Genomic DNA, 72,089 nt, shown 5'->3' with positions numbered 1-72,089 from the left:
GTGGCTATTGGATGGCACAGACAGGGCAGTGTCCCGTGTGCCAAGGTGTCTGTGGTGTGAGGTGGGTACAGAGTGGCTGCTGGGTGGAACAGGCAGGGCAGTGTCACGTGTGCCAAGGTGTCTGTGGTGTGAGGTGAGTACAGAGTGGCTACTGGATGGCAGGCAGTGCCCTGTGTGCCAAGGTGTCTGTGGTGTGAGGTGGGGACAGAGTGGCTCCTGGGTGGAACTGGCAGGGCAGTGTCATGTGTGCCAAGGTGTCTGTGGTGTGAGGTGAGTACAGAGTGACTACTGGGTGGCAGGGCAATGTCTCATGTGCCAAGGGGTCTGTGGTGTGAGGTGGGTGCAAAGTGGCTACTGGATGGCACAGACCGGGCAGCATCTGTTGTAAAGAAAGGGCAGGCAAGAAGTGTTCTTTTTCTGGGGTGTCCTTGTGTGACACTATTTTTAATATAAGAGATCCCCCATCCCAATGTTCCTGCACAGTCGATTATTTCCAATGCCTGAGAGAAGGTCCCTGGGCCACACATGGCAGCAGAGGACATGCTGTGATCCTATGCACTATAATGCCCCTGCAGGGCAAGGTGTACCCCCTTCGGGTTCTCCCATCCCGTGCTCGATTTAATGCAGCCCCCCCATCTTTACAGTGAAATGACCTGGCTTGCACTGCACACCTTTTACCAATATAGCTCCCCCCTGTCCACCTGCTGTACTATTTAAAGGTTTGCTGTTCACTTTGAACTGTTTCAAAGTCGACCAACATTGAGTCAGAGGGAATACCTCAAGTGTTAGCTTTCGATTCGAGTAACTATGTTTTCAAGTATGTGCTGGAATAGCCAAGGGGTGATGGCTGGCGTCGATACCAATTTCCCTCTCATATCCATCCCTGCAGCATACTCTGCCGCCGGTCGGTGCTCGGTTTACGTTTCTTGACTGCAATGAATGCCACCCCACAAAGTACTTGGTGAAATAGAACGTAAATAGTAACACTTGCATGAGACACAAATGAGAAATATGTGGTCCACAGAAGTGTAAAATGACGATTGTACATTTGGACTTTCCTTTCGGTTAGTAACGCATTGGGAGAACTGAAAGAGCCGCAGAAGGAGGCACCCATCTCTTGAAATAGGTCTCTGGGTGTCCTGTCGCGATAATAGTTTATGGAGAATTCTATTACTGGGGCCTGCTTTGCAAATCCCATTCTGGCCTTGTTCAGTGAAATATCGCTGTTTACATCCGCAGAAGCCCCCCCCCCCCCGCCGCCTTTTATCTCTGAGTCTGCCAGGCCTTTCAGGACCACCATGGACAGGGCAGCTCCAAACACGCGCTTTGGGATTAAAACAAATAATAAAAAATCAATATTTATGTTAGGAAGCAATTGAAAAGTTTGCCTTAACGTGTCAACACGAAATGCAGAAATAGATTGGTGTTGTGTTTCTAGTCCCACTTGGAGAGTTATTTTTTTAATCTGTATAAACAAATTATTCAGTGTTTCTTTGTAGATTCGAGGCAGAGATGAGTGTACGACAGGTTTTATGCAAATACACACGCTCAGCATCTCAGCGACTTTGTGTGTGTGTTTTTATAGCGTTTTTTTGACTCTTCGACAGTGCTCTTTTAAACTGTGGTACTCCCTGTGAATATGGGGTCCCATGGGGGTGGTAGGGAGGGGGGCAGTGTCTATGACTCGGTACCTGGAAACAATCCATCGAAGTTCGGCGTGAATGTTAAAGTGTACTTATGGAATATAGCGCTTTATGCTAGGGGTTCACCGTGATTCTTAGCCCTTTTGATTTTGACGACTGTGATTTGAACAGGGTCAAACAGTGTGAGGGAGCCGGAAGGCAGCCGGCTGTAAAACACACCCATAACAATCAAATATGTAATAGGAGCACCCTGTCTACAGCGAAAGTAGGAGGATGCCCGGTTTGGGGAGGTAAGGGACTCAGTCATAGAAAGGTGAAATGACATGCTTAGAATCGCACAGAGTGTCAATGAACAAATTATGCGATTTTCCCTGACGTTATATTTTCGAAAACTCACCCAACATTTCAAAACCTGTCATTTGTACTTCTCTGGCTCTCCTCTCAGTAGAGTGCACACCTCTTTATCTGTCACCTTGGCACATCTGTGGGTGCCTACAGGAGGGAAGGCCCTTCATGTCAAGCAGCTGTCTGCCCTGCGCTATCCACACTGTGCTTCATGTAATGAACAATTGTTTTGTTTCATATATTTATTTCATACCTCTCTCCACTACAGGGCCTTAGGTACGGGGGAATGCCACTGACCTGCTTTGAAATCAATCAATCTATCTATCTATCTATCTATCTATCTATCTATCTATCTATCTATCTATCTATCTATCTATCTATCTATCTATCTATCTATCTATCTATCTATCTATCTATCTATCTATCTATCTATCTATCTATCTATCTATCCATCTGCCTACCTGCCTATCACACAAATGCACAGAGTGTAATATGCTATTTATTGCAATTGATGAGTTTGATGAGGTGCCATGTCAAAAAAAGACGAAGCTTGGAGTGGGCCTTTCTGTCCCTCCCCCAACAATGGTGATAAATGGCATATCACTACCTGCACATCTTTATATTACATACTGGCGGTTGCCAGTAGGTAGTTATAGTTAGAACCTAGATTCCATAGGAAAAGCGTTTTTTGATTTGCCAATATCTTATAGTTACAAAATATCACAAAAAAACCTTTGACATTTTCTGTAAAAACCATAGGTTTCAGGGACGTTATACATAGAAATTAGCATTTAAAAAACCTTTGAAATTCACTGAAAAAACCACAGGTTTTAGGGACATTACAGTTAGAAATTAGCATTTAAAAAACCTTAAAAAATCATTGAAAAATGCCACAGGTTTCAGGGATGTTATAGTTAGTTGGACATTTCACTCGTACAAAACCAGAGAAATTCAGCCATTATAGTTAGTTAAGCTAACTATTACTCGCGGCCCCACAATGCACTGCTGATGACGTCACATATTACATCATTCATGACATGGTCAGTGACATCACTGATGACATCACTGATGACATCTCAAATGTCATCACTGATGACATCACTGATGACGTCATCCATGTGATAAATTACTGCATCTTCTCACACCCTAATTTAACCGTTGATACACCAACTCAAAATTTCAGACGTCCATTCTCAAAACCATAGATACTCCAATACCAATAACTACATACCCACTTATTAACTCTTAGGTCTACATACACCCCCACTCATTCACCTGTACAGTCACTCATACTTACAGTCACTCAGTACAAGATTATCATATGCATTTATACACCTACATAGACACTTACACACCACCAATCATCCATAGAGGTACTCTCACACCTAGTCAGTCATGCAAATAATTAATTACACTCACATTTACTCACCTATGCAGTTATAGACACTCAAGTTCACTTACTCATAAAAATAGTACCACATTCTTACGCTCTTATACAATCATTGATACAAGCACACACTAATTCCTTACAGCCACTCTCACAATCACACACTTTCAAATATACCCACTTATATACTCTTACACGCATATATACTGCCTTTCACATATGTAGTTAGTCACAAATGTACCACTGAGATATACATTCAATCCCTAACACACCCATACATACACTCACTCAACCATACAGTTAATCACAGATGCACTCTTAAAACCATGCACCCATAGAATCACCCACTCACACATCTATGCACAGCGTCACACACAGCCTACGCACACAAACACTCAGGCACCCATACAGATACTCAGACAACCAATCAATAACCCATATAGACACTCATATAGCTATTCACAAAACCATGCAGCCACTTACACACAAACACACAGACACATACAGACATTCACACAGTTTAGTCACTAGTCTGCAGTAAGATACATTTAATGACTCACTTATAGAGTCAGTTACACACCTACAAAATCATCCATTCACACACTTGTACACCCACTCATTCTTTAACAGGCCTTTCACTATAAATATATAAAACATTAATTAATTAATGTAAATTGTGCATTCTGCGACGTCAAAACTGCAACAGAAACACACATAAGTATATTTCCTGGCCAGGCAGGAACTGAACAACGCCCAGGTCCCCGGAAATATTATTCACACCACTACGCTCGCCTGGCGTACGCAAGCCCAGCCCACTTTGCGTACGTATAAATAGGATAACAACAGCACCACATGTCCTAGTTCTTCTACACTGCCTCAGATGATATGGCTGCATCCACCTCGCATATCACAATGCGTAATAAAAAAAGGGATCCATAAGGCATACACCATTGTCGCAATCAACACTGCACCTGAATTGTGACCACTACTGCCCGTCGTGTTTGGAAACACATCAATGACAGCAGGTGAGCAGTGGGGCCTGGGTGCACCGGGGCTGCAATTGAGCGCGATGCTGCGGAAGGGGTGGAGTGCATCAGCCTGGGTGCGCAGGTACAAACAAGTGGTATTGCCCTGCTTAATAATGGGTTCTCTGACCTCATTCAGTCACATGTCTGCCTCATTTTAAGGACCTGCTGGACTGTACTGTAGGCCTGAGCCAGCGGGCAGCGCTGCCCTACAGACACGTGTTGAGTGCAGTGCTGCGGGAGGGGTGGGGTGCATCAGCCTGTGTGCAAAGGTGCGAACAACCGATGTTACCCTGCGTACCGATGTGATCTCTGACTTCATTCAGTCACATCTCTGTCTCATTTCAACGACCTGCTGGACCGTACTGTAGGCCTCAGCCAGCGTGCAGCTCTGCCCTACAGACACGTGGTGTTGGCTTTTGGGCACTGTAGTGAGCTGATTACTAAGTGTACATGCACACAAGGGATCTCTGACATATTATCGAAAGACACATTATCGAACTACACAAATTTCGCAACAAAAATATCGACATTAAAATTATCGAGATTGTATACTTAATTAAAAAACTATACTAATATCGACACTACAATATCGTAATACAACTATATCGATCACACAAAAATCGCACACATCAATATCGCAATACTAAATATCGACATAAATAAATAAATATAACACATGTAAGAAATATCGATAACCAAAATATAGACATCAATAATATCGTTTTTTTTACATATATCGACAATTCTAATACAAATAAAACCAATACTTTAAACAACATAAATACAATATTTTCCTAAAACATACATTTTCCAACTATATTCAACTTAAACATAAACATAACATTTATAACTATATAAATATTTAACAACATAATAAAAAAACACAGAAATAATTATCAAATAGGCATTTCGAACACATTCAAAAAAATTAATACACATTATAAACAATCATTTTCTATATAATTATTTAAAACTCTCCTCCTTTAAAACAAAATATACTCTTACTTAGCATTTTCCATAAAAGGAAACCAATTAAATAAAAAAAATTCAAAACATCCAATAGAAAGGCCACATACAGAAAGCAACCAATCACATTCAAGAAACAATTTAAAATTCACTATATAAACCAATTAAAACAAGTCTTCTACTGTGCCTTAAACCAAAGCATTGAAAGAAGAAGAAACTCTGCTAAACAGAAGAAACCTAAATCCTACTACAATTCTAAAAACGTAAGTAAATTACCTTTTCTAACTAAACCGCCAAATTAAACTAAAACACTACTTTATCTTTACTCAAAAAATAACTAACTTATATATTCCATCTCTTTATGTTTCCACTACAGATATTACTCTAAACAGCTAAAGAAAAGATTGTACATTGCCAGAAAGGACTCACAAAAAAAGTAAGTACACTATCAAAATACTTTCTAAAATATTAATTAAATCCTACTCAAACCCCAAAACATCCTAAACCCCAAAACAAATCCATGTTCTCTTTTTTAAGTTTTTAATAACCTGTATAAATTAACACCTATAGTCTATACCAAACAGCAATACCACCCCACTTAAAAAAACTAAAACAACCAAAACAATATATTTTCTTTAACTTTCAGAGACTACATCAACTAAACAACATTTTGGTGCCGATTACGATCCTGGAAAAACCGGGTACGAACCGTCGGTCGGAGCGTTTTCTCCGTCCGACTCGTACCCGGTTGTAAAACTTCACAAACATGGAAGTACGATTCGCACGGAAACACCATTTCCGTACGAATCGTAAAAAACACCGTCCGACGAAATTATACATACGAATGTGATCCGGGAATGCTTCGACCTGACGTCGGGACGCTGTCAGGCAGCGTTTCACGACCCAGGAAGTACGATTCGAACCGACAGCAGTCCGGACGGCAATATTTTCACGGCACCCAAACAGTGCCGGAAAAGCGAAGTATGCCGCGAAACGACCAGAATAGGGGGCCCGGTATGCGCCGTACCCCCCCCAGCCCCCGTGAGTACGCGCCAAACCCCCCCAGCCCCCATGAGTATGCACCGAACCCCCCCCAGCCCCCGTGAGTACGCGCCGAACCCCCCCAGCCCCCGTGAGTATGCGCCGAACCCCCCGTGTATGTACACCCGTGTACGTGTCGTACCCCCCGTGTATGTACACCCGTGTACGTGTCGTACCCCCCGTGTATGTACACCCATGTACGTGTCGTACCCCCGTGTATGTACACCCGTGTACGTTCGAGTCGTACCCCCGTGTATGTACTCCCGTGTACGTGTCGTACCCCCCGTGTGTGTACACCCGTGTACGTTTCGTATCCCCCGTGTATGTACACCCGTGTACGTTCGAGTCGTACCCTCTGTGTATGTACACCCGTGTACGTGTCGTACCCCCCGTGTATGTACACCCGTGTACGTGTCGTACCCCCCGTGTATGTACACCCGTGTACGTTCGAGTCGTACCCCCCGTGTATGTACACCCGTGTACGTGTCGTACCCCCGTGTATGTACACCTGTGTACATGTCGTACCCCACCGTGTATGTACACCCGTGTACGTTCGAGTCGTACCCCCCCGTGTATGTACACCCGTGTACGTGTCATACCCCCCATGTATGTACACCCGTGTACGTGTCATACCCCCCCGTGTATGTACACCTGTGTCGGGTAGGGGTACAACTCGAACGTACACGGGTGTACATACACAGGGGGGTACGACACGTACACGGGTGTACATACACGGGGGTACGACGCGTACACGGGTGTACATACACGGGGGGTTGGGCGCGTACTCACGGGGGCTGGGGAGGTGGTTAGGCGCGTACATACGGGGGCTGGGGGGTGGTTCGGCGCGTATGTGGGCACATGTCTCCATGGTTGCAATTGGAGTTCGGTGCGTACGGTGTTTTTTCCATCCGGTTGTAACATCGGACGCACGGGATGAATCGTACTTGCGCGGTCGGACTTCACTTTTCACGTTTGTACGGTAAATCGTCCGGGGACACATTTTCCGACCCGAGGACGTGTGGGGAATTATTCCCAATGCGACTCGTATGGAGTTTTCCCATGCGAATCATACTTGGCAGTTTGTACGGCACTTGTACGATTCGTACGGTAAAAAGACCGGATACGAGTCGTACGGGGAAGATTTTTACAGGATCCTAATCGGCACCCCAGTCTACAAAGAACATCTTCATTCAAATACAACCAAAAACACTTGGTAAGTATCTATATAAAAAATGCTTTTTTGCTATTTTCATTTAAATATATAAAGTACTATTGCATATATTTTCATATACATTTTTTCCAGATTTCTAACACATCACAATGACAGAAGAAGCCCAATTTATAACATCGCAGAAAAGAAAATTCCTATTGTGTTACATGGGTTACACATACACCCAAGAAAAGCAGACTGGAAGTGTTCAAAATATTATTCAAACAAATGCTATGGACGAGCAACAACAAGAGAAACAACTGTACTATATACTAGAGAGCATAATCATCCACCCAATCTCTCTGAAATAGAAGTCAGATCAACCCTTGAAAATATAAAAGAATTAAGCACTGGTTCACAAACTGCTACAAGTGTGATCCTAAAAGAACTATTACCTAGAGTGCCCAAAGAAGTAAGAGGCCAATTACCATCAATTGCTTCTATAAAAAGAACAATTGCTAGGACCAAAAAATCAACCACAACAACAATACCATCACCTAAAACTTTTCAAGATATCATCATTCCACCAGAATTAACTATCACCCAGAATAATGAACCTTTTATTTTTTTTATAACAAAAGTACAGAAAAAAGAATCATAATGTTTGCTACTGCAAACAATATAACTAAACTTCAACAATGCCAAACATGGATCATGGACGGCACCTTTACAATATGCCCAAAACCATTCTACCAGCTTTACACAATACACGGTCAATATCACAACACTTGCATACCTTTAATCTATGCACTATTACCTAACAAACAAAACACAACATATAATGAAATGCTAGGAAAAATAAAACAAGAATCAAACGATTTTTCCCCTCAAAGAATTATCATAGACTTTGAGCAAGCCATGATAAATTCCATTCTAAAACTGTACCCCCATACATCTATCCAAGGATGTTACTTCCATCTAAACCAATGTCTATGGAGACATTTACAAAAATCTTCACTAAGGTGCCGATCACGATCCTGTAAAAACCGGGTACGAACCGTCGGATGGAGCATATTCTCCGTCCGACGCGTACCCGGTCGTCAAAATATACAAACATGGAAGTACGATTTGCACGGAAATACCATTTCCGTACGAATCGTACAAAACCCCGTCCGACGAAAATAAACATACAAATGTGATCCGGGAAAGCGCCGACGTGACGTCGGTACGCACGCAGCCTGCCATTCACGAACCAGGCATTACGATTCGCACCGACGTCATCCCGCACGAAAATATTTTCCGGCAGCCAAAAACTGCCGGGAAATCAGGACGACGCGAACAAGGAGTACCTGCACGCGACGGACAGACATGGACCCGAACCTACGTGTCATCCCGGCCCTCATAGCAGTCGACCTCCTCTACAGGTTACGCCGCAGACGCCGCAGAAGGTCAGAACAACAAAGGGAGGGGGGAAAAGGGGAGGGCGGGCAGGACCAGGGGCAGGCCACAAAACCCCCACCAAAGTCACACAGCACACATGCCCTGAACATACCTGACCCCCAGGCCCTGGTCACTACGAGGGGGTGGGGGCGTGTCCAGCAAAGCCAGCATCCGCCACAACGGAAGTGCTTGACGACGCGAACCGGCAACACAACAACACAGGTATGTCCCGTACCCATGCCTTAAGAGCGTGGGTACGAGTCGTACCCTGCCCACACCTACGTCACGCCAACAATGGCGGGACGGCTGTACCCATGTGGCAAAGGCCTGGGTACGGCCCGCACAAGCATTCCATAGCGTGGGTACGGATATGTACGGACCGTACCCCCACCCCCGTATGCATGGAGCGTACCCCCCACCCCAACAGTGTAAGTCTGACTCGTACCCTCACCCGCGTACGCATGGAGCGTACCCCCACCCCAACCATGTATGTACGACCCGTACCCTCACCCGCGTATGTATGGAGCGTACCCCCACCCCAACAGTGTAAGTACGACCCGTACCCTCACCCGCATACGTATGGAGCGTACCCCCCACCCCAACAGTGTAAGTACGACCCGTACCCTCACCCGCGTATGTATGGAGCGTACCCCCAACCCCAACAGTGTAAGTACGACCCGTACCCTCACCCGCGTACGTATGGAGCGTACCCCCCACCCCAACAGTGTAAGTACGACCCGTACCCTCATCCGCGTACGTATGGAGCGTACCCCCCACCCCAACAGTGTAAGTACGACCTGTACCCTCCTCCGCGTACGTATGGAGCGTACCCCCCACCCCAACAGTGTAAGTACGACTCGTACCCTCACCCCCGTATGCATGGAGCGTACCCCCCACCCCAACAGTGTAAGTCCGACTCGTACCCTCACCTGCGTATGCATGGAGCGTACCCCCACCCCAACCGTGTATGTACGACCCGTACCCTCACCCGCGTATGTATGGAGCGTACCCCCACCCCAACAGTGTAAGTACGACCCGTACCCTCACCCGCGTACGTATGGAGTGTACCCCCCACCCCAACAGTGTAAGTACGACCCGTACCCTCACCCGCGTACGTATGGAGCGTACCCCCCACCCCAACAGTGTAAGTACGACCCGTACCCTCACCCGCGTACGTATGGAGCATACCCCCAACCCCAACAGTGTAAGTACGACCCGTACCCTCACCCGCGTACGTATGGAGCATACCCCCCACCCCAACGGTGTAAGTACGACCCGTACCCTCATCCGCGTATGTATGGAGCGTACCCCCCACCCCAACAGTGTAAGTACGACCCGTACCCTCCTCCGCGTACGTATGGAGCGTACCCCCCACCCCAACAGTGTAAGTACGACTCGTACCCTCACCCCCATATGCATGGAGCGTACCCCCCACCCCAACAGTGTAAGTCCGACTCGTACCCTCACCCGCGTACGCATGGAGCGTACCCCCACCCCAACCGTGTATGTACGACCCGTACCCTCACCCGCGTATGTATGGAGCGTACCCCCACCCCAACAGTGTAAGTACGACCCGTACCCTCACCCGCGTACGTATGGAGCGTACCCCCCACCCCAACAGTGTAAGTACGACCCGTACCCTCACCCGCGTACGTGTGGAGCGTACCCCCCACCCCAACAGTGTAAGTACGACCCGTACCCTCACCCGCGTACGTATGAAGCGGACCCCCCACCCCAACAGTGTAAGTACGACTCGTACCCTCACCCCCGTATGCATGGAGCGTACCCCCACCCCAACAGTGTAAGTCCAACTCGTACCCTCACCCGCGTACGCATGGAGCGTACCCCCACCCCAACCGTGTATGTACGACCCGTACCCTCACCCGCGTATGTATGGAGCGTACCCCCCACCCCAACAGTGTAAGTACGACCCGTACCCTCACCCGCGTATGCATGGAGCGAACCCACACCCGTGTATGTTCTAAGCGTACATATCGTGAAATAGGAGGGTTGGGTGCAGAGTCCTCCCAGCAGTGCCCAGACACAGGAGGGGTGGGTGCCTAACACTCACAGCAGTGCCCAGTCACAAGAGGGGTGGGTGCAGAGTCCTCCCAGCAGTGCCCAGACACAGGAGGGGTGGGTGCAGAGTCCTCCCAGCAGTGCCCAGACACAGGAGGGGTGTGTGCAGAGTCCTCCCAGCAGTGCCCAGACACAGGAGGGGTGGGTGCCTAACACTCCCAGCAGTGCCCAGACACAGGAGGGGTGTGTGCAGAGTCCTCCCAGCAGTGCCCAGACACAGGAGGGGTGTGTGCAGAGTCCTCCCAGCAGTGCCCGGTCACAAGAGGGGTGGGTGCAGAGTCCTCCCAGCAGTGCCCAGACACAGGAGGGGTGGGTGCAGAGTCCTCCCAGCAGTGCCCAGACACAGGAGGGGTGTGTGCAGAGTCCTCCCAGCAGTGCCCAGACACAGGAGGGGTGGGTGCCTAACACTCCCAGCAGTGCCCAGACACAGGAGGGGTGTGTGCAGAGTCCTCCCAGCAGTGTCCAGACACAGGAGGGGTGTGTGCAGAGTCCTCCCAGCAGTGCCCAGACACAGGAGGGGTGGGTGCCTAACACTCCCAGCAGTGCCCAGACACAGGAGGGGTGTGTGCAGAGTCCTCCCAGCAGTGCCCAGACACAGGAGGGGTGTGTGCAGAGTCCTCCCAGCAGTGCCCAGTCACAAGAGGGGTGTGTGCAGAGTCCTCCCAGCAGTGCCCAGACACAGGAGGGGTGGGTGCAGAGTCCTCCCAGCAGTGCCCAGACACAGGAGGGGTGGGTGCAGAGTCCTCCCAGCAGTGCCCAGACACAGGAGGGGTGGGTGCAGAGTCCTCCCAGCAGTGCCCAGACACAGGAGCGGTGGGTGCAGAGCCCTCCCAGCAGTGCCCAGACACAGGAGGGGTGGGTGCCCAACACTCCCAGCAGTGCCCCTGCAAAGAAAAGGGTGGAGTACCCACAGATCCAATGCCCACAAATGTCAGTCAGGTGCACAAAGATCCTGCAGTACATGTACCACATGTGTGCGAGGCTGGGAGTATACACATGCATAGCGCCAAAAAGAAAACATGTACACATGAAGTCATGACAACAGTCTACATACACAAGTACAGTGACCACCAAGGACGCCACGAATGATGCAGGTGGAGACATCGCTCAGCATGCATGGACCAAGTCTAACGAGTCCGTCACACACCCAGCCAATGTAGACACAGCTCAGCACCACATATTGGAAAGCCCCTGCAGGGAAGATGTCAGGTTACACAGAGGAAGGAACACACCTTGGGACGATGTCACCATGCAGTAACTGCTTACATGAACAAAGTTATGTAGCCAACAGCTTGTGATGGCACACAGATACCAGGATCCACCCTATGACCAGCACAAGACTACAATTCCCACACACCCAACACATTACCACCACCCAAAATAATGGGGCAGGTCGACCAACAGCAGTACCAGACAGACAGTAGTGTACTAAGGAAAAATAAATTGCTTTATTCAGCATCCAAAAATCAGTTTGTCCCTTGAAAGTTCAAAATGTACAATGCCCATAGGGCAATCCAAAGTTCGAATCCAGGTGGGGGACACAGTGGGACGCGTGTCCCCTAGCTTGCCTGCACAATCAGACTCCTTCGACTTCCAGAGCGGGGAGGGCATCATGTGGGGGGGAAGGACCAGGCACCGCAGGGACATGAGGGCGAAGGGTAGGCGTCGTGGGTGAAGGGAGGGAGGACTCCACCACAGGGGGTGGGGCAGGGCCAAAGGCGGAGGCCAGGATGTCGCTGCACACCTTAGCAAGGTCCTCCTGAGACTCCCCTGCACCCGAAGGAACCACAGGCCCCAAGGAGGGGGTGGGGCAGAGGGATGGGTCGCAGTGCCACTGGGGGAGGGTGTGAACAGGGGGGGGGGCTAAACCACCCTGACCGGGGAGTCCCTTGACCGCTTGCGGGGTGGTGTCACAGTGGGGCTCAGGGACAGAGCGGCCATGAAGGAGTCTTTGCCGGATATGTGGCCAGGAGAGCTGAGGGGAGGGAATTTGGAGGGAGTGGATTGGGTGGAATGCGGACTCCCACTCTGGCTGCGTGGCTTACGTTTGCCCCACGACCCAGTGGGTGTGCCTACTTCACCCTGTGTGTGCGTGCCAGGAGGTGTGCGTATGACCTTCCCTGCTGGTGTGGTGCCTGTGTCTGTTGTGGTGGGTGCATGCCGACGTCTGGGTGTACGTGGGACAGGCATGGGAGTGGGAAGTGTGGATGGGTCAGGGGTAGGGGGTTGGACGTAGCGCTGCAGGAGACCCACTGCTGCAGTCAGTGTCGAGTCAATGGACCTCAGCAAGTTTCATTGGTCAGCCTGCGATGAGAAAATGCCCTCCAAGTATGCCTCCATGTTGTTCAGCACTTGGCTGTGGCCATGGAGGACATTAAGCATCACAGCCTGACCAACCTGCAACTGCCGCTGGATGTCCACAGACTCGGCATTGGCGGCAGCAGTGGAGACAGGGGCAGGGGGTGCGGTGCCTGGCAGGAAGGAGACATGTGGTGACCGGGCACGCTGGGAAGGGACACGAGCAAGTGGGAGGCGGCTGATGGCAATGGAGGGGGCGGGGTGAGATGTTGTGCCGCTGTCAGCTGCTGGTGCAGCCTCCGCCCACTCGGAGAGATCATCCTCGGACCCGTCAGCTTCATATTCTGTCGTGCCAGTGGACAGGTCCTCGGCCTCACTCTCCTCCGCCTCAGTTCCACTCAATGTGCCAGCCACCATGTCAACGCTGGCACTGGTGCTCGGTCCCTCCGCTCCGTCTGTGCTCATGTCTCCCTCCGTGTCCCCTGACGATGCTGTGGGCAAGGTGAAGAGACAGCAATTAATCATACACCTGTATACATATGTCACATGAGTCCAATCTACCTAGGTTACAGTGCATAGCCTAAAGAGAAAGATCAGTAACATCTACGAAACAAGGTACAGATGTAGGGCATGCAACACACAGTTGGTTGACCCACCATGCCACTGAAAAACCATGGTGAGCATGACACAATAGCAAATGACATGAAATGGAGTTTGACCGAGGAGCCAGGCCCTGGGGACAATCCAGCACTGCATCTGCACCACACAGCGTTGCCGAAAATAGGGATGAGCAGGGACCATATCCATGAACTTGAGGCACATGCTGCATAGGTAATACTGAAAACATGCCCACCATGACTGGCTCACTGCACCTTGAGTGTATGTCCAGACAAACATCACACACTGGCCAGACCTAGCAAGGAGACATCAGGTTTTGACATGTAGGCTTTGCCCGCACCAACCACCCCCTACATGAGACAATTTGTTGAGACACAGGAAGCACTTACATCTCTTAGTCTGGGTGAAATACACAGGGGCAGCATAAAGGCAAGATTGGACACCAAATACCCAAGGTGCGCCTGTCCAAATAATCATGTACAAATGGTCATCATCAGATGATTGTAACAAGACACACAGGCACTGGCCACCGTGAGTATGAACAAGGAAAATCAGGTCAGGCTGTACAGTGGACACTTGTACTACATATTACATCAATATACATGGTGCCAGGGGACAATGGCACAGAGCACAACCTATGCTGTAGACACTGAGAGTGTCCACATTTTGTGATGACACACATGACACCTATGAAAATATGCCCCAGGGGACAGTAGTGGCCACACAACTCCATGGTCCTGAATGGCAATGACTGCAACACACGCCACCATCCCTGCACTATGCGTATCGCACACTCATGCACATCATGTCACAGGCCACAACATAGGACTTGCGTGCTGTAAGGCATGACACTTGAGAGACTAACTCCCATGTCTGGACTCAGCATCAGTGCCAACTGACATGGAACCCACAAGTACTGAACTGGACAGGGCACAGGCAAGGTCCCAAAACCTGTTACACACCACCCCCACACATGATGCTACAGGCATAGTTCACGTGGAGAAAGTGCCAGCCTACATAACCTTGTGAAGGAGTGACTACACACAGACCAGGGAACACATTGCAAGGAGGGGAAGGGAGGCAGGAGAGCACCGCTATACTGTGGGTAACAGGATCTGCACAGCACCTTTAAACCCTGGCAATGTATCCATGCAACTGTGCACTTACAAATACTGGTGACACACAACAAACACACAGGTACCTACCCCCTTCCTGCTGCTGCTTCTCCTGTAAGCGCCTGTCCAAGTCTGGAAATACCACCGCCAGCACACGCTTGTGGATGTGGGTCAGACGGCGGCGCCCGCGGTTCTTATGGGTCTCAGGTGAGTCCCCCAGCAGGACCAGTGCGATCCTCCGCATCCAGCACCGGATATCCTGCCAGCGTTCCTCACCTGGGCCAGGCGCCGCTTGCGACCGTCCGTCCTCCTCACGGCACTGACGGCGTTCATCCATATCTGCTTCTTGGCAGAGGCGCCTACCTGTGAGGATGAACAAGTGACACTACATCAATACACCTGGCACATGTCACAGAGACACATATTAGAACCAATTTGCTGTTTACAACAAGGCATAGTATGCATCCAACGTATTGCACCTTTGTCATAGGGACATGATCCTCTGGGGAAGGGCAAAAGCAGTACGTGCCATTGAAAGTACACAGGTGGAATGAGGGCAACGACACAATCAATGATCCAGGCTCACACTGTGCATCACAAGCTACACCAGGATAATGTGCAGCACCTCTAAGCAGTCACATGCCACAGGCCACTGACGCTACCTCAGCAGAGTACACAGACACACACAGGCACAGGACATTCACCTGCCATTGCCAAATGCAGCGACAAACCTCACTCTGCACATGTGCCACTAGACGGGGGGGGGGGCTCACAGGTGTGGGGCTGGCTCTGCACGTCAGACACACAGCACTGCTCCCTGCTCACATCACATGGGCAGGGTATATTCATCCCTCATGCAGCCTGGGTGCCACACTCCACATATGCACCCACCCACATGACAGGGGACTTACACACACACCGATGTCCAGGGTACGAACACATCATGTGGACACTCTGAGCACAGGTACACAGAACTAACACACATCTGTGGGTACAGTCACCTGTCACACTGGGCTGACCACATAATCACATGAGGACTGTAGAGGCTACATTCCCAGGAGGACAAGACAGGCAGAATGTGGCATGCACCATGCAGTGATTGTCACAGTAAACACAATGCAAGTGAGGACGGCAGACATGCACCACAGCATGCTCTGGCTGGGAGACATCAGGCATTCCCCCCCGGGACCCCCCCTACAGTACATAGCATGTGTGTCACACCTGGACACAATGCCAGAAGTCACAAACAAGGGACACAGTCTGTGCTAGTAGACTCTGCATTCACCTGATACCCTGGTCGCCCATACAGCAGGGGGTACTGTGGGAGGATCACATCCAGCAATGCCAGGTTCTCCTCCAGGGTGAAAGGCTGTGACCTCTCCACAGACCTTGACATGGTTCCAGGGAATCAGTAGCAGCAGCTGGGTCGTAGAATCCAAAGATGTGCAGGCAAGTGCTCCCTCATGGGACCTGGCTGCCTTATATCTGCCTTGCTGGCCTGTTTCATGCACAGGAGTACAGAGTGATTGGTCACTCACATTTGCATCCTATGTTTCCTCCAATCCCTTCAAACCTAGCACAGTCAGTGGGTTCTAATTGTGTTTTTTTCTTGAGCATGATATCAACTCCAGAACCACATTGCAACAAAGTAGATTTATTCAAACTGACTTCTGCTGTGCACCTGCTGAAAAAAATTCAAACTTTAAACTTGGTCTCCATGACAACCAGCATGCATGTAGGCCTTTATACTTGTCCCTCATGTGTCCCCTATGTAATTTGGAGTTTCACACACATGTACGGTGCGTACCAGGGCCCTAGGGCACCCCAAAAGCATAGCAACGGCCCGTACAGGCGTGTGTACGGTCTGTATCACTATGGGTGTGCTCGCGTAGGCGTACCCATAGTGATAGTGAGCGTACAGGCGTGTGTACGGTCCGTATCACTATGGGTGTGCACCATAGTGGTACGGACTGTACACACGCCTGTACACTCACTATCACTATGGGTGTTCTCGCGTATGCGTACCCATAGTGGTACGGACCGTACACACGCCTGTACGCGCACTATCACTATGGGTGTTCTCGCGTATGCGTACCCATAGTGTTACAGACTGTACACGCGCCTGTACGCTCACTATCACTATGGGTGTTCTCGCGTATGCGTACCCATAGTGGTACGGACCGTACACACGCCTGTACGCTCACTATCACTATGGGTGTTCTCGCGTATGCGTACCCATAGTGGTACGGACCGTACACACGCCTGAAGTTCTCGCGTATGCGTACCCATAGTGGTACGGACCGTACACACGCCTGTACGCTCACTATCACTATGGGTGTTCTCGCGTATGCGTAACCATAGTGTTACGGACCGTACACACGCCTGTACGCTCACTATCACTATGGGTGTTCTCGCGTATGCGTACCCATAGTGGTACGGACCGTACACACGCCTGTACGCTCACTATCACTATGGGTGTTCTCGCGTATGCGTACCCATAGTGGTACGGACCGTACACACGCCTGTACGCTCACTATCACTATGGGTGTTCTCGCGTATGCGTACCCATAGTGGTACGGACCGTACACACGCCTGTACGCTCACTATCACTATGGGTGTTCTCGTGTATGCGTACCCATAGTGGTACGGACCGTACACACGCCTGTACGCTCACTATCACTAAGGGTACGCATACGCGAGCACACCCATAGTGGTACGGACCGTACACGCGTGCGTACGCTCACTATCACTATGGGTACACATACGGCAGCACTCCCATAGGGATAGGGAACGTACACAGGCCCATAGAGCGAATGTACGGTGCCTTTCACACATCACAGTGGTGACAGGCAGCACACAGGAAGGAATAGGGCTGACATATTTGTCCATGGATGGACATCAAGGCATTTTCTGGGCAGTACTACATGTGTGGGGCACAGGTGTGAAAGGCTGTGATGTGGCACATTACTCCTGAGTCGAGAAGGCACCAGATGTATGATGAGATGTGTACAGATATCATGTGTGACGGTGCAATGTGTGCCAGGCATGCCCTTAACTCCTTTGACATGTGTGCATGTCGTACTGCACACTTGGGATGAGCGTCACTGGCATGGCACAGTCAACAACACACGCAAGTGTCCCCTGATGCCCGCTACAGGGGTTACCACACCAGACATGTGACTCCACACGGTGCACGATGTGTCTATGTCATGTATGTGTGGGGTGTTCCCATTAGCTTGATGTTGGTGCTCCCTCAAAAGCATCAGCTGTTGCAGCAACCAACATGTGTCTGTGTGTAGATGGACATGGCACACTGTTACGCACACCAGGCCACATGTGGTATCGGATGTGAGGTGCGTATGTATGCATGGGACACGGAGTAGCGTCACAAGGACATGTCTGCATCCTGTCAATGAATGTGTGTTGAGTCATTACATGTACACCTTATTGGCAAGGTGTGTGGGCTGTCCTAGTGTCATGTCATGTGACCTGTGGCTCTAGTGTTCCGCTACCAGTCTCTGAAATCGACATCCTACTTCTGCTGATGTGTTGATGTATGTCACTCCTGTGTTGCTTCTGGCTGTTCACTTACACTGGGACACAGCTAATCCCATGCCATGGCATGTGGAGGTTCACAATCTCAGTGTGTAGCTGGGTCTTGGTAGGAGTGTCACCTGGCAGCCATCCGTGTCCAGGGCATGTGGCACATACCTGACTCCGTATGTCGCATATATGTATTGACAGATTAACATGTGCTCAGTACAAACAAATTGTTGTTGTAGTGCACTCACTCTTCTTTGTCACTTCCAAATTACTGCAGAGCGCCGCCTCTTCCCCGACCAATTCCGGACTTGGCTGACATGCGGGAGAATGACTGTATCCGGTGCTACCGCTTCCCCCAACCGTTGATTGAGGAGTTGACGGCGAGGCTGGCACCACACCTGCAACCGCTGCACAGGTATCCTACGGCACTGACACCCAAGCTGAAGGTAATGGCAGCCCTACATTTTCTTGCCATGGGTACCTTTCAATATACCATAGCTCATGTTGGTGGCATGTCCCAGAGCATGTTCAGCCGTGTGCTGCATGATTTCTTAGAGGCCATGATGCTTCACCTGGATGAGTTCATCCATTTCCCAACTCCTGAAATGTTGACTGGGGTCAAGCGTGGATTCTTTGCCCTGGGAGGGATGCCCCATGTCATTGGGTCCATATATGGGACACATGTGGCTTTGGTACCACCACAGGCACAGGAGGTAGCGTACAGGAATCGCAAGCACTACCACTCCATCAATGCCCTTGTGGTGTGTCTGTCCAACATGGTGATTTCACATGTCTGTGCTCGTTTTCCAGAATCACCACACGATGCCTACATCATGAGGCGTAGCAGGGTGCCTGAAATGATGACGCAGCTGCGCAACGAACGAGCATGTGTTGTTGGTGGGTACACTCTCTGTCCTGTATTTTGCGTAGACTTCCAGCACGACCGCTTCTCCTGTCCTACTTATGTCCATGTGGTTTCCATGTAGGGGACGCTGGCTATCCCAACATGCCATGGCTGATCACACCTCTCCGCAACCCCATCACGCCGGCCCAGCTCCGCTACAACACCGCCCATGGCCGGACAAGGCGAGTGATAGAGAGGACATTTGGCCTCCTGAAGAGCCGATTCAGATGCCTCCACAAGACCGGCGGCGTCCTTCCGTATGCCCCGGCGAAGGTCTGCAAAATCTTCATGGTCTGCTGCATGCTGCACAACATGGCAGTTGAGAAAGCTGTCACACTCATCCTGGATCAAGATGATCAGGACCATCCACCCATGGAGGACGAAGGGCTTGGCAATGGGGCTAGTGATGTGGAGGATGTGGTTCCGCAAGAGGACATCCAGAGTCGGCTCATACGCGACTTCTTTGCTTAGTGGTGAGTACCAGTGTCTGTGTGTGCACGCATTGGTCCCCGTGTGGCATGTGTTGCGATGTGTGTGTCCATCTGCATGTATGGCACGTGAGTCAGAGGTGTGTGTGGATGTGTCACTGGAGTGATGGTGCCAGTGATGAGTGTATTTCCCCAGTCATAATTGTGACCTAGCATGTTGTCATCCTTACATGTGTCGAGTACATGCACATGCAAGTGGCTGTGCTTTTTGTGGCTGACTTCTTGTCTGTCTCTCATCCCCAGGTACTTGCGCATGCCGTCTGCTGGTTGCATTGTTGTGGCACTGCTATTCCTCATGGACACGTCATCGTGTGCTGACTCAGCGTTACACGCACGGACAAGTTTGGAAGTCTCCTTAGGGTAAGGGATGCATCAGGGGTGTATTGGGTGTGGCAGTTGTTTACGATGTGTGCACACTGCCCCTGTCGATGTTTGGTTCCTCTGCAGACATGTCGCATCACCATGGGACACATGACATGCAGCTGGGTACACCTGAATAGATGGTCAGACTTGTTGACAGTCATCTGTGATGGGATTGTGGATTGTGATGATGGCATCAATGTGTGTTACACTGCCCTCGGACACATACGGTTTGCATTGGCTTGACATGGTGTGGGATTTCCACATCAGAGGATCAATGGTGTATGGCAGCCTCTCCGTGAGCAGCAGGGGGTGTTTAGCTGTTAGCCAACACTTGTGTGCCAGTTCCATGGCTATCACGCATTTGTGCTGCAGAAGGGGGGTTCCAGTGTTGGACCCACATGTTACTCCACATGACCTGTTCATGTGTACTCCGAGTTGCCTCTGCATTCCCGAATACATGAATAATAAAGGTGTCCCTATGCCTCCAAGGTGCCTCTTCTCAGTCAATGCTGGTGTGTTGCCACGGTGCATCCGGCATGTCTGGCATGGTTTTCCTTGATAGTGGCTATGTGTCTATGTGTAGAGTAGCAAGATGCTAGCTGTTTGTGTGGGATTAGACTGTGTATTGTGCATGATGTCCATGACTGTGTGGGTATTGTGACATGTGCCATCCCCATGCAACCAACGTTGGCCAGGTCACCATTCTCTTTATCCACCTGACTCAAGCTTGCAGGACATGGTTCTGCAACCTGTCCACACATACCTGGGTGCCCCACAGAACACTCCACATGATCCCTGACCTCTGCGCATGGCTCTCGCTGTACTCAATATGTCTGTCGGCGCGGTTGTGCGGCCACCCCCTCAGCTGGTTGGGCCCATCATGGGTGTGTATGGTGCTCCATGTCTGTCTTGCCTAATACAATGTGACCCATGTGTGGCCTGTGCCAGACTCATGCCCCAGGGTGTGGATGGTTGAAGTCAAATGAGAACTCAGGCATGGTTAGACTTTACAAGACACATGTAAGGTAATAATGCAAAATGTGGGCATCTTCTCTTTATGGTGTAACTTTTTATTTTGGTTGGGGTACGTGGGGGGGGTATGACATGAGGGGCTTTCCGGGTGTGTGGAATCCAAAGTTCACTAGGGGAGTTGGTGTCCTTGCCATTGGAAATCCTCAGAGTCCATGCCACAGTCTTTGTCAACATTGGTCAGACAGTGACCAGCAAGTCCATGTGGCAGAGAATGTCTTTTGCTACTGTGCTGCTGTTGGTCCAGTGGGCCAGGTGCCAGGCCAGGTGTCCTGGGAGATGGTGCTGTTGCGCTGACCCTCACGTTCTTTTCCGTGGATGACCCGCCCTCCTGCGGGGACCCTCAGAAGCAGGCCGTGACGATGTTTGGGATGCTCCGTCGGATGTCTCCTCCTCCTCCTCATCCCTCCCTGTGGGTGGTGATGTTCTACGCCTGCTGGCACAGGGAGGGTTGCCCATGTTGTCGGCTATCCGACGGAGTCTACTGTGAATTCCCGTAAACACCGTCACGAGCTCAGCCTGTCTGTCCTCCATCCGCCCTTGGTGTCGCAGTAGACAGGCATGTTGCTCTGCATGTTGCTGGGCCTGCTGGGTCTTGATCTCCTCGAGGATGGACACAACCTGGGCCATGCCCGTTGTGTCCTGCCGGTATGTGTCCAGGATCTTTCTGACATGGGAATATACCGGTTCCACAGCCAACCAGTCAGGCTCGCGCCTCCGCCGTCCTCCACTCCCACCACCCCTGCCCACTTGCACCTGGCCTGCCCTTGTGGGCACATTGGGTCTCCGGGACCCCTGAGGGGTGGCATTGGCGTTGTCGCCTGCCTCCTCCTGGGTGCCCGGTACACCGTGTCCCTCCTGGCCAGCCTGGCTGCATTGTGGTGGTGGGGCAGGGATCCTGGGTGTCTCCTGGGTTGTGGCAGGAGTGGGGGTGGTGGTTGGCCCAGTTGTACCTGACGCAGGTGCTGCAGGTGGTTGGACACCAGAGGGGCCAGGTTGGTCGGGGTCGGGTTCGTCCACAGAGTGATGAGAGTCGTCGCTGCTGGTGGGTCCGTCATCCCGCTGAGCCGGGTCCTGTGAGTCTTCCCCCCCAGTGTTGGGGGGTGTTCCATGACGTTGACCTGTGTGTGAGAGAGACAATGTTAATTTTGTTCCATGCAACATCCATGTTTCATTCGTTTCTAAGTTGGCACATTTCCTCTGGGAATTTGGATGTGTCTCGCATTCCACTCACAGTGCACTTGTGCATGGGTATGTCCCTTGGCCACAGCTTTTGAGACTTTACCTATGTGTGGCACAGTCTTACTTGCTGCGTCAATTGTGACTGCAGTCAGCAGTGGAGTGAGAAGGTGTGGCGAGCCATGCATTGGCGCCTTCCGTGTTGCACTGTACGTGGGCACATGGAGTTGTTCCACACACTTCTATGATGCAGGTAGCTGGCGTTGTGCTTGTGCACAGGTTGAGACATGGCCCTGTGTTTTGCCATGGAGAAGAGGGGGGGTTCAGGCACTGGCCACCCTTGTCTACATGCACGCAGTCCACCTGCTGACGAGCAGACATTCCCACACCCCCCAAGGCTGAATTGGTCTCCCTGTGTGTCCCTTTCTCACTCCCTCTCTGTCCCCCTCTCCCTCCCTCTGTGTGTCAGCCTCCTCCCTCTGTCCGTCTTCCTGTGTCTCCCTCCCTCTCTCTCCCCCTCTCCCTCCCTCTGTGTGTCACCCTCTGTCACCTCAGCCCAGCTTCCTAGGCACACACTTTTAGCAGATCTTTGAATGGCCCTTGGCTTGTTGATGTGAGTTTGTTTCTGATCTCCAGGCACCCATTGGGTGTAGTGTCTGTGTCTGCGCTGCTGATGTGGTGGTGTGTGCTGCCACTCTTTCACAGTGTTGGCTGATCATTAGTTGCTGTCATGTGCAAAAACGTGCCGTCACCCCCATGTGTTAATGCAAGGCGTCCGCCATTTGCTGGCAAGTCTTTCCTGTGTGGGGACACACTGTTTGTCTGGCTGTGACCTAGGCCATATGGGCAGGGGGCATTGTTGTCTGCTTCTGAGTTGCACTATGTGATTTTTGGGGCCCACACTCCCGCCATCCGGGTTACCGTGTCTTGTGTTGGTGTTTTCTGTGGCCTGTGACTTTGCATTGTCCAGCTGGGTGCATGGGGCATGGTGGTGCCAGTGGCATGTGCGTGTTCATGGAGTGTGGTTGAGTCATGCGATAGCTTGGGTTGGTTGTGTGCCTGTTTGTGAGTTTGGTTGTGGATGACGTTCCCCCCATGTGAGGTGAGTTGTTTGTGTACTCACCCGGGTCTCGGAGTCCTTCTAATCCGTCCACTGACACCACCGGCAGTATGGCCATCACCCTCTCCTCCCAGGGATGGTAGTGTACGGGTCTGCGGGGCGGCCCTCCTCCAGTGACGTTGGCCTGGTTGTGGTCGTCGGTCATTTTGGCTCGGACCCTCCTCCGCAGATCGTACCACCTGGCTTGGCATTCATGCCTGGTCCTTCTGGTGGCCGCAACAGCATTCACAGCATCGACAATCCTCTGCCACATGGCTGTGTTTTTCGGACATGCTGGTCTGTCTGACCAATGTTCCAAAGAGGTGTGGCTCGACTCTGAGGATTTCGTCGACAAGGACCTCCAACTCTCGGCTAGTGAACTTTGGATTCTTGTTAGTGGGCATGGTGAGGGGTGTGGGTGTGGATGGTTGTGGGGGGGTGTGTGGATGGTTGAGGGTGTGTGGGTGTGGTTGTGCAGGTGTGTGTGAATGTGATGAGGGGGTGTTTGTGAAGGTGTGTGTGTGAAGGTGTGCAAGTGTAAGGTGTAGTAAAGGTTCAAGTATGGTGCTGTAGGTTGTCTGTGGGGTCTGGCAGCAGTGAGTCTGTTGCAAAGGCTCATGGTTTGTGTGTGTGGGCCCTTTTTATTGGTCCATTGGTGGGTGTGGCTGTGTTTGAACTTTGGGTGGGTGTGTTATAAGGAGTGGTTGTGTTTTGGGCCTCTGTTTTGGATTTTGGTAGTTGCAGGTCAGTGAATGTGTTGTTTTTGTGCTTGTTGGACATGTTTTGTGGCTTTGTGCCATTCGAATGGTGTATTCTTGTGTTGTTTTGCTTTGTCCTGGTTGTGAACGTGCGTTTTTAGCGTGTGTACGGTGTGTACTTCGGGAATTTTGTTGTACAGTGCTGTCCTTGTGTCTGGCTTGGTACGACTCGTACATGCGCGATGTTGTGTGAAGGTGCTGGTGTTGGGGCCTGGGGTGCGCTCCGTACTTAGAATGTTGGGGTGGGGGTACGCTCCATACGTACGCGGGTGAGGGTACGTGTCGTACATACACGGTTGGGGTGGGGGTACGGTCCGTACATGCACGGTTGGGGTGGGGGTACGGTCCGTACATACACGGTTGGGGTGGGGGTACGGTCCGTACATGCACGGTTGGGGTGGGGGTATGGGTCGTACATACACCGTTGGGGTGGGGGTATGCTCCATACATACGCGGGTGAGGGTACGGGTCATACATACACGGTTGGGGTGGGGGTACGGTCCATACATACGCGGTTGGGGTGGGGTGCGCTCCATACATACGTGGGTGAGGGTACGGGTCGTACATACACGGTTGGGGTGGGGGTACGGTCCGTACATACACGGTTGGGGTGGGGGTGCGCTCCATACGTACGCGGGTGAGGGTATGGGTCGTACATACACTGTTGGGGTGGGGGTACGCTCCATACGTACGCGGGTGAGGGTACGGGTCATACATACACGGTTGGGGTGGGGGTACGTGTCGTACATACACGGTTGGGGTGGGGGTACGGTCCGTACATACACGGTTGGGGTGGGGGTACGGGTCGTATATACACCGTTGGGGTGGGGGTACGCTCCATACATCCGCGGGTGAGGGTACGGGTCGTACATACACGGTTGGGGTGGGGGTACGGTCCGTACATACATGGTTGGGGTGGGGGTGCGCTCCATACATACGCGGGTGAGGGTACGGGTCGTACATACACGGTTGGGGTGGGGGTACGGTCTGTACATACACGGTTGGGGTGGGGGTGTGCTCCATACGTATGCGGGTGAGGGTACAGGTCGTACACACACTGTTGGGGTGGGGGTACGCTCCATACGTACGCGGGTGAGGGTACGGGTCGTACATACACGGTTGGGGTGGGGGTACGGTCCGTACATACACGGTTGGGGGTACGCTCCATACGTACGTGGGTGAGGGTACGGGTCGTACATACACGGTTGGGGTGGGGGTACGGTCCGTACATACACTGTTGGGGTGGGGGTACGCTCCATGCATACGCGGGTGAGGGTACGGGTCGTACATACACGGTTGGGGTGGGGGTACGGTCCGTACATACACGGTTGGGGTGGGGGTGCGCTCCATACGTACGCGGGTGAGGGTACGGGTCGTACATACACTGTTGGGGTGGGGGTACGCTCCATACGTACGCGGGTGAGGGTACGGGTCGTACATACACGGTTGGGGTGGGGGTACGGTCCATACATACACGGTTGGGGTGGGGGTACGCTCCATGCATATGCGGGTGAGGGTACGTGTCGTACATACACGGTTGGGGTGGGGGTACGGGCCGTACATACACGGTTGGGGTGGGGGTACGCTCCATACGTACGCGGGTGGGGATTCAACTCGTACATAGGAGGGCTGGGGGGAGTGTTGGGCACGTATGCGGGCACATGTCTCCATGGTTGCTATGTGAGTTCGGTGCGGACGGTGTTTTTTCCATACGGTTGTAACATCTGACGCACAGGATGGATCGTACTTCCGCGGTCGGACTTCACTTTTCACATTTGTACGGTAAATCGTCCGAGGACGTGTCGGACACATTTTCCGACCCGAGGACGTGTGGGGAATAATTCCCAATGCGATTCGTATGGTCTTTTTCCCACGCGAATCGTAGTTGGCAGTTTGTACGGCACTTGTACGATTCGTACGGTAAAAAGACCGGATACGAGTCGTACGGGGAATTTTTTTACAGGATCGTAATCGGCACCTAAGTGTAGAATATGCCACAAACATAACTTTTGCACATCAAATAAAACTTCTAACAGCCCTAGCTTATGTACCAACCACAGATGTTGCAGAACATTACAATCTTTTATTAGAAAGTCAATTCTACAAGCAAAATGAACTAAAGTTATCTCCCCTCTTAGATTATTTTGAGGATACCTGGGTGGGGAGACTACACAGATCAGGCCATAGACATCAGCCAAAGTTCCAAATACCTTGGTGGAATGTATATCTAAGTACACTCAACCAACAATCCAAAACTAACAACGCAGTCGAGGGCTGGCATAATGCATTCCTAACTTCTACTAGGAGAACAACTCCAACACTAGAAAAACTACTAATTTCCATACAAAAGGAACAAAGTTTCCAAGAATTAAGAATGCAACAATCTGTCCTACAATTAAAACCAAAACAATCTAGACAAACTACTCAAATGTATAATTACCTACAACAACAGGTACAGCTATACCCATCCACAAGAGGACTTGAGTACTTAAATATAATAGCTCAAACTCTCTTCTAAACCATTTCAAAAAATTAACCCACAATTCTACTAAAACAACTATCACAACATAAAGAAACCACTTTATTATATCAAATAATTAATTATGTTGTCTAAAATATATAAATAATTTATATATACATATATTTAGACAACATAATTAAACAAAACAAGTACACAACAACAATAATAAAAATACAATATTTTCCCACCCACAATTAAAATATTTAAATCAACTTACCTGTCTAGTTGCTCCAATACAATAATGACATTTCTTCCAAATAAATCCAGGTAGTTCAAAATCCATAGATATCAAAAATAAACCCAAATAAAATGGAAAAATACAACTTTTTTTCGAAACAATCGTCTAGGCCAAAAAACGACAATCCAATAACCATAAAAATCCCGAAAAATATTAAAAAGATAAATAACCGCTCCTGGAAACCCGAACAATAAAGGAAGTGTAAAATAAATATTAGTAAACACAACTAATACACACTTCCTTTAAAAAACAAAAACGGTGTTTGAAAGAGACGAAAATATCTTCTTGTAAAACCTACAAAAGAGAAACAAACATTCCCACCCACACACAAACACACATAATGCACCTAAAAACATCACTACAAACATTATTCAAACACTATAAAACTTTAACACACCTAAAAACCAAAACACTAACAAAGCCGCAAACACGGAACACAACGTAAATTATAAAACCGTATACAAACTATTACTAACACCCTAACTTCTAAAACATCACTCCATACACACTTATTACAACATTACTACTTCCAGAAAACACTTAAAACTATTTAATAATAAAGAAAATAACTCTTAACTTCTCAAACGCGAAACAGCTCCCAACCGCGACCTGGATTCTACCAAAATAACCCAAAACAACAGCGAGCGGTTACTAAATAAAAGACCCAAACAAACATAACAACTAAAAAAACACCAAAAAAATATCCAAACTATTTATTTAACATTACACATTACTTTAAAAATTAGTAAAACATTTGAATAAAATACTCAAAAATAATACCTATTTATTTTATATACGTGAAAATGATTTAACTTATAATAATAAATATAATAATATAATTATATTTACTAATATAATAATAAAAATGTATATATTACAAAAAAAAACTTATGACCATGATATAATTAATATATTGTATCTACAACATACCAGAACTAAAAATAAAAAGAACAACTGCTATAAAATGTAAAAATTATCAATATTAATTATCTAATATTAATATTAATAATTAAAATATATTAATCATATATTTCAAAACATACAATTTCTTATAATTTCAAATAAAGTGTACAAATATTTACAGTATACAATATAAATAAAAAAATGTTAAACAGCTATAAAAATCAGAAAACTTTTTTATTTTTTATTTATTACAATAATACAAATGTTAAATACTAATTATTTTATTACGTGTTTATTTCAATAATTTAATTGTTATAATATGCCTAATAATAAACAATATTTTCTCTGTAATTAATATACCTTCCAACAACTATAAAAAAAATCATATTTTCCTTTGCACTATTTAATACCAAAAATTTCTATTTGCATTCTGATATGACTTCTATGTTTTATCCAACAAAAACTAAAATCTACAGAATTATTGTAAATTAAAACAAAGTAATTTAACTGTTCCTATTCAACTCTATATTTAATGATAATAATTGCTGTTTAACAAACTTAATTAATTTACTACTCCCACTACAGACTTAACTTAATTAATTTACTACTCTCACTCCAAAATATATTTAATTAGGATAGGTGCTGGACACTGAACTTAATTAATTTACTATTCCCAATGCAGTCTATATTTAATAAATATAAGTGCTGGACACAGAACTTAATTAATTTACTATTCCCACTCCAGTCTATATTAAATTTTGATTAGTGCTGGAGACTGAACTTAATTAATGTACTATTCTCACTCCAATCTATATTTAATTAGGGTAGGTGCTGGACACTGAACTTAATTAATTTACTATTCCCACTCCAGCCTATATTTAATTAAGATAAGTGCTGGACACTGAACTTAATTAATTTACTATTCTCACTCCAATCTATAATTAATTAAGATAAGTGCTGGACACTGAATTTAATTAATTTACTATTCCCACTCCAACATATATTTAATTAGGGTAGGTGCTGGACACTGAACTTAATTAATTTACTATTCCCCCTCCAGCCTATATTTAATTAAGATAACTGCTGGACACTTAACTTAAATAATTTACTATTCCCACTCCAGTCTTTATTAAATTTACATAAGTGCTGGACACTGAACATAATTAATTTACTATTCCCACTCCAAAATATATTTAATTAGGGTAGGTGCTGGACACTGAACTTAATTTACTATTCCCACTCCAGCCTATATTTAATTAAGATAAGTGCTGGACACTGAACTTAATTAATTTACTATTCCCACTCCATTCTTTATTACATTTAGATAAGTGCTGGACACTGAACTTAATTAATTTACTATTGTCACTCCAATCTATATTTAATTAAGATAAGTGCTGGACACTGAACTTAATTATTTACTATTCTCACTCCAATCTATTTTGAATTAGAGTAGGTGCTGGAGACTGAACTTAATTAACTTACTATTCCCACTCCAAAATATATTTAATTAGGGTAGGTGCTGGACACTGAACTTAATTAATTTACTATTCCCACTCCAGCCTATATTTAATTAGGATAGGTGCTGGACACTGAACTTAATTAATTTACTATTCCCACTCCAGTCTTTATTAAATTTAGATAAGTGCTGGACACTGAACTTAATTAATTTACTATTGTCACTCCAATCTATATTTAATTAGGATAGGTGCTGGACACTGAACTTAATTAATTTACTATTCCCACTCCAGTCTATATTTAATTAAGATAAGTGCTGGACACTGAACTTAATTAATTTACTATTCTCACTCCAATCTATATTGAATTAGAGTAGGTGCTGGACACTGAACTTAATTAACTTACTATTCCCACTCCAAAATATATTTAATTAGGGTAGGTGCTGGACACTGAACTTAATTAATGTACTATTCCCACTCCAGCCTATATTTAATTAAGATAAGTGCTGGACACTGAACTTAATTAATTTACTATTCCCACTCCAGTCTTTATTAAATTTAGATAAGCGCTGGACACTGAACTTAATTAATTTACTATTGTCACTCCAATCTATATTTAATTAGGGTAGGTGCTGGACACTGAACTTCATTAATTTACTATTCCCACTCCAGTCTATATTTAATTAGGATAAGTGCTGGACACTGAACTTAATTAATTTACTATTCTCACTCCAATCTATATTGAATTAGGGTAGCTGCTGGACACTGAACTTAATTAATTTACTATTCCCACTCCAAAATATATTTAATTAGGGTAGGTGCTGGACACTGAACTTAATTAATTTACTATTCCCACTCCAGCCTATATTTAATTAGGATAAGTGCTGGACACTGAACTTAATTAATTTACTATTCTCACTCCAATCTATATTTAATTAAGATAAGTGCTGGACACTGAACTTAATTAATTTACTATTCCTACTCCAAAATATATTTTATTAGGGTAGGTGCTGGACACTGAACTTAATTAATTTACTATTCCCACTCCAGCCTATATTTAATTAAGATAACTGCTGGACACTTAACTTAAATAATTTACTATTCCCACTCCAGTCTTTATTAAATTTACATAAGTGCTGGACACTGAACTTAATTAATTTACTATTGTCACTCCAATCTATATTTAATTAGGATAGGTGCTGGACACTGAACTTAATTAATTTACTATTCCCACTCCTGTCTATATTTAATTAAGATAAGTGCTGGACACTGAACTTAATTAATTTACTATTCTCACTCCAATCTATATTGAATTAGAGTAGGTGATGGACACTGAACTTAATTAACTTACTATTCCCACTCCAAAATATATTTAATTAGGGTAGGTGCTGGACACTGAACTTAATTAATTTACTATTCCCACTCCAGCCTATATTTATTAAGATAAGTGCTGGACACTGAACTTAATTAACTTACTATTCCCACTCCAGTCTTTATTAAATTTAGATAAGTGCTGGACTCTTAACTTAATTAATTTACTATTGTCACTCCAATCTATATTTAATTAGGGTAGGTGCTGGACACTGAACTTAATTAATTTACTATTCACACTCCAGTCTATATTTAATTAAGATAAGTGCTGGACACTGAACTTAATTAATTTACTATTCTCACTCCAATCTATATTGAATTAGGGTAGCTGCTGGACACTGAACTTAATTAATTTACTATTCCCACTCCAAAATATATTTATTTAGGGTAGGTGCTGGACACTGAACTTAATTAATTTACTATTGTCACTCCAATCTATATTTAATTAGGATAGGTGCTGGACACTGAACTTAATTAATTTACTATTCCCACTCCAGTCTATATTTAATTAAGATAAGTGCTGGACACTGAACTTAATTAATTTACTATTCTCATTCCAATCTATATTGAATTAGGGTAGCTGCTGGACACTGAACTTAATTAATTTACTATTCCCATTCCAAAATATATTTAATTAGGGTAGGTGCTGGACACTGAACTTAATTAATGTACTATTGTCACTCCAATCTATATTTAATTTGGATAGGTGCTGGACACTGAACTTAATTAATTTACTATTCCCACTCCAGTCTTTAATAAATTTAGATAAGTGCTGGACACTGAACTTAATTAATTTACTATTGTCACTCCAATCTATATTTAATTAGGATAGGTGCTGGACATTGAACTTAATTAATTTACTATTCCCACTCCAGTCTATATTTAATTAAGATAAGTGCTGGACACTGAACTTAATTAATTTACTATTCTCACTCCAATCTATATTGAATTAGAGTAGGTGCTGGACACTGAACTTCATTAACTTACTATTCCCACTCCAAAATATATTTAATTAGGGTAGGTGCTGGTCACTGAACTTAATTAATTTACTATTCCCACTCCAGCCTATATTTAATTAAGATAAGTGCTGGACACTGAACTTAATTAATTTACTATTCCCACTCCAGTCTTTATTAAATTTAGATAAGTGCTGGACACTGAACTTAATTAATTTACTATTGTCACTCCAATCTATATTTAATTAGGGTAGGTGCTAGACACTGAACTTAATTAATTTACTATTCCCACTCCAGTCTATATTTAATTAGGATAAGTGCTGGACACTGAACTTAATTAATTTACTATTCTCACTCCAATCTATATTGAATTAGGGTAGCTGCTGGACACTGAACCTAATTAATTTACTATTCCCACTCCAAAATATATTTAATTAGGGTAGGTGCTGGACACTGAACTTAATTAATTTACTATTCCCACTCCAGCCTATATTTAATTAGGATAAGTGCTGGACACTGAACTTAATTAATTTACTATTCTCACTCCAATCTATATTTAATTAAGATAAGTGCTGGACACTGAACTTAATTAATTTACTATTCCCACTCCAAAATATATTTAATTAGGGTAGGTGCTGGACACTGAACTTAATTAATTTACTATTCCCACTCCAGCCTATATGTAATTAAGATAACTGCTGGACACTTAACTTAAATAATTTACTATTCCCACTCCAGTCTTTATTAAATTTACATAAGTGCTGGACACTGAACTTAATTAATTTACTATTCCCACTCCAAAATATATTTAATTAGGGTAGGTGCTGGGCACTGAACTTAATTAATTTACTATTCCCACTCCAGCCTATATTTAATTAAGATAAGTGCTGGACACTGAAGTTAATTAATTTACTATTCCACTCCAGTCTTTATTAAATTTAGATAAGTGCTGGACACTGAACTTAATTAATTTACTATTGTCACTCCAATCTATATTTAATTAGGATAGGTGCTGGACACTGAACTTAATTAATTTACTATTCCCACTCCTGTCTATATGTAATTAAGATAAGTGCTGGACACTGAACTTAATTAATTTACTATTCTCACTCCAATCTATATTGAATTAGAGTAGGTGATGGACACTGAACTTAATTAACTTACTATTCCCACTCCAAAATATATTTAATTAGGGTAGGTGCTGGACACTGAACTTAATTAAATTACTATTCCCACTCCAGCCTATATTTATTAAGATAAGTGCTGGACACTGAACTTAATTAACTTACTATTCCCACTCCAGTCTTTATTAAATTTAGATAAGTGCTGGACTCTTAACTTAATTAATTTACTATTGTCACTCCAATCTATATTTAATTAGGGTAGGTGCTGGACACTGAACTTAATTAATTTACTATTCACACTCCAGTCTATATTTAATTAAGATAAGTGCTGGACACTGAACTTAATTAATTTACTATTCTCACTCCAATCTATATTGAATTAGGGTAGCTGCTGGACACTGAACTTAATTAATTTACTATTCCCACTCCAAAATATATTTAATTAGGGTAGGTGCTGGACACTGAACTTAATTAATTTGTTATTGTCACTTCAATCTATATTTAATTAGGATAGGTGCTGGACACTGAACTTAATTAATTTACTATTCCCACTCCAGTCTATATTTAATTAAGATAAGTGCTGGACACTGAACTTAATTAATTTACTATTCTCATTCCAATCTATATTGAATTAGGGTAGCTGCTGGACACTGAACTTAATTAATTTACTATTCCCATTCCAAAATATATTTAATTAGGGTAGGTGCTGGACACTGAACTTAATTAATGTACTATTGTCACTCCAATCTATATTTAATTTGGATAGGTGCTGGACACTGAACTTAATTAATTTACTATTCCCACTCCAGTCTTTATTAAATTTAGATAAGTGCTGGACACTGAACTTAATTAATTTACTATTGTCACTCCAATCTATATTTAAATAGGATAGGTGCTGGACACTGAACTTAATTAATTTACTATTCCCACTCCAGTCTATATTTAATTAAGATAAGTGCTGGACACTGAACTTAATTAATTTACTATTCTCACTCCAATCTATATTGAATTAGAGTAGGTGCTGGACACTGAACTTAATTAACTTACTATTCCCACTCCAAAATATATTTAATTAGGGTAGGTGCTGGACACTGAACTTAATTAATTTACTATTCCCACTCCAGCCTATATTTAATTAAGATAAGTGCTGGACACTGAACTTAATTAATTTACTATCGTCACTCCAATCTATATTTAATTAGGGTAGGTGCGGGACACTGAACTTAATTAATTTACTATTCCCACTCCAGTCTATATTTAATTAGGATAAGTGCTGGACACTGAACTTAATTAATTTACTATTCTCACTCCAATTTATATTGAATTAGGGTAGCTGCTGGACACTGAACTTAATTAATTTACTATTCCCACTCCAAAATATATTTAATTAGGGTAGGTGCTGGACACTGAACTTAATTAATTTACTATTCCCACTCCAGCCTATATTTAATTAGGATAAGTGCTGGACACTGAACTTAATTAATTTACTATTCTCACTCCAATCTATATTTAATTAAGATAAGTGCTGGACACTGAACTTAATTAATTTACTATTCTCACTCCAATCTATATTTAATTAAGATAAGTGCTGGACACTGAACTTAATTAATTTACTATTCCCACTCCAAAATATATTTAATTAGGGTAGGTGCTGGGCACTGAACTTAATTAATTTACTATTCCCACTCCAGCCTATATTTAATTAAGATAAGTGCTGGACACTGAAGTTAATTAATTTACTATTCCCACTCCAGTCTTTATTAAATTTAGATAAGTGCTGGACACTGAACTTAATTAATTTACTATTGTCACTCCAATCTATATTTAATTAGGATAGGTGCTGGACACTGAACTTAGTTAATTTACTATTCCCACTCCTGTCTATATTTAATTAAGATAAGTGCTGGACACTGAACTTAATTAATTTACTATTCTCACTCCAATCTATAATGAATTAGAGTAGGTGCTGGACACTGAACTTAATTAACTTACTATTCCCACTCCAAAATATATTTAATTAGGGTAGGTGCTGGACACTGAACTTAATTAATTTACTATTCCCATTCCAGCCTATATTTAATTAAGATAAGTGCTGGACACTGAACTTAATTAATTTACTATTCCCACTCCAGTCTTTATTAAATTTAGATAAGTGCTGGACACTGAACTTAATTAATTTACTATTGTCACTCCAATCTATATTTAATTAGGGTAGGTGCTGGACACTGAACTTCATTAATTTACTATTCCCACTCCAGTCTATATTTAATTAGGATAAGTGCTGGACACTGAACTTAATTAATTTACTATTCTCACTCCAATCTATATTGAATTAGGGTAGCTGCTGGACACTGAACTTAATTAATTTACTTTTCCCACTCCAAAATATATTTAATTAGGGTAGGTGCTGGACACTGAACTTAATTAATTTACTATTCCCACTCCAGCCTATATTTAATTAGGATAAGTGCTGGACACTGAACTTAATTAATTTACTATTCTCACTCCAATCTATATTTAATTAAGATAAGTGCTGGACACTGAACTTAATTAATTTACTATTCCCACTCCAAAATATATTTTATTAGGGTAGGTGCTGGACACTGAACTTAATTAATTTACTATTCCCACTCCAGCCTATATTTAATTAAGATAACTGCTGGACAGTTAACTTAAATAATTTACTATTCCCACTCCAGTCTTTATTAAACTTACATAAGTGCTGGACACTGAACTTAATTAATTTACTATTGTCACTCCAATCTATATTTAATTAGGATAGGTGCTGGACACTGAACTTAATTAATTTACTATTCCCACTCCTGTCTATATTTAATTAAGATAAGTGCTGGACACTGAACTTAATTAATTTACTATTCTCACTCCAATCTATATTGAATTAGAGTAGGTGATGGACACTGAACTTAATTAACTTACTATTCCCACTCCAAAATATATTTAATTAGGGTAGGTGCTGGACACTGAACTTAATTAATTTACTATTCCCACTCCAGCCTATATTTATTAAGATAAGTGCTGGACACTGAACTTAATTAACTTACTATTCCCACTCCAGTCTTTATTAAATTTAGATAAGTGCTGGACTCTTAACTTAATTAATTTACTATTGTCACTCCAATCTATATTTAATTAGGGTAGGTGCTGGACACTGAACTTAATTAATTTACTATTCACACTCCAGTCTATATTTAATTAAGATAAGTGCTGGACACTGAACTTATTTAATTTACTATTCTCACTCCAATCTATATTGAATTAGGGTAGCTGCTGGACACTGAACTTAATTAATTTACTATTCCCACTCCAAAATATATTTAATTAGGGTAGGTGCTGGACACTGAACTTAATTAATTTACTATTGTCACTCCACTCTATATTTAATTAGGATAGGTGCTGGACACTGAACTTAATTAATTTACTATTCCCACTCCAGTCTATATTTAATTAAGATAAGTGCTGGACACTGAACTTAATTAATTTACTATTCTCATTCCAATCTATATTGAATTAGGGTAGCTGCTGGACACTGAACTTAATTAATTTACTATTCCCATTCCAAAATATATTTAATTAGGGTAGGTGCTGGACACTGAACTTAATTAATGTACTATTGTCACTCCAGTCTATATTTAATTTGGATAGGTGCTGGACACTGAACTTAATTAATTTACTATTCCCACTCCAGTCTTTATTAAATTTAGATAAGTGCTGGACACTGAACTTAATTAATTTACTATTGTCACTCCAATCTATATTTAAATAGGATAGGTGCTGGACACTGAACTTAATTAATTTACTATTCCCACTCCAGTCTATATTTAATTAAGATAAGTGCTGGACACTGAACTTAATTAATTTACTATTCTCACTCCAATCTATATTGAATTAGGGTAGCTGCTGGACACTGAACTTAATTAATTTACTATTCCCATTCCAAAATATATTTAATTAGGGTAGGTGCTGGACACTGAACTTAATTAATGTACTATTGTCACTCCAATCTATATTTAATTTGGATAGGTGCTGGACACTGAACTTAATTAATTTACTATTCCCACTCCAGTCTTTATTACATTTAGATAAGTGCTGGACACTGAACTTAATTAATTTACTATTGTCACTCCAATCTATATTTAATTAGGATAGGTGCTGGACACTGAACTTAATTAATTTACTATTCCCACTCCAGTCTATATTTAATTAAGATAAGTGCTGGACACTGAACTTAATTAATTTACTATTCTCACTCCAATCTATATTGAATTAGAGTAGGTGCTGGACACTGAACTTAATTAACTTACTATTCCCACTCCAAAATATATTTAATTAGGGTAGGTGCTGGACACTGAACTTAATTAATTTACTATTCCCACTCCAGCCTATATTTAATTAAGATAAGTGCTGGACACTGAACCTAATTAATTTACTATTCCCACTCCAGTCTTTATTAAATTTAGATAAGTGCTGGACACTGAACTTAATTAATTTACTATTGTCACTCCAATCTATATTTAATTAGGGTAGGTGCTGGACACTGAACTTAATTAATTTACTATTCCCACTCCAGTCTATATTTAATTAGGATAAGTGCTGGACACTGAACTTAATTAATTTACTATTCTCACTCCAATCTATATTGAATTAGGGTAGCTGCTGGACACTGAACTTAATTAATTTACTATTCCCACTCCAAAATATATTTAATTAGGGTAGGTGCTGGACACTGAAATTAATTAATTTACTATTCCCACTCCAGCCTATATTTAATTAGGATAAGTGCTGGACACTGAACTTAATTAATTTACTATTCTCACTCCAATCTATATTTAATTAAGATAAGTGCTGGACACTGAACTTAATTAATTTACTATTCCCACTCCAAAATATATTTAATTAGGGTAGGTGCTGGACACTGAACTTAATTAATTTACTATTCCCACTCCAGCCTATATTTAATTAAGATAACTGCTGGACACTTAACTTAAATAATTTACTATTCCCACTCCAGTCTTTATTAAATTTACATAAGTGCTGGACACTGAACTTAATTAATTTACTATTCCCACTCCAAAATATATTTAATTAGGGTAGGTGCTGGGCACTGAACTTAATTAATTTACTATTCCCACTCCAGCCTATATTTAATTAAGATAAGTGCTGGACACTGAAGTTAATTAATTTACTATTCTCACTCCAGTCTTTATTAAATTTAGATAAGTGCTGGACACTGAACTTAATTAATTTACTATTGTCACTCGTATCTATATTTAATTAGGATAGGTGCTGGACACTGAACTTAATTAATTTACTATTCCCACTCCTGTCTATATTTAATTAAGATAAGTGCTGGACACTGAATTTAATTAATTTACTATTCTCACTCCAATCTATATTGAATTAGAGTAGGTGCTGGACACTGAACTTAATTAACTTACTATTCCCACTCCAAAATATATTTAATTAGGGTAGGTGCTGGACACTGAACTTAATTAATTTACTATTCCCACTCCAGCCTATATTTAATTAGGATAAGTGCTGGACACTGAACTTAATTAATTTACTATTCTCACTCCAATCTATATTTAATTAAGATAAGTGCTGGACACTGAACTTAATTAATTTACTATTCTCACTCCAATCTATATTTAATTAAGATAAGTGCTGGACACTGAACCTAATTAATTTACTATTCCTACTCCAAAATATATTTAATTAGGGTAGGTGCTGGGCACTGAACTTAATTAATTTACTATTCCCACTCCAGCCTATATTTAATTAAGATAAGTGCTGGACACTGAAGTTAATTAATTTACTATTCCCACTCCAGTCTTTATTAAATTTAGATAAGTGCTGGACACTGAACTTAATTAATTTACTATTGTCACTCCAATCTATATTTAATTAGGATAGGTGCTGGACACTGAACTTAATTAATTTACTATTCCCACTCCTGTCTATATTTAATTAAGATAAGTGCTGGACACTGAACTTAATTAATTTACTATTCTCACTCCAATCTATAATGAATTAGAGTAGGTGCTGGGCACTGAACTTAATTAACTTACTATTCCCACTCCAAAATATATTTAATTAGGGTAGGTGCTGGACACTGAACTTAATTAATTTACTATTCCCACTCCAGCCTATATTTAATTAAGATAAGTGCTGGACACTGAACTTAATTAATTTACTATTCCCACTCCAGTCTTTATTAAATTTAGATAAGTGCTGGACACTGAACTTAATTAATTTACTATTGTCACTCCAATCTATATTTAATTAGGGTAGGTGCTGGACACTGAACTTCATTAATTTACTATTCCCACTCCAGTCTATATTTAATTAGGATAAGTGCTGGACACTGAACTTAATTAATTTACTATTCTCACTCCAATCTATATTGAATTAGGGTAGCTGCTGGACACTGAACTTAATTAATTTACTATTCCCACTCCAAAATATATTTAATTAGGGTAGGTGCTGGACACTGAACTTAATTAATTTACTATTCCCACTCCAGCCTATATTTAATTAGGATAAGTGCTGGACACTGAACTTAATTAATTTACTATTCTCACTCCAATCTATATTTAATTAAGATAAGTGCTGGACACTGAACTTAATTAATTTACTATTCCCACTCCAAAATATATTTTATTAGGGTAGGTGCTGGACACTGAACTTAATTAATTTACTATTCCCACTCCAGCCTATATTTAATTAAGATAACTGCTGGACAGTTAACTTAAATAATTTACTATTCCCACTCCAGTCTTTATTAAATTTACATAAGTGCTGGACACTGAACTTAATTAATTTACTATTGTCACTCCAATCTATATTTAATTAGGATAGGTGCTGGACACTGAACTTAATTAATTTACTATTCCCACTCCTGTCTATATTTAATTAAGATAAGTGCTGGACACTGAACTTAATTAATTTACTATTCTCACTCCAATCTATATTGAATTAGAGTAGGTGATGGACACTGAACTTAATTAACTTACTATTCCCTCTCCAAAATATATTTAATTAGGGTAGGTGCTGGACACTGAACTTAATTAAATTACTATTCCCACTCCAGCCTATATTTATTAAGATAAGTGCTGGACACTGAACTTAATTAATTTACTATTCCCACTCCAAAATATATTTAATTAGGGTAGGTGCTGGACACTGAACTTAATTAATTTACTATTGTCACTCCACTCTATATTTAATTAGGATAGGTGCTGGACACTGAACTTAATTAATTTACTATTCCCACTCCAGTCTATATTTAATTAAGATAAGTGCTGGACACTGAACTTAATTAATTTACTATTCTCACTCCAATCTATATTGAATTAGGGTAGCTGCTGGACACTGAACCTAATTAATTTACTATTCCCATTCCAAAATATATTTAATTAGGGTAGGTGCTGGACACTGAACTTAATTAATGTACTATTGTCACTCCAATCTATATTTAATTTGGATAGGTGCTGGACACTGAACTTAATTAATTTACTATTCCCACTCCAGTCTTTATTACATTTAGATAAGTGCTGGACACTGAACTTAATTAATTTACTATTGTCACTCCAATCTATATTTAATTAGGATAGGTGCTGGACACTGAACTTAATTAATTTACTATTCCCACTCCAGTCTATATTTAATTAAGATAAGTGCTGGACACTGAACTTAATTAATTTACTATTCTCACTCCAATCTATATTGAATTAGAGTAGGTGCTGGACACTGAACTTAATTAACTTACTATTCCCACTCCAAAATATATTTAATTAGGGTAGGTGCTGGACACTGAACTTAATTAATTTACTATTCCCACTCCAGCCTATATTTAATTAAGATAAGTGCTGGACACTGAACCTAATTAATTTACTATTCCCACTCCAGTCTTTATTAAATTTAGATAAGTGCTGGACACTGAACTTAATTAATTTACTATTGTCACTCCAATCTATATTTAATTAGGGTAGGTGCTGGACACTGAACTTAATTAATTTACTATTCCCACTCCAGTCTATATTTAATTAGGATAAGTGCTGGACACTGAACTTAATTAATTTACTATTCTCACTCCAATCTATATTGAATTAGGGTAGCTGCTGGACACTGAACTTAATTAATTTACTATTCCCACTCCAAAATATATTTAATTAGGGTAGGTGCTGGACACTGAACTTAATTAATTTACTATTCCCACTCCAGCCTATATTTAATTAGGATAAGTGCTGGACACTGAACTTAATTAATTTACTATTCTCACTCCAATCTATATTTAATTAAGATAAGTGCTGGACACTGAACTTAATTAATTTACTATTCCCACTCCAAAATATATTTAATTAGGGTAGGTGCTGGACACTGAACTTAATTAATTTACTATTCCCACTCCAGCCTATATTTAATTAAGATAACTGCTGGACACTTAACTTAAATAATTTACTATTCCCACTCCAGTCTTTATTAAATTTACATAAGTGCTGGACACTGAACTTAATTAATTTACTATTCCCACTCCAAAATATATTTAATTAGGGTAGGTGCTGGGCACTGAACTTAATTAATTTACTATTCCCACTCCAGCCTATATTTAATTAAGATAAGTGCTGGACACTGAAGTTAATTAATTTACTATTCCCACTCCAGTCTTTATTAAATTTAGATAAGTGCTGGACACTGAACTTAATTAATTTACTATTGTCACTCGTATCTATATTTAATTAGGATAGGTGCTGGACACTGAACTTAATTAATTTACTATTCCCACTCCTGTCTATATTTAATTAAGATAAGTGCTGGACACTGAACTTAATTAATTTACTATTCTCACTCCAATCTATATTGAATTAGAGTAGGTGCTGGACACTGAACTTAATTAACTTACTATTCCCACTCCAAAATATATTTAATTAGGGTAGGTGCTGGACATTGAACTTAATTAATTTACTATTCCCACTCCAGCCTATATTTAATTAAGATAAGTGCTGGACACTGAACTTAATTAATTTACTATTCCCACTCCAGTCTTTATTAAATTTAGATAAGTGCTGGACACTGAACTTAATTAATTTACTATTGTCACTCCAGTCTATATTTAATTAAGATAAGTGCTGGACACTGAACCTAATTTATTTACTATTCTCACTCCAATCTATATTGAATTAGGGTAGCTGCTGGACACTGAACTTAATTAATTTACTATTCCCACTCCAAAATATATTTAATTAGGGTAGGTGCTGGACACTGAACTTAATAAATGTACTATTGTCACTCCAATCTATATTTAATTAGGATAGGTGCTGGACACTGAACTTAATTAATTTACTATTCCCACTCCCGTCAATATTTAATTAAGATAACTGCTGGACACTTAACTTAAATAATTTACTATTCCCACTCCAGTCTTTATTAAATTTACATAAGTGCTGGACACTGAACTTAATTAATTTACTATTGTCACTCCAATCTATATTTAATTAGGATAGGTGCTGGACACTGAACTTAATTTATTTACTATTCCCACTCCTGTCTATATTTAATTAAGATAAGTGCTGGACACTGAACTTAATTAATTTACTATTCTCACTCCAATCTATATTGAATTAGAATAGGTGATGGACACTGAACTTAATGAACTTACTATTCCCACTCCAAAATATATTTAATTAGGGTAGGTGCTGGACACTGAACTTAATTAAATTACTATTCCCACTCCAGCTGACACTGAACTTAATTAACTTACTATTCCCACTCCAGTCTTTATTAAATTTAGATAAGTGCTGGACTCTTAACTTAACTAATTTACTATTGTCACTCCAATCTATATTTAATTAGGGTAGGTGCTGGACACTAAACTTAATTAATTTACTATTCACACTCCAGTCTATATTTAATTAAGATAAATGCTGGACACTGAACTTAATTAATTTACTATTCTCACTCCAATCTATATTGAATTAGGGTAGCTGCTGGACACTGAACTTAATTAATTTACTATTCCCACTCCAAAATATATTTAACTAGGGTAGGTGCAGGACACTGAACTTAAATAATTTACTATTGTCACTCCAATCTATATTTAATTTGGATAGGTTCTGGACACTGAACTTAATTAATTTACTATTCCCACTCCAGTCTATATTTAATTAAGATAAGTGCTGGACACTGAACTTAATTAATTTACTATTCTCACTCCAATCTATATTGAATTAGGGTAGCTGCTGGACACTGAACTTAAATAATTTACTATTCCCATTCCAAAATATATTTAATTAGGGTAGGTGCTGGACACTGAACTTAATTAATGTACTATTGTCACTCCAATCTATATTTAATTTGGATAGGTGCTGGACACTGAACTTAATTAATTTACTATTCCCACTCCAGTCTTTATTAAATTTAGATAAGTGCTGGACACTGAACTTAATTAATTTACGATTGTCACTCCAATCTATATTTAATTAGGAGAGGTGCTGGACACTGAACTTAATTAATTTACTATTCCCACTCCAGTCTATATTTAATTAAGATAAGTGCTGGACACTGAACTTAATTAATTTACTATTCTCACTCCAATCTATATTGAATTAGAGTAGGTGCTGGACACTGAACTTAATTAACTTACTATTCTCACTCCAAAATATATTTAATTAGGGTAGGTGCTGGACACTGAACTTAATTAATTTACTATTCCCACTCCAGCCTATATTTAATTAAGATAAGTGCTGGACACTGAACTTAATTAATTTACTATTCCCACTCCATTCTTTATTAAATTTAGATAAGTGCTGGACACTGAACTTAATTAATTTACTATTGCCACTCCAATCTATATTTAATTAGGGTAGGTGCTGGACACTGAACTTAATTAATTTACTATTCCCACTCCAGTCTATATTTAATTAGGATAAGTGCTGGACACTGAACTTAATTAATTTACTATTCTCACTCCAATCTATATTGAATTAGGGTAGCTGCTGGACACTGAACTTAATTAATTTACTATTCCCACTCCAAAATATATTTAATTAGGGTAGGTCAGGACACTGAACTTAATTAATTTACTATTCCCACTCCAGCCTATATTTAATTAGGATAAGTGCTGGACACTGAACTTAATTAATTTACTATTCTCACTCCAATCTATATTTAATTAAGATAAGTGCTGGACACTGAACTTAATTAATTTACTATTCCCACTCCAAAATATATTTAATTAGGGTAGGTGCTGGACACTGAACTTAATTAATTTACTATTCCCACTCCAGCCTTTATTTAATTAAGATAACTGCTGGACACTTAACTTAAATAATTTACTATTCCCACTCCAGTCTTTATTAAATTTACATAAGTGCTGGACACTGAACTTAATTAATTTACTATTCCCACTCCAAAATATATTTAATTAGGGTAGGTGCTGGGCACTGAACTTAATTAATTTACTATTCCCACTCCAGCCTATATTTAATTAAGATAAGTGCTGGACACTGAAGTTAATTAATTTACTATTCTCACTCCAGTCTTTATTAAATTTAGATAAGTGCTGGACACTGAACTTAATTAATTTACTATTGTCACTCCAATCTATATTTAATTAGGATAGGTGCTGGACACTGAACTTAATTAATTTACTATTCCCACTCCTGTCTATATTTAATTAAGATAAGTGCTGGACACTGAACTTAATTAATTTACTATTCTCACTCCAATCTATATTGAATTAGAGTAGGTGCTGGACACTGAACTTAATTAACTTACTATTCTCACTCCAATCTATATTTAATTAGGGTAGGTGCTAGACACTGAACTTAATTAATTTACTATTCCCACTCCAGTCTATATTTAATTAGGATAAGTGCTGGACGCCGAACTTAATTAATTTACTATTCTCACTCCAATCTATATTGAATTAGGGTAGCTGCTGGACACTGAACTTAATTAATTTACTATTCCCACTCCAAAATATATTTAATTAGGGTAGGTGCTGGACACTGAACTTAATTAATTTACTATTCCCACTTCAGCCTATATTTAATTAGGATAAGTGCTGGACACTGAACTTAATTAATTTACTATTCTCACTCCAATCTATATTTAATTAAGATAAGTGCTGGACACTGAACTTAATTAATTTACTATTCCCACTCCAAAATATATTTAATTAGGGTAGGTGCTGGACACTGAACTTAATTAATTTACTATTCCCACTCCAGCCTATATGTAATTAAGATAACTGCTGGACACTTAACTTAAATAATTTACTATTCCCACTCCAGTCTTTATTAAATTTACATAAGTGCTGGACACTGAACTTAATTAATTTACTATTCCCACTCCAAAATATATTTAATTAGGGTAGGTGCTGGGCACTGAACTTAATTAATTTACTATTCCCACTCCAGCCTATATTTAATTAAGATAAGTGCTGGACACTGAAGTTAATTAATTTACTATTCCCACTCCAGTCTTTATTAAATTTAGATAAGTACTGGACACTGAACTTAATTAATTTACTATTGTCACTCCAATCTATATTTAATTAGGATAGGTGCTGGACACTGAACTTAATTAATTTACTATTCCCACTCCTGTCTATATTTAATTAAGATAAGTGCTGGACACTGAACTTAATTAATTTACTATTCTCACTCCAATCTATATTGAATTAGAGTAGGTGATGGACACTGAACTTAATTAACTTACTATTCCCACTCCAAAATATATTTAATTAGGGTAGGTGCTGGACACTGAACTTAATTAAATTACTATTCCCACTCCAGCCTATATTTAATTAGGATAAGTGCTGGACACTGAACTTAATTAATTTACTATTCTCACTCCAATCTATATTTAATTAAGATAAGTGCTGGACAATGAACTTAATTAATTTACTATTCTCACTCCAATCTATATTTAATTAAGATAAGTGCTGGACACTGAACTTAATTAATTTACTATTCCCACTCCAAAATATATTTAATTAGGGTAGGTGCTGGGCACTGAACTTAATTAATTTACTATTCCCACTCCAGCCTATATTTAATTAAGATAAGTGCTGGACACTGAAGTTAATTAATTTACTATTCCCACTCCAGTCTTTATTAAATTTAGATAAGTGCTGGACACTGAACTTAATTAATTTACTATTGTCACTCCAATCTATATTTAATTAGGATAGGTGCTGGACACTGAACTTAATTAATTTACTATTCCCACTCCTGTCTATATTTAATTAAGATAAGTGCTGGACACTGAACTTAATTAATTTACTATTCTCACTCCAATCTATAATGAATTAGAGTAGGTGCTGGACACTGAACTTAATTAACTTACTATTCCCACTCCAAAATATATTTAATTAGGGTAGGTGCTGGACACTGAACTTAATTAATTTACTATTCCCACTCCAGCCTATATTTAATTAAGATAAGTGCTGGACACTGAACTTAATTAATTTACTATTCCCACTCCAGTCTTTATTAAATTTAGATAAGTGCTGGACACTGAACTTAATTAATTTACTATTGTCACTCCAATCTATATTTAATTAGGGTAGGTGCTGGACACTGAACTTCATTAATTTACTATTCCCACTCCAGTCTATATTTAATTAGGATAAGTGCTGGACACTGAACTTAATTAATTTACTATTCTCACTCCAATCTATATTGAATTAGGGTAGCTGCTGGACACTGAACTTAATTAATTTACTATTCCCACTCCAAAATATATTTAATTAGGGTAGGTGCTGGACACTGAACTTAATTAATTTACTATTCCCACTCCAGCCTATATTTAATTAGGATAAGTGCTGGACACTGAACTTAATTAATTTACTATTCTCACTCCAATCTATATTTAATTAAGATAAGTGCTGGACACTGAACTTAATTAATTTACTATTCCCACTCCAAAATATATTTTATTAGGGTAGGTGCTGGACACTGAACTTAATTAATTTACTATTCCCACTCCAGCCTATATTTAATTAAGATAACTGCTGGACAGTTAACTTAAATAATTTACTATTCCCACTCCAGTCTTTATTAAATGTACATAAGTGCTGGACACTGAACTTAATTAATTTACTATTGTCACTCCAATCTATATTTAATTAGGATAGGTGCTGGACACTGAACTTAATTAATTTACTATTCCCACTCCTGTCTATATTTAATTAAGATAAGTGCTGGACACTGAACTTAATTAATTTACTATTCTCACTCCAATCTATATTGAATTAGAGTAGGTGATGGACACTGAACTTAATTAACTTACTATTCCCACTCCAAAATATATTTAATTAGGGTAGGTGCTGGACACTGAACTTAATTAAATTACTATTCCCACTCCAGCCTATATTTATTAAGATAAGTGCTGGACACTGAACTTAATTAACTTACTATTCCCACTCCAGTCTTTATTAAAGTTAGATAAGTGATGGACTCTTAACTTAATTAATTTACTATTGTCACTCCAATCTATATTTAATTAGGGTAGGTGCTGGACACTGAACTTAATTAATTTACTATTCACACTCCAGTCTATATTTAATTAAGATAAGTGCTGGACACTGAACTTAATTAATTTACTATTCTCACTCCAATCTATATTGAATTAGGGTAGCTGCTGGACACTGAACTTAATTAATTTACTATTCCCACTCCAAAATATATTTAATTAGGGTAGGTGCTGGACACTGAACTTAATTAATTTACTATTGTCACTCCACTCTATATTTAATTAGGATAGGTGCTGGACACTGAACTTAATTAATTTACTATTCCCACTCCAGTCTATATTTAATTAAGATAAGTGCTGGACACTGAACTTAATTAATTTACTATTCTCACTCCAATCTATATTGAATTAGGGTAGCTGCTGGACACTGAACCTAATTAATTTACTATTCCCATTCCAAAATATATTTAATTAGGGTAGGTGCTGGACACTGAACTTAATTAATGTACTATTGTCACTCCAATCTATATTTAATTTGGATAGGTGCTGGACACTGAACTTAATTAATTTACTATTCCCACTCCAGTCTTTATTACATTTAGATAAGTGCTTGACACTGAACTTAATTAATTTACTATTGTCACTCCAATCTATATTTAATTAGGGTAGGTGCTGGACACTGAACTTAATTAATTTACTATTCCCACTCCAGTCTATATTTAATTAGGATAAGTGCTGGACACTGAACTTAATTAATTTACTATTCTCACTCCAATCTATATTGAATTAGGGTAGCTGCTGGACACTGAACTTAATTAATTTACTATTCCCACTCCAAAATATATTTAATTAGGGTAGGTGCTGGACACTGAACCTAATTAATTTACTATTCCCACTCCAGCCTATATTTAATTAGGATAAGTGCTGGACACTGAACTTAATTAATTTACTATTCTCACTCCAATCTATATTTAATTAAAATAAGTGCTGGACACTGAACTTAATTAATTTACTATTCCCACTCCAAAATATATTTAATTAGGGTAGGTGCTGGACACTGAACTTAATTAATTTACTATTCCCACTCCAGCCTATATTTAATTAAGATAACTGCTGGACACTTAACTTAAATAATTTACTATTCCCACTCCAGTCTTTATTAAATTTACATAAGTGCTGGACACTGAACTTAATTAATTTACTATTCCCACTCCAAAATATATTTAATTAGGGTAGGTGCTGGGCACTGAACTTAATTAATTTACTATTCCCACTCCAGCCTATATTTAATTAAGATAAGTGCTGGACACTGAAGTTAATTAATTTACTATTCCCACTCCAGTCTTTATTAAATTTAGATAAGTGCTGGACACTGAACTTAATTAATTTACTATTGTCACTCCAGTCTATATTTAATTAGGATAGGTGCTGGACACTGAACTTAATTAATTTACTATTCCCACTCCTGTCTATATTTAATTAAGATAAGTGCTGGACACTGAACTTAATTAATTTACTATTCTCACTCCAATCTATATTGAATTAGAGTAGGTGCTGGACACTGAACTTAATTAACTTACTATTCCCACTCCAAAATATATTTAATTAGGGTAGGTGCTGGACATTGAACTTAATTAATTTACTATTCCCACTCCAGCCTATATTTAATTAAGATAAGTGCTGGACACTGAACTTAATTAATTTACTATTCCCACTCCAGTCTTTATTAAATTTAGATAAGTGCTGGACACTGAACTTAATTAATTTACTATTGTCACTCCAGTCTATATTTAATTAAGATAAGTGCTGGACACTGAACCTAATTTATTTACTATTCTCACTCCAATCTATATTGAATTAGGGTAGCTGCTGGACACTGAACTTAATTAATTTACTATTCCCACTCCAAAATATATTTAATTAGGGTAGGTGCTGGACACTGAACTTAATAAATGTACTATTGTCACTCCAATCTATATTTAATTAGGATAGGTGCTGGACACTGAACTTAATTAATTTACTATTCCCACTCCAGTCAATATTTAATTAAGATAACTGCTGGACACTTAACTTAAATAATTTACTATTCCCACTCCAGTCTTTATTAAATTTACATAAGTGCTGGACACTGAACTTAATTAATTTACTATTGTCACTCCAATCTATATTTAATTAGGATAGGTGCTGGACACTGAACTTAATTTATTTACTATTCCCACTCCTGTCTATATTTAATTAAGATAAGTGCTGGACACTGAACTTAATTAATTTACTATTCTCACTCCAATCTATATTGAATTAGAGTAGGTGATGGACACTGAACTTAATTAACTTACTATTCCCACTCCAAAATATATTTAATTAGGGTAGGTGCTGGACACTGAACTTAATTAAATTACTATTCCCACTCCAGCTGACACTGAACTTAATTAACTTACTATTCCCACTCCAGTCTTTATTAAATTTAGATAAGTGGTGGACTCTTAACTTAACTAATTTACTATTGTCACTCCAATCTATATTTAATTAGGGTAGGTGCTGGACACTAAACTTAATTAATTTACTATTCACACTCCAGTCTATATTTAATTAAGATAAGTGCTGGACACTGAACTTAATTAATTTACTATTCTCACTCCAATCTATATTGAATTAGGGTAGCTGCTGGACACTGAACTTAATTAATTTACTATTCCCACTCCAATCTATATTGAATTAGGGTAGCTGCTGGACACTGAACTTAAATAATTTACTATTCCCATTCCAAAATATATTTAATTAGGGTAGGTGCTGGACACTGAACTTAATTAATGTACTATTGTCACACCAATCTATATTAAATTTAGATAAGTGCTGGACACTGAACTTAATTAATTTACTATTCTCACTCCAATCTATATTGAATTAAAGTAGGTGCTGGACACTGAACTTAATTAACTTACTATTCTCACTCCAAAATATATTTAATTAGGGTAGGTGCTGGACACTGAACTTAATTAATTTACTATTCCCACTCCAGCCTATATTTAATTAAGATAAGTGCTGGACACTGAACTTAATTAATTTACTATTCCCACTCCATTCTTTATTAAATTTAGATAAGTGCTGGACACTGAACTTAATTAATTTACTATTGCCACTCCAATCTATATTTAATTAGGGTAGGTGCTGGACACTGAACTTAATTAATTTACTATTCCCACTCCAGTCTATATTTAATTAGGATAAGTGCTGGACACTGAACTTAATTAATTTACTATTCTCACTCCAATCTATATTGAATTAGGGTAGCTGCTGGACACTGAACTTAATTAATTTACTATTCCCACTCCAAAATATATTTAATTAGGGTAGGTCAGGACACTGAACTTAATTAATTTACTATTCCCACTCCAGCCTATATTTAATTAGGATAAGTGCTGGACACTGAACTTAATTAATGTACTATTCTCACTCCAATCTATATTTAATTAAGATAAGTGCTGGACACTGAACTTAATTAATTTACTATTCCCACTCCAAAATATATTTAATTAGGGTAGGTGCTGGACACTGAACTTAATTAATGTACTATTCCCACTCCAGCCTTTATTTAATTAAGATAACTGCTGGACACTTAACTTAAATAATTTACTATTCCCACTCCAGTCTTTATTAAATTTACATAAGTGCTGGACACTGAACTTAATTAATTTACTATTCCCACTCCAAAATATATTTAATTAGGGTTGGTGCTGGGCACTGAACTTAATTAATTTACTATTCCCACTCCAGCCTATATTTAATTAAGATAAGTGCTGGACACTGAAGTTAATTAATTTACTATTCTCACTCCAGTCTTTATTAAATTTAGATAAGTGCTGGACACTGAACTTAATTAATTTACTATTGTCACTCCAATCTATATTTAATTAGGATAGGTGCTGGACACTGAACTTAATTAATTTACTATTCCTTCTCCTGTCTATATTTAATTAAGATAAGTGCTGGACACTGAACTTAATTAATTTACTATTCTCACTCCAATCTATATTGAATTAGAGTAGGTGCTGGACACTGAACTTAATTAACTTACTATTCCCACTCCAAAATATATTTAATTAGGGTAGGTGCTGGACACTGAACTTAATTAATTTACTATTCCCACTCCAGCCTATATTTAATTAAGATAAGTGCTGGACACTGAACTTAATTAATTTACTATTCCCACTCCAGTCTTTATTAAATTTAGATAAGTGCTGGACACTGAACTTAATTAATTTACTATTCTCACTCCTATCTATATTGAATTAGGGTAGCTGCTGGACACTGAACTTAATTAATTTACTATTCCCACTCCAAAATATATTTAATTAGGGTAGGTGCTGGACACTGAACTTAATTAATGTACTATTGTCACTCCAATCTATATTTAATTTGGATAGGTGCTGGACACTGAACTTAATTAATTTACTATTCCCACTCCAGTCTATATTTAATTAATATAAGTGCTGGACACTGAGCTTAATTAATTTACTATTCTCACTCCAATCTATATTGAATTAGAGTAGGTGCTGGACACTGAACTTAATTAATTTACTATTCCCATTCCAAAATATATTTAATTAGGGTAGGTGCTGGACACTGAACTTAATTAATTTACTATTCCCACTCCAGTCTTTATTAAATTTAGATAAGTGCTGGACACTGAACTTAATTAATTTACAATTGTCACTCCAATCTATATTTAACTAGGGTAGGTGCTGGACACTGAACTTAATTAATTTACTATTGTCACTCCAATCTATATTTAATTAGGATAGGTGCTGGACACTGATCTTAATTAATTTACTATTCCCACTCCTGTTTATATTTAATTAAGATAAGTGCTGGACACTGAACTTAATTAATTTACTATTCTCACTCCAATCTATATTGAATTAGAGTAGGTGCTGGACACTGAACTTAATTAACTTACTATTCCCACTCCAAAATATATTTAATTAGGGTAGGTGCTGGACACTGAACTTAATTAATTTACTATTCCCACTCCAGCCTATATTTAATTAAGATAAGTGCTGGACACTGAACTTAATTAATTTACTATTCCCACTCCAGTCTTTATTAAATTTAGATAAGTGCTGGACACTGAACTTAATTAATTTACTATTGTCACTCCAATCTATATTTAATTAGGGTAGGTGCTGGACACTGAACTTAATTAATTTACTATTCCCACTCCAGTCTATATTTAATTAAGATAAGTGCTGGACACTGAACTTAATTAATTTACTATTCTCACTCCAATCTATATTGAATTAGGGTAGCTGCTGGACACTGAACTTAATTAATTTACTATTCCCACTCCAAAATATATTTAATTAGGGTAGGTGCTGGACACTGAACTTAATAAATTTACTATTGTCACTCCAATCTATATTTAATTAGGATAGGTGCTGGACACTGAACTTAATTAATTTACTATTCCCACTCCAGTCTATATTTAATTAAGATAAGTGCTGGATACTGAACTTAATTAATTTACTATTCTCACTCGGATCTATATTGAATTAGGGTAGCTGCTGGACACTGAACTTAATTAATTTACTATTCCCAATCCAAAATATATTTAATTAGGGTAGGTGCTGGACACTGAACTTAATTAATGTACTATTGTCACTCCAATCTATATTTAATTTGGATAGGTGCTGGACACTGAACTTAATTAATTTACTATTCCCACTCCAGTCTATATTTAATTAATATAAGTGCTGGACACTGAACTTAATTAATTTACTATTCTCACGCCAATCTATATTGAATTAGAGTGGGTGCTGGACACTGAACTTAATTAATTTACTATTCCCACTCCAAAATATATTTAATTAGGGTAGGTGCTGGACACTTAACTTAATTAATTTACTATTCCCACTCCAAAATATATTTAATTAGGGTAGGTACTGGACACTGAACTTAATTAATTTACTATTCCCACTCCAGCCTATATGTAATTAAGATAACTGCTGGACACTTAACTTAAATAATTTACTATTCCCACTCCACTCTTTATTAAATATACATAAGTGCTGGACACTGAACTTAATTAATTTACTATTCCCACTCCAAAATATATTTAATTAGGGTAGGTGCTGGGCACTGAACTTAATTAATTTACTATTCCCACTCCAGCCTATATTTAATTAAGATAAGTGCTGGACACTGAAGTTAATTAATTTACTATTCCCACTCCAGTCTTTATTAAATTTAGATAAGTGCTGGACACTGAACTTAATTAATTTACTATTGTCACTCCAATCTATATTTAATTAGGATAGGTGCTGGACACTGAACTTAATTAATTTACTATTCCCACTCCTGTCTATATTTAATTAAGATAAGTGCTGGACACTGAACTTAATTAATTTACTATTCTCACTCCAATCTATATTGAATTAGAGTAGGTGATGGACACAGAACTTAATTAATTTACTATTCCCACTCCAAAATATATTTAATTGGGGTAGGTGCTGGACACTGAACTTAATTAATGTACTATTGTCACTCCAATCTATATTTAATTTGGATAGGTGCTGGACACTGAACTTAATTAATTTACTATTCCCACTCCAGTCTATATTTAATTAATATAAGTGCTTTAATATAAGTGCTGGACACTGAACTTAATTAATTTACTATTCTCACGCCAATCTATATTGAATTAGAGTAGGTGCTGGACACTGAACTTAATTAATTTACTATTCCCACTCCAAAATATATTTAATTAGGGTAGGTGCTGGACACTTAACTTAATTAATTTACTATTCCCACTCCAAAATATATTTAATTAGGGTAGGTGCTGGACACTGAACTTAATTAATTTACTATTCCCACTCCAGCCTATATGTAATTAAGATAACTGCTGGACACTTAACTTAAATAATTTACTATTCCCACTCCAGTCTTTATTAAATATACATAAGTGCTGGACACTGAACTTAATTAATTTACTATTCCCACTCCAAAATATATTTAATTAGGGTAGGTGCTGGGCACTGAACTTAATTAATTTACTATTCCCACTCCAGCCTATATTTAATTAAGATAAGTGCTGGACACTGAAGTTAATTAATTTACTATTCCCACTCCAGTCTTTATTAAATTTAGATAAGTGCTGGACACTGAACTTAATTAATTTACTATTGTCACTCCAATCTATATTTAATTAGGATAGGTGCTGGACACTGAACTTAATTAATTTACTATTCCCACTCCTGTCTATATTTAATTAAGATAAGTGCTGGACACTGAACTTAATTAATTTACTATTCTCACTCCAATCTATATTGAATTAGAGTAGGTGATGGACACTGAACTTAATTAACTTACTATTCCCACTCCAAAATATATTTAATTAGGGTAGGTGCTGGACACTGAACTTAATTAAATTACTATTCCCACTCCAGCCTATATTTATTAAGATAAGTGCTGGACACTGAACTTAATTAACTTACTATTCCCACTCCAGTCTTTATTAAATTTAGATAAGTGCTGGACTCTTAACTTAATTAATTTACTATTGTCACTCCAATCTATATTTAATTAGGATAGGTGCTGGACACTGAACTTAATTAATTTACAATTCCCACTCCAGTCTATATTTAATTAAGATAAGTGCTGGACACTGAACTTAATTAATTTACTATTCTCACTCCAATCTATATTGAATTAGAGTAGGTGCTGGACACTGAACTTAATTAACTTACTATTCCCACTCCAAAATATATTTAATTAGGGTAGGTGCTAGACACTGAACTTAATTAATTTACTATTCCCACTCCAGCCTATATTTAATTAAGATAAGTGCTGGACACTGAACTTAATTAATTTACTATTCCCACTCCAGTCTTTATTAAATTTAGATAAGTGCTGGACACTGAACTTAATTAATTTACTATTGTCACTCCAATCTATATTGAATTAGGGTAGCTGCTGGACACTGAACTTAATTAATTTACTATTCCCACTCCAAAATATATTTAATTAGGGTAGGTGCTGGACACTGAACTTAATTAATTTACTATTGTCACTCCAATCTATATTTAATTTGGATAGGTGCTGGACACTGAACTTAATTAATTTACTATTCCCACTCCAGTCTTTATTAAATTTAGATAAGTGCTGGACACTGAACTTAATTAATTTACTATTGTCACTCCAATCTATATTTAATTAGGATAGGTGCTGGACACTGAACTTAATTAATTTACAATTCCCACTCCAGTCTATATTTAATTAAGATAAGTGCTGGACACTGAACTTAATTAATTTACTATTCTCACTCCAATCTATATTGAATTAGAGTAGGTGCTGGACACTGAACTTAATTAACTTACTATTCCCACTCCAAAATATATTTAATTAGGGTAGGTGCTGGACACTGAACTTAATTAATTTACTATTCCCACTCCAGCCTATATTTAATTAAGATAAGTGCTGGACACTGAACTTAATTAATTTACTATTCACACTCCAGTCTTTATTAAATTTAGATAAGTGCTGGACACTGAACTTAATTAATTTACTATTGTCACTCCAATCTATATTTAATTAGGATAGGTGCTGGACACTGAACTTAATTAATTTACAATTCCCACTCCAGTCTATATTTAATTAAGATAAGTGTTGGACACTGAACTTAATTAATTTACTATTCTCACTCCAATCTATATTGAATTAGAGTAGGTGCTGGACACTGAACTTAATTAACTTACTATTCCCACTCCAAAATATATTTAATTAGGGTAGGTGCTGGACACTGAACTTAATTAATTTACTATTCCCACTCCAGCCTATATTTAATTAAGATAAGTGCTGGACACTGAAGTTAATTAATTTACTATTCCCACTCCAGTCTTTATTAAATTTAGATAAGTGCTGGACACTGAACTTAATTAATTTACTATTGTCACTCCAATCTATATTTAATTAGGATAGGTGCTGGACACTGAACTTAATTAATTTACTATTCCCACTCCTGTCTATATTTAATTAAGATAAGTGCTAAACACTGAACTTAATTAATTTACTATTCTCACTCCAATCTATATTGAATTAGAGTAGGTGCTGGACACTGAACTTAATTAACTTACTATTCCCACTCCAAAATATATTTAATTAGGGTAGGTGCTGGACACTGAACTTAATTAATTTACTATTCCCACTCCAGTCTTTATTAAATTTAGATAAGTGCTGGACACTGAACTTAATTAATTTACTATTGTCACTCCAATCTATATTTAATTAGGGTAGGTTCTGGACACTGAACTTAATTAATTTACTATTCCCACTCCAGTCTATATTTAATTAAGATAAGTGCTGGACACTGAACTTAATTAATTTACTATTCTCACTCCAATCTATATTGAATTAGGGTAGCTGCTGGACACTGAACTTAATTAATTTACTATTCCCACTCCAAAATATATTTAATTAGGGTAGGTGCTGGACACTGAACTTAATAAATTTACTATTGTCACTCCAATCTATATTTAATTAGGATAGGTGCTGGACACTGAACTTAATTAATTTACTATTCCCACTCCAGTCTATATTTAATTAAGATAAGTGCTGGACACTGAACTTAATTAATTTACTATTCCCACTCCAAAATATATTTAATTAGGGTAGGTGCTGGACACTGAACTTAATTAATGTACTATTGTCACTCCAATCTATATTTAATTTGGATAGGTGCTGGACACTGAACTTAATTAATTTACTATTCCCACTCCAGTCTATATTTAATTAATATAAGTGCTGGACACTGAACTTAATTAATTTACTATTCTCACGCCAATCTATATTGAATTAGAGTAGGTGCTGGACACTGAACTTAATTAATTTACTATTCCCACTCCAAAATATATTTAATTAGGGTAGGTGCTGGACACTGAACTTAATTAATTTACTATTCCCACTCCAAAATATATTTAATTAGGGTAGGTGCTGGACACTGAACTTAATTAATTTACCATTCCCACTCCAGCCTATATGTAATTAAGATAACTGCTGGACACTTAACTTAAATAATTTACTATTCCCACTCCAGTCTTTATTAAATTTACATAAGTGCTGGACACTGAACTTAATTAATTTACTATTCCCACTCCAGCCTATATTTAATTAAGATAAGTGCTGGACACTGAAGTTAATTAATTTACTATTCCCACTCCAGTCTTTATTAAATTTAGATAAGTGCTGGACACTGAACTTAATTAATTTACTATTGTCACTCCAATCTATATTTAATTAGGATAGGTGCTGGACACTGAACTTAATTAATTTACTATTCCCACTCCTGTCTATATTTAATTAAGATAAGTGCTGGACACTGAACTTAATTAATTTACTATTCCCACTCCAGCCTATATGTAATTAAGATAACTGCTGGACACTTAACTTAAATAATTTACTATTCCCACTCCAGTCTTTATTAAATGTACATAAGTGCTGGACACTGAACTTAATTAATTTACTATTCCCACTCCAAAATATATTTATTTGGGTAGGTGCTGGGCACTGAACTTAATTAATTTACTATTCCCACTCCAGCCTATATTTAATTAAGATAAGTGCTGGACACTGAAGTTAATTATTTTACTATTCCCACTCCAGTCTTTATTAAATTTCGATAAGTGCTGGACACTGAACTTAATTAATTTACTATTGTCACTCCAATCTATATTTAATTAGGATAGGTGCTGGACACTGAACTTAATTAATTTACTATTCCCACTCCTGTCTATATTTAATTAAGATAAGTGCTGGACACTGAACTTAATTAATTTACTATTCTCACTCCAATCTATATTGAATTAGAGTAGGTGCTGGACACTGAACTTAATTAACTTACTATTCCCACTCCCAAATATATTTAATTAGGGTAGGTGCTGGACACTGAACTTAATTAATTTACTATTCCCACTCCAGCCTATATTTAATTAAGATAAGTGCTGGACACTGAACTTAATTAATTTACTATTCCCACTCCAGTCTTTATTAAATTTATATAAGTGCTGGACACTGAACTTAATTAATTTACTATTGTCACTCCAATCTATATTTAATTAGGGTAGGTGCTGGACACTGAACTTCATTAATTTACTATTCCCACTCCAGTCTATATTTAATTAGGATAAGTGCTGGACACTGAACTTAATTAATTTACTATTCTCACTCCAATCTATATTGAATTAGGGTAGCTGCTGGACACTGAACTTAATTAATTTACTATTCCCACTCCCAAATTTATTTAATTAGGGTAGGTGCTGGACACTGAACTTAATTAATTTACTATTCCCACTCCAGCCTATATTTAATTAGGATAAGTGCTGGACACTGAACTTAATTAATTTACTATTCTCACTCCAATCTACATTTAATTAAGATAAGTGCTGGACACTGAACATAATTAATTTACTATTCCCACTCCTGTCTATATTTAATTAAGATAAGTGCTGGACACTGAACTTAATTAATTTACTATTCTCACTCCAATCTATATTGAATTAGAGTAGGTGATGGACACTGAACTTAATTAACTTACTATTCCCACTCCAAAATATATTTAATTAGGGTAGGTGCTGGACACTGAACTTAATTAAATTACTATTCCCACTCCAGCCTATATTTATTAAGATAAGTGCTGGACACTGAACTTAATTAACTTACTATTCCCACTCCAGTCTTTATTAAATTTAGATAAGTGCTGGACTCTTAACTTAATTAATTTACGATTGTCACTCCAATCTATATTTAATTAGGGTAGGTGCTGGACACTGAACTTAATTAATTTACTATTCACACTCCAGTCTATATTTAATTAAGATAAGTGCTGGACACTGAACTTAATTAATTTACTATTCTCACTCCAATCTATATTGACTTAGGGTAGCTGCTGGACACTGAACTTAATTAATTTACTATTCCCACTCCAAAATATATTTAATTAGGGTAGGTGCTGGACACTGAACTTAATTAATTTACTATTGTCACTCCAATCTATATTTAATTAGGATAGGTGCTGGACACTGAACTTAATTAATTTACTATTCCCACTCCAGTCTATATTTAATTAAGATAAGTGCTGGACACTGAACTTAATTAATTTACTATTCTCACTCCAATCTATATTGAATTAGGGTAGCTGCTGGACACTGAACTTAATTAATTTACTATTCCCATTCCAAAATATATTTAATTAGGGTAGGTGCTGGACACTGAACTTAATTAATGTACTATTGTCACTCCAATCTATATTTAATTTGGATAGGTGCTGGACACTGAACTTAATTAATTTACTATTCCCACTCCAGTCTTTATTAAATTTAGATAAGTGCTGGACACTGAACTTAATTAATTTACTATTGTCACTCCAATCTATATTTAATTAGGATAGGTGCTGGACACTGAACTTAATTAATTTACTATTCCCACTCCAGTCTATATTTAATTAAGATAAGTGCTGGACACTGAACTTAATTAATTTACTATTCTCACCCCAATCTATATTGAATTAGAGTAGGTGCTGGACACTGAACTTAATTAACTTACTATTCCCACTCCAAAATATATTTAATTAGGGTAGGTGCTGGACACTGAACTTAATTAATTTACTATTCCCACTCCAGCCTATATTTAATTAAGATAAGTGCTGGACACTGAACTTAATTAATTTACTATTCCCACTCCAGTCTTTATTAAATTTAGATAAGTGCTGGACACTGAACTTAATTAATTTACTATTGTCACTCCAATCTATATTTAATTAGGGTAGGTGCTGGACACTGAACTTAATTAATTTACTATTCCCACTCCAGTCTATATTTAATTAGGATAAGTGCTGGACACTGAACTTAATTAATTTACTATTCTCACTCCAATCTATATTGAATTAGGGTAGCTGCTGGACACTGAACTTAATTAATTTACTATTCCCACTCCAAAATATATTTAATTAGGGTAGGTGCTGGACACTGAACTTAATTAATTTACTATTCCCACTCCAGCCTATATTTAATTAGGATAAGTGCTGGACACTGAACTTAATTAATTTACTATTCTCACTCCAATCTATATTTAATTAAGATAAGTGCTGGACACTGAACTTAATTAATTTACTATTCCCACTCCAAAATATATTTAATTAGGGTAGGTGCTGGACACTGAACTTAATTAATTTACTATTCCCACTCCAGCCTATATTTAATTAAGATAACTGCTGGACACTTAACTTAAATAATTTACTATTCCCACTCCAGTCTTTATTAAATTTACATAAGTGCTGGACACTGAACTTAATTAATTTACTATTCCCACTCCAAAATATATTTAATTAGGGTAGGTGCTGGGCACTGAACTTAATTAATTTACTATTCCCACTCCAGCCTATATTTAATTAAGATAAGTGCTGGACACTGAAGTTAATTAATTTACTATTCCCACTCCAGTCTTTATTAAATTTAGATAAGTGCTGGACACTGAACTTAATTAATTTACTATTGTCACTCCAATCTATATTTAATTAGGATAGGTGCTGGACACTGAACTTAATTAATTTACTATTCCCACTCCTGTCTATATTTAATTAAGATAAGTGCTGGACACTGAACTTAATTAATTTACTATTCTCACTCCAATCTATATTGAATTAGAGTAGGTGCTGGACACTGAACTTAATTAACTTACTATTCCCACTCCAAAATATATTTAATTAGGGTAGGTGCTGGACATTGAACTTAATTAATTTACTATTCCCACTCCAGCCTATATTTAATTAAGATAAGTGCTGGACACTGAACTTAATTAATTTACTATTCCCACTCCAGTCTTTATTAAATTTAGATAAGTGCTGGACACTGAACTTAATTAATTTACTATTGTCACTCCAGTCTATATTTAATTAAGATAAGTGCTGGACACTGAACCTAATTAATTTACTATTCTCACTCCAATCTATATTGAATTAGGGTAGCTGCTGGACACTGAACTTAATTAATTTACTATTCCCACTCCAAAATATATTTAATTAGGGTAGGTGCTGGACACTGAACTTAATAAATGTACTATTGTCACTCCAATCTATATTTAATTAGGATAGGTGCTGGACACTGAACTTAATTAATTTACTATTCCCACTCCAGTCAATATTTAATTAAGATAACTGCTGGACACTTAACTTAAATAATTTACTATTCCCACTCCAGTCTTTATTAAATTTACATAAGTGCTGGACACTGAAGTTAATTAATTTACTATTGTCACTCCAATCTATATTTAATTAGGATAGGTGCAGGACACTGAACTTAATTTATTTACTATTCCCACTCCTGTCTATATTTAATTAAGATAAGTGCTGGACACTGAACTTAATTAATTTACTATTCTCACTCCAATCTATATTGAATTGGAGTAGGTGATGGACACTGAACTTAATTAACTTACTATTCCCACTCCAGTCTTTATTAAATTTAGATAAGTGGTGGACTCTTAACTTAACTAATTTACTATTGTCACTCCAATCTATATTTAATTAGGGTAGGTGCTGGACACTGAACTTAATTAATTTACTATTCACACTCCAGTCTATATTTAATTAAGATAAGTGCTGGACACTGAACTTAATTAATTTACTATTCTCACTCCAATCTATATTGAATTAGGGTAGCTGCTGGACACTGAACTTAATTAATTTACTATTCCCACTCCAAAATATATTTAATTAGGGTAGGTGCAGGACACTGAACTTAAATAATTTACTATTGTCACTCCAATCTATATTTAATTAGGATAGGTGCTGGACACTGAACTTAATTAATTTACTATTCCCACTCCAGTCTATATTTAATTAAGATAAGTGCTGGACACTGAACTTAATTAATTTACTATTCTCACTCCAATCTATATTGAATTAGGGTAGCTGCTGGACACTGAACTTAATTAATTTACTATTCCCATTCCAAAATATATTTAATTAGGGTAGGTGCTGGACACTGAACTTAATTAATTTACTATTCCCACTCCAGTCTTTATTAAATTTAGGTAAGTGCTGGACACTGAACTTAATTAATTTACTATTGTCACTCCAATCTATATTTAATTAGGATAGGTGCTGGACACTGAACTTAATTAATGTACTATTCCCACTCCAGTCTATATTTAATTAAGATAAGTGCTGGACACTGAACTTAATTAATTTACTATTCTCACTCCAATCTATATTGAATTAGAGTAGGTGCTGGACACTGAACTTAATTAACTTACTATTCTCACTCCAAAATATATTTAATTAGGGTAGGTGCTGGACACTGAACTTAATTAATTTACTATTCCCACTCCAGCCTATATTTAATTAAGATAAGTGCTGGACACTGAACTTAATTAATTTACTATTCCCACTCCAGTCTTTATTAAATTTAGATAAGTGCTGGACACTGAACTTAATTAATTTACTATTGTCACTCCAATCTATATTTAATTAGGGTAGGTGCTGGACACTGAACTTAATTAATTTACTATTCCCACTCCAGTCTATATTTAATTAGGATAAGTGCTGGACACTGAACTTAATTAATTTACTATTCTCACTCCAATCTATATTGAATTAGGGTAGCTGCTGGACACTGAACTTAATTAATTTACTATTCCCACTCCAAAATATATTTAATTAGGGTAGGTGCTGGACACTGAACTTAATTAATTTACTATTCCCACTCCAGCCTATATTTAATTAGGATAAGTGCTGGACACTGAACTTAATTAATTTACTATTCTCACTCCAATCTATATTTAATTAAGATAAGTGCTGGACACTGAACTTAATTAATTTACTATTCCCACTCCAAAATATATTTAATTAGTGTAGGTGCTGGACACTGAACTTAATTAATTTACTATTCCCACTCCAGCCTATATTTAATTAAGATAACTGCTGGACACTTAACTTAAATAATTTACTATTCCCACTCCAGTCTTTATTACATTTACATAAGTGCTGGACACTGAACTTAATTAATTTACTATTCCCACTCCAAAATATATTTAATTAGGGTAGGTGCTGGGCACTGAACTTAATTAATTTACTATTCCCACTCCAGCCTATATTTAATTAAGATAAGTGCTGGACACTGAAGTTAATTAATTTACTATTCTCACTCCAGTCTTTATTAAATTTAGATAAGTGCTGGACACTGAACTTAATTAATTTACTATTGTCACTCCAATCTATATTTAATTAGGATAGGTGCTGGACACTGAACTTAATTAATTTACTATTCCCACTCCTGTCTATATTTAATTAAGGTAAGTGCTGGACACTGAACTTAATTAATTTACTATTCTCACTCCAATCTATATTGAATTAGAGTAGGTGCTGGACACTGAACTTAATTAACTTACTATTCCCACTCCAAAATATATTTAATTAGGGTAGGTGCTGGACACTGAACTTAATTAATTTACTATTCCCACTCCAGCCTATATTTAATTAAGATAAGTGCTGGACACTGAACTTAATTAATTTACTATTCCCACTCCAGTCTTTATTAAATTTAGATAAGTGCTGGACACTGAACTTAATTAATTTACTATTGTCACTCCAGTCTATATTTAATTAAGATTAGTGCTGGACACTGAACCTAATTAATTTACTATTCTCACTCCAATCTATATTGAATTAGGGTAGCTGCTGGACACTGAACTTAATTAATTTACTATTCCCACTCCAAAATATATTTAATTAGGGTAGGTGCTGGACACTGAACTTAATAAATGTACTATTGTCACTCCAATCTATATTTAATTAGGATAGGTGCTGGACACTGAACTTAATAATTTACTATTCCCACTCCAGTCAATATTTAATTAAGATAAGTGCTGGACACTGAACTTAATTAATTTACTATTCTCACTCCTCTCTATATTGAATTAGGGTAGCTGCTGGACACTGAACTTAATTAATTTACTATTCCCTCTCCAAAATATATTTAATTAGGGTAGGTGCTGGACACTGAACTTAATTAATGTACTATTGTCACTCCAATCTATATTTAATTTGGATAGGTGCTGGACACTGAACTTAATTAATTTACTATTCCCACTCCAGTCCATATTTAATTAATATAAGTGCTGGACACTGAGCTTAATTAATTTACTATTCTCACTCCAATCTATATTGAATTAGAGTAGGTGCTGGACACTGAACTTAATTAATTTACTATTCCCACTCCAAAATATATTTAATTAGGGTAGGTGCTGGACACTGAACTTAATTAATTTACTATTCCCACTCCAGTCTTTATTAAATTTAGATAAGTGCTGGACACTGAACTTAATTAATTTACAATTGTCACTCCAATCTATATTTAATTAGGGTAGGTGCTGGACACTGAACTTAATTAATTTACTATTGTCACTCCAATCTATATTTAATTAGGATAGGTGCTGGACACTGAACTTAATTAATTTACTATTCCCACTCCTGTCTATATTTAATTAAGATAAGTGCTGGACACTGAACTTAATTAATTTACTATTCTCACTCCAATCTATATTGAATTAGAGTAGGTGCTGGACACTGAACTTAATTAACTTACTATTCCCACTCCAAAATATATTTAATTAGGGTAGGTGCTGGACACTGAACTTAATTAATTTACTATTCCCACTCCAGCCTATATTTAATTAAGATAAGTGCTGGACACTGAACTTAATTAATTTACTATTCCCACTCCAGTCTTTATTAAATTTAGATAAGTGCTGGACACTGAACTTAATTAATTTACTATTGTCACTCCAATCTATATTTAATTAGGGAAGGTGCTGGACACTGAACTTAATTAATTTACCATTCCCACTCCAGTCTATATTTAATTAATATAAGTGCTGGACACTGAACTTAATTAATTTACTATTCTCACGCCAATCTATATTGAATTAGAGTAGGTGCTGGACACTGAACTTAATTAATTTACTATTCCCACTCCAAAATATATTTAATTAGGGTAGGTGCTGGACACTGAACTTAATTAATTTACTATTCCCACTCCAGTCTTTATTAAAGTTAGATAAGTGCTGGACACTGAACTTAATTAATTTACTATTCCCACTCCAGTCTATATTTAATTAAGATAAGTGCTGGACACTGAACTTAATTAATTTACTATTCTCACTTCAATCTATATTGAATTAGGGTAGCTGCTGGACACTGAACTTAATTAATTTACTATTCCCACTCCAAAATATATTTAATTAGGGTAGGTGCTGGACACTGAACTTAATTAATTTACCATTGTCACTCCAATCTATATTTAATTTGGATAGGTGCTGGACACTGAACTTAATTAATTTACTATTCCCACTCCAGTCTATATTTAATTAATATAAGTGCTGGACACTGAACTTAATTAATTTACTATTGTCACTCCAATCTATATTGAATTAGAGTAGGTGCTGGACACTGAACTTAATTAATTTACTATTGTCACTCCAATCTATATTTAATTAGGGTAGGTGCTGGACACTGAACTTAATTAATTTACTATTCCCACTCCAGTCTATTTTTAATTAAAATAAGTGCTGGACACTGAACTTAATTAATTTACTATTCTCACTCCAATCTATATTGAATTAGGGTAGCTGCTGGACACTGAACTTAATTAATTTACTATTCCCACTCCAGTCTATTTTTAATTAAAATAAGTGCTGGACACTGAACTTAATTAATTTACTATTCTCACTCCAATCTATATTGAATTAGGGTAGCTGCTGGACACTGAACTTAATTAATTTACTATTCCCACTCCAAAATATATTTAATTAGGGTAGATGCTGGACACTGAACTTAATAAATGTACTATTCTCACTCCAATCTATATTTAATTAGGGTAGGTGTAGGACACTGAACTTAATTAATTTAGTATTCCCACTCCTAAAAATATTTAATTAGACTAGATCATGTACACTGATCCTAATTAATTTAATATTCCCACTCCAATATGTATTTAATTAGGGTAGGTGCAATATAAATATATAAATATAAATATATTAAAAAAGGGGTTAGTTTTAATAATTATTCCAAATTTTACATAAAACAATACCCACCCTTATCCTCTACAAATCCAACTCCCCAATCCGAAATGTATCAAAAAAATTATATTTGAATATATTTTTTTTAATTATAAATCACTCAATATTACAAATTTAAAATACTTTTTTAAAACACTCCCCACCCTTATCCCCTATAACCCAACATACACCTCATAAAATTAAATATACAAATCAAAATTAATTTAAATATTTGTAAATAAATTTTATAAAATATTACAACAAAATAAAAATGTTTTCACACACCCCACCCTTATCCACTATAACCCAACATCCCACTCCTAAATATAAATATTACATTCGAAATGTCATTATTTCTAACTTAATTTTATTAAATATTCCAAAATAAATAAACATGTTTAAAACACACCCCACCCTTATCCCCATAACCCAACATCCTGCTCCTAAAATTAAATATAAAATTCTAAATTTTATTCTAAATTTCTAAATAATTTTTACAAATTATTCCTAAATTAATAAACATTTTTAAAACACTCCCCACCCTCATCCCCTATAACCCAACATCCCACTCCTAAAATAAAATATAAAAAACAATTTTTAATTCCAAATTTCTAAATAAATTTTATTTAATATTCCAAATTAAAAACAAAATTTTATAACACTTCTCACCCTTATCCCCTGTAACCCAACATCCCGCTCCTAAAATTAAATATAAAATTCTAAATTACATTTAAAAATTCTAAATAAATTTTGTAAAATATTCCAAAATAAATAAACATTTTTAAAACACTTCCCACCCTTATCCTCTGTAACCCAACATCCCGCTCCTAAAATTATATATAAATTTCAAAATTTAATTAAAATTTCTAATTAAATTTTTAAAAATATTACAAAATTATTACATATTTTTAAAACACTCCCCACCCTAACCCCTATAACCCAACATCCCGCCCCTAAAACAATATAAATATTTTTCATATTATATACATTTTAACAATTCATACAAACAACTTAAAAATATTAACATATAATATATAAACATACAATAACGATATTTTTACATGTCGATATTATTACTGACGATATCACTTACATCGACATATAATTAAAAAAACAAAAACGATATTTTTTACATCGATATTATCTATTTCGATATTTTTTACATTAGATATTTTTTACTCGATCTTAAAAAGTCGATATTTAGACTGCTCACCGCACACAGGCTTGCGCCACTGTATTACAAGCACACATTATGCTTCTACCATGTTCCTTTGTATGTGAACGTTTGCATAACATATTATTATTTAATCTTGTGTATTCTCGTGCACTTCAACTCCTCTTTGAACCAGGATTACCACTAACAGTTCAAAGATCGTACTTCAAGAAGGAAGGATGCACTCAACTGGTGTTCTCTATTAACGTTGAAAGAAACCTTCATTTACCTCAAGACGTTTCCAACATTATATTTTTTCTCCCTTTCAGACACTGGGTTAGTGGAGCCAAAATAAGCGGAGAGGGTGCTCACTCCATGATGATGTCCTGGGCATTCTGACGCCTTCCACCGTGGTATCAAGACACCGTCCCCGACCGGAGACCTGCTGGGCCACCCTGATAGCGGCACCCCAGAGTTGGAGCTCGCACTGGCACGTCCATGGACACACCGGTTGTGGCAGGTGAGCAGTCAAGCCTTGGCGCGCAGGAGCTGCAATTGAGCACAGAGCGGAGAAAGGGGTTGGGGTGCAGCAGCCTGGGTGCACAGGTGCATGCAAGCGATGTTGCCATAGATAATAATGTAATCTCTGGCCTCATTCATATCTCTGTTAAATTTTAAGGACTTGCTGGACCGCACTCTTTCTCGTGGACCCCAGCGTCCCAGACACACGGGTGACGGGAGGTGAACAGTGAGGGTTGGGTGCAGTAGGCCGGCGCTCTGTCTCCTCCCCCCTCTGTTCTTTTCACTCTCCCTCACCTTCTCCCTTCCACCCACTCGCTCTCTGTCCCATTCTCACTTTCCTCCGTTCATTCTCACTACCTTTCTTTTTCTCTTAGACATGGCACACATACTTATGTTTCTTTTTTGTCTTGGAGGTTTTATACGCTGCTTCCGGAGGAGTCCCACCCACTTCTTTCATGTTTTACTGTTGTTCGAATAAAGTAAAATTTCCATTTATTTGTGTTGTGTTAATAAAAGTTATTTTTTTTTTACCAATAAATAACTGAGCGTATGGGTCTTCTTTTTCTGACAACACTTGTCTGTTGTTTATTGTGAAAATCGGCGGTTGATAGTAGGTTATAAGGGAAACTTTGTTTAATTTTCCGGTGCACCTACCAAATATAAACCAACAGACTATTACATAAATGAAGCCTGGGTAATTGTACAACGGCAAGAGTTCTATGAGTGTATCACTTTATAACACCATGAGTACTGCCCGTGTGACTTCAGAACCAATAAGGCACTGCCTAGGGCCACCGGAGCTTCAAGGACTGGTGAGGCCCACCCTGCATATTTAAATAAAGCCCCGGAGGTTGCCGATCCCCAGTCTTGAGTTGGCCTCCAAGCCCCCCGAACAATTCGTGAACGATACCCAGGGAGGTGTCGATTCCCTAGTCTGCGGAACGTCTCTGTGCCCTCCCGCGTCTAATTTACATGTGAGATTAAGATCCCCAGTGCTGCAGAGACCCCGCAATATAAAAGTAGGATTGGCCCCGGAACATTACCCACCAGTGGGCTCATTTAAATGAACGGGTGAGACCCAGCTTAATTTTTTTTTCTCCGTTTCTACCATCCGGTTCCGCTTTATTGAAACGATATGAGGTTTTCCTCCTCTCGCTTCAACGAGGCAAACAAGAATTTACTATCACAGGGTGCAAGCAATGCTCCCGCTCTGTAATAGCAAACATAAATATCCTGCGCTTGCACACCCCGGGACATTGTATGACCTGCGCCTGGGAGGTGGCGCTCCAAGGGACCATGATGCTTTGTTTAATGCATAACTACAGAATTAGTATAGACGCATACTAACACTACTTGCACATGTGTGGTACAGCAACCAGAGTGTAGTGAAGAGGCAGAGGAAGCCCAAAATCAAAAAATATAAATCCTACCAGGATCACATAGTTCGATCAGCCGACGACCCTGGGATGAGTAGAAACAGATTCACCAAGAAAACGGGTCTTCAGCACAAGACCCTGGGATGAGTAGAAACAGATTAACCAAGAAAACGGGTCTTCAGCACAACGCAAGCAAGCGCAAAATCTTGGTGAGAGCTGCCTTCTTTTCACCTTCTCCCGCTCGTCGCCAAATTTATGTAGTGAACAGGAAGACAGCAGTCAATCCGATAAGTAGATTTATTGCAGGAAAAGAAGACAGCTTAAACAGCCACCAACAGGACCAGACACCAAAGCATCCGTCTTCTCCAGCACTGTGTACAAACTCCCCAAGATTCCCCTCATGACAGCCCTACATTCTAACATTACATACTTACATTATAGTATTATTACATACTAACATTGTACTATGACTTACATTGAAATAGTACACAGAGCACATCACTTTACAGCAATGAGCTCACGGTTTAATCCCCGAGTCTTCAGACCAGTAGGGTTGAGTAGTTCGCTTCCCATTCCCTGTATAGTATAAACGCATACTAACACTACTTACAGTTATACTACAGTGGCCAGTATGCTACAGCGCCCACAGCCCATCATTTTACAACAATCAGCTCGGTTTTATCCTCGAGTCTTCACACCGGTAGGCGTAGTACTTCGCTTCCCACTTCCGGTATAGTATAAATGCACGGTAGAGCTCAGTAGTTCGCTTCCCACTCCCTGTATGGTATAAACGCCTACTAACACTACTTCCACGGGTATCCTACAAACACCAGAGCTCATCACTTTACAGCAATGACCTCCCGGTTTAGGCTCTAGGTTTCATACCCGACTGTAGAAGCATCTCATCTCAGCACCATGTCACTCTGAGCAACACCTCACTTTCAGACCGGTTGGTGTGACTACTTTGCTTCGCACTCCCCCACAGAGGTTACAGTGCTCGTATCCTCCTGTTTCCTACTCTTTTCATCCTTTATCCCCCTTACTCGTTTCATTGGAATCACAAAATGGCGGCCAACACTTCCTAGTTGCAACCGCTCGCAGCACTCACAACCAATAAGCAGCAAGCTCGTGCTCGTAACACCTCAGCCAATCAGATGGCAGAATTCCCAAATATCGATATCTGTAAATTTTGATATTTCTCCAAAGCTACTGAACGGATTTACACCAAATAAATAAAAGCGTGCTTTCTAGACCAAGACCCTTCTCCCTGCCAAATTTGGGGCAATTCCGTTCACCCGTTTGACCTGTAGCCTTGTCTAAAGTTTCCTAAGGAAATTAACATGGAGAAAACACAATTTGGGACCCCCCTGTTTTCTCGGCCCCCCCTTGACAAATCACCCCCAAACTTCCCATATAGGAGCTGATATGAACAAAGAATTAGTTTGGAAATTTTCATGACAATTCATCAAACGACACCAAAGTTATAAGCAAAACAAAAAGTGCTCTTCCTATGGAAACTTGCTCCTAACTATAACTACCTACTGGTGACCGCCAGTAGGTAATATATATATATATATATACAGTGAGCAAGGCGGACTTGTTCCGCCGAAACGCGTCTGGCTACATTGTTATGAAATAAATCTTTTCCTTTGAAATCCCACGGTGTCAGCGCCTGCTTCAGATCACAGAAACTCAGGATTGGATCTAATATATATATATATATATATATTATCTACTGGCCAGTAGATAGTTATAGTTAGGACCTATTTTCCATAGGTAATCCGCAACATTCTATTCCCAATAAGTCTGGCGCCGGTTGACGAATCCTCGCGAAATTTTCAAAACTTTTGGCCAGCTACGCTCCGCTATTACCCTGAAAGATTTGTGGTGATTCGTTAAGCGGGGGCCGAGAAAAAAGGGGGGTCCCAAAACGCATTTTCCCCATGCAATTTCCCATAGGATCTGTTGTCGCAGCTACAGCCAGAACCGCTGAACTGAATGTCACCAAATTTGGCAAAGAGGTAGTCCTCAGTTCAGACTCGTGCCTTTTGCATAAATGGTGTGAATCTGTTCAGTAGTTCCTGAGAAAATTAGGGTAAAAAAGTTAGTGATATCTATGGCCGCGGAGGATCCGCGGACTGTACACGCACCGTACGCGCACCCTCCCCAAACCGAGAGAGCACCCTCCCGATCGCATGCTGAATGCTAATTGGCTGTCGAGTGTCTCTCTACATTCGAAACCAGGAACTGTTGGCGGCCATTTTCTGCCTCGGTAGAAGCGAGGCTGAAGAAGCAAGGGGAATAAGTGTGTAAAACATTTAAAGGGGGCAGAGTGGAAATGCTCTGACACTCTAGAGGTGCTTAGGGGGTCCCAGAAGGACCCCCTGGGGCCCCCCTTTTT

This window comes from Triturus cristatus, chromosome 1_1 (genome assembly GCF_964204655.1).
Source record: "Triturus cristatus chromosome 1_1, aTriCri1.1, whole genome shotgun sequence".
Classification (NCBI taxonomy): domain Eukaryota; kingdom Metazoa; phylum Chordata; class Amphibia; order Caudata; family Salamandridae; genus Triturus; species Triturus cristatus.
This window is presented reverse-complemented; position numbering follows the sequence as displayed.